This window comes from Schistosoma haematobium, chromosome 1 (genome assembly GCF_000699445.3).
Source record: "Schistosoma haematobium chromosome 1, whole genome shotgun sequence".
NCBI classification, from domain to species: Eukaryota; Metazoa; Platyhelminthes; class Trematoda; order Strigeidida; family Schistosomatidae; genus Schistosoma; species Schistosoma haematobium.
Window position 1 is genome coordinate 81,127,210 of NC_067196.1, and position 72,089 is coordinate 81,199,298.

Below are 72,089 nucleotides of genomic sequence, written 5' to 3' on the forward strand. Positions count from 1 at the left end.
GGGCAGTCGGTGACTGGGCATACGCAACACGTGTCTCAGCCATCTCAACTGATGTAGTTTCACTACTCCACCACTTGATTTGTTTAATAGGTTAGCATGGAATCTGACAAGCAAGCTAACGTTCTGAAAAGCCAACGAGTTGCTAAATATTCATCGTATGACACGTCACGATAAGAACGTTTTCGGTATACTGAAAATACCAGTATTCATTTACCCATATTTCCCGTTAATGTATTGCTTTTTAACCTTACATATGAGCTGATAAGTTCAGATAAAGATACATTTATATAAGTTGTATGCAATCAATATTAAACGCGATCAAGCTTATTGTACAAAGGTTATTCTAATCGTGCTGTTCTAGTTAATACGTGTCAAAATAAAAAATGAGCGTTATTGTACGACATGTAATCGTAAATATTTACGTGTATCTTGATTCCATATTGGTCTTTATTGTATTAGTGTGGCGTGATCCGTATTTTGCAGATTAAACTATACATTTCTTTGATTTTTCTGACAGCTGCTTTTTTGAAATATATTAAGGTAGTTGCTGAACGAACAACTTTTCGAATTGGGTGCTCCAACAATTCGTGTTAGGAGGGATATAATTTATCACAGGTTAGGTTATGCTTGTTCCTTTCGAGTCACTCATAATTTAACTTAGTTCTATATAAATATGAAGTGAATTATCCCATTAATTAAAGGCGTTTTGTGGAGATTGATTTAATTTTTTAGCTGTATTTATCAGAGATTGATCGTCGTTGGGTTACCATCGAAAACTAGGGATCCTTTTGTGACGAATACAACCTTCAAATTAAACCGATTTCTACTAAACCACAATAATTAGATCTTCCAATGTACTTGAAGATGTCCCTGAATTTCCAGTGAGAAGCCGTGGCTGATGTAATTCAAACATGCTTGAAGTGAAGCAGTTGTCGCTGGTGGAATTAGAGGGTCGTCATGCTATATCACGAATCGATTAACTTTGTACCATTGAACGCTGATCCTTTGGTTCTAATGGCTAAGTGTTTGTTGTGATAACTAAATGTTTTAGGTTCAATCGCCTATGAGGTCAGGTATTTACCATTGAGGAGTCCAGCAGTAGAACTATAGATAACTGAAGCCTTTTATGCAAATCTTCATAACTTAAGCAAATATTTGACTGAAATTCTATCAGCTTTGGTTCGCATACTGAACGGATCACCTCCATATAGCTATCACAACACATTGATATGGAATGCGAGTAGCGGTGGGACCCAGGATGCGCATTTCGTGTTTGTTGTGACTATATGTCCGGCTTTTTATCACGTGATTTATCCACCAATCAAAGTACGACTTATACAATCTTAGCGCTGTGCCAAACCAATGACGTTCAACCGGCATGAGCAGCCTAGCGTCCTTATTGGTCCTATGTCCGCCTAATCCGTCCACTTGAGTTCAGAACACCAATACCAGATTCCACTATGCGAATCCAAACATTTATTTCAGACATACTGGGGTTATATATCAAACAAACAAACCCCTACGCACCATAAAATAGGAAATAATATTTGTACACAACAAAGCCAAAAAGTGGCTGTGAATGTGTGAGGCAGTAGTTAATAAACTGAACATAGCTTAAGAACAGTAAATCGTACGATAATAAATTATAGGTCAGAAGTTACTCGTGATTTAATCTTCGCTCGGATATAGCAATCTTATTTGTGACTGGTCAGCTAGATATATCTGCACCTCAGAGTTCATGTTGACTACTGGACATGGTCCCAGTACTTTTCACTTCAGACGCCAACGCTTGGGCATCTTAAGCAACAGTTCTGGGACCGTGTTCTAAATTTAGCATCAACTCTGAGGTGCAGATATATCTAGCTGGCCAATCACAAGTAAAATGAAATACGCGTTTTGGATCCCACTGCAACCCGCATTCTATATTATTATGAAGAAATATATCACTCATATGGGTTCTCATGTCATTTTCATCTAATTGTCCATGTTTAATATTGATATGAAGTCATTTTCACTTATTTGATCTTGCATAACTCGGAAGATTATCCCATCTTTGGTTTTGATAAACAAGGGAACTTTTAAACATCTCATTTTAGTGTCTAAAAGCTTAAATAACTACAAATCCGTTAGCTGTTACTGACACTAAATAAACATACAAATCTAATTATAAAAATATGAATTTATTTAGATAATAATATAATCATGCAAGAATACAGTTTCTCAACCTTTTGAGAACCTTAAAAAGTCTTGATGATTTTTCTCCGTAAACATCTTGGAATAATTACAAGTCAAGAAGCCCACAGCTATGACCTAAGTAAAGCAACTGTACAGTTGTTTCGTTGTTGTCAGCATTATTCCAAAGGTTCAATGATTGCCTAGGGAAGGGCGGTTTGTAATATTAACTACTTTTGAATTATTACATTTAACTGGTTATCATTTCGACTATTACCATTATTAAACTGAGAGCTTTTTTCCAGATTAATAATTCTACACTTTTAAATGTTAAAAACGGGGAATTTTTGATTACTTCATTATGATTTTAAGTGAGCAACGAGTAACCTATCGGTGCACTCTCAATACAATTTGTAGGGGATTAATTGAATATTGGGATCACCAAGTAAATATCAGCTCTTTGAAAGCACACATACGCCTTGCTGATAAGCGTCCAACATTACGAAGTCTAGACCAGAGACTTTTTCATATTGATTGACTGGAAACAGTGATTCAATCACAATCAACATAGATCCTAAAACTGAATGGTGCTGACCGATCTTTGTCTGAATAATTACGTAATTATTGATTAATGAACTATGTTTCTGCAAAAATCTATGTTTATATGTAGATTCTTTTATCCACTTCAATACATCCTATACAATAAGTTTGAATCAAACAAAAATGGAAACATACTCAAAACACAAAAGATGGACAAACAAAATTAATGGGAAGAAAATCACTAAAAATTCACAAATGATAATGGTAAAGTAGTTAGTTACAATAAAAATTGTCTGATTATGGATAATTATATAGCGTTTACAGATGTGAAATATTTTCATTGCATAATCATATCTATGAACAATAACTTCATAGTTGTAGTAGTTAGTGATCAAAAAACAAAAATCTGATTTCTTGGACGTTTTGAGAGATCGTCGTCCATGTACATTATTAACTAAAATTACGAGAAAAAAACAGCATGACAGTTTTAGTGATTAAATATATTGAGCAGAACATCAGTATTATGTTTTTATCAAGAAAAGTCATCTGATCGCTCTGTAGGATTTAATTTGTCTTACAGATGTAATTCTAAAACATTTCCTAGACTGGCGAGCACAGAGTCTTAGCTTAGCCAAAGTCAGAACAAGTAAGCTATTAGGCTTGAAAAACTATCTATTTTGAACAGTAACTATAGCATAACAAAAATGAGTCAACGAACTTAATATCATTCATAATAAACAAAATGATGTTCAGTGAATACGCAAAGCATAGTCATACAAGGTCAAGGAAAATTAATGTGATGGTGAGCGTTTCATGTTATCATTGGTGGGTTCGCTTATCGATCACACTACACGCTCCGAGCAATAATACTGGGATCCGATTTTTTTTCAATCTGAGTGTAACACGTTGCTTTAGGACAGGTCTGTGTCAATGTCTAAACTAATGATAAAAAGTGAAGCAGGTTTATCACTTCACTTGTTTTGGAAGGCTTAGCACTCCGAGTGAGGTGGTGTCTGACGAAATCTCAGCACCAATTCATAATTTTCAGTTAACTTTACCCAACTTACATCACATGCGGTATAGGTGAGATGTCCATCTAACAAACAAAGGTAGACTACACCGTGTAGCAGTCTACTGTGTACAATTACATGACTATGAAACGTAGTTTATGGAAAACAGGAAACGTGTTTAATCCGGAGGTGTTTGGTATGTGCTAGGTCTGCTTAACCGTCTATTTAGACGTGCGATATTATCTGCAGTATGAGTAGACTAGAAGAAATCTAAGGGAAGTCAAACTAAAATGTAGTCCAGTCCATGATTTTATTGACAGTTGTTCTGAGCCATGTTGGTAGATGCAGACTATATGCTTGAGGTTTAAGTGATAACTGGTATCAATCGTTGGACAATTGGGTGATATGGCTCACAATCGTTCACAATAGTGAGGATGTATTAACTCGTTTTCTTCCTTTCGATATTTAATTCCAGTATTCCTTCATATATACCTACTTTTACACTCAGTTTTATTATTAATGCTTATGTCTTTTTAATTCCGATTGCTACTACATCATCTTCATCTTGTCATCTCAATATGATATGGAAACTAGGATCACAACATAGCAATATCAGGCTCTCTAAGGTGGTTGAAGGTAGTTTATATGATACCCTGCTTAACCTAGGTTTCGTGCTATTTGGCAGTCATCAGCAAGGTATACATACCTGTAATCTTATTCCGTAACAACAATTAATTTTAAGTTTTCATTTGTATTATTTTACTACCTTTTTTCAATGTTGAAGCAAATAATGCCTAGAAAATTAGTACAATATATTTTTGCTAAATATCAAACTATGTACTAAATTGATTTGACTCATTATACTAAATAAATATTTATTTAGTATAAAAACTAAGTTAGTGAGAAAATACTTAAAGGAAAAAGACTAAAGAGTACGAAAAACATCGGATATTGGTCTAAAGAATTTACCATAAATGAGAAGAACATAGATATTGAAGATAAAAAGTGCCAAACATCATGTGCATCATAGAAATCCAATAAAACACAAGGTTGATTAAGTGCACGAGAACGAGCAGGAGTTACCTAAAACCAAGTACGTTACAGTTTTGCTTAGTTGTTGTAAAAAAAAACATTTCAGTTATGAAAAAAGTCTGTTAACATTAGACAACAATGACATAGTAATATCATCCGTTTGTACATGTTTAAATTAACTAAACATTGAGATGAGCTCGTTTGGCAGATTAAGTGTTACTCTAAACTTTAACAGTTTATCAATATCCCATATTGGTAACCTTCACGTATGTATTATTACGTATTTATGTCTGAAATAAATTATTCTCACTATTTTGTTTCACCTTCTGAAGATCATACACAGATGGGAATCGTCGTGATAATGGTTATCCGGCTAATTTGCATACGAAGTACTAGAATAGACGCACAGATGTCCTCTATAAAGAGAGTTGTATTGAGTACACGTCTTCTGTTTTGCTAGATATTTTATGAAATTTCAGTGTCATAAAAGGTTTTTAAAACAAAACTGAACATGTTATTTGTAGCTCCATAAGAATATCAAGAAAATAACACTACTGTCTGCTAACTTAAAGAACACTACTGTTGAAGGTGGAAAACAAATAAAGGTCACAGACATTTTTAAGCAATCGAACTTTCAAATAATCACTTGTTTCTGATAAAACCATTCTATTGAGTAATGAAATATTTAGTAAAGTTGAAAGATTGGTAACACAGAACTATTGAGTTAACCATGATAGGTTCTTCTCCTTAGTGACTATGATTCTAGACGAACTAAAATCAATTTGATAAAGACTTAATGGTGATCAGGCTAAACGTATTAAGTTAGTTATCTAATCTGTATTAAATTGTATGTGACCGAAGTCTTCGAGATGTAATGGATTAATTGTCGATGATATCCATTTGAAACTGACCATAGTAATTTAGAAATATTCTCTACTGAGCATATCTTACATCTTTACCATTTGATTACTTTTTTAACGCTCCGTTATCTGTACCTCTTGTTATCTTTAATACAATCTAAAGTTCTGTAATGAAATACAAAAAGAAACTTGAAGCTATTTAGTTCTGTGTAAAATTTGTAAGTTACTACAACAGTTTAGGTCATTTAGATTCAGTTGAAATCTTGATTATAATATTAGCATGAAAGCTCTTAATACTAGTGACAAGTCTGAAAGCTATGTGTCGTAATTTATTTTTTCAAGTGAGCAACTAATCTAATATTTTATAGTATCTAAAATAAACAACAATAAAGATTTTCTACCAACATCGATAATTCTTTTGAATCTTCTCATTGATGTTTAGGACTGCAGTTCATCAGTCCGTTTTCAGCATATATGCGGACTGGATTGCCTCAACATTCCCATTAAGTCACAAGGTTCCAATAAACATAAGTATACACACCCTTGGACACTTTTGTACAAAACAGCAAAAGCCGAGTTAACATCAAAACTATGACCTGTTTCAACTATGTTTAGCAATAGAGGACAATGGAAGTTTATCATCTACTCTTAATGAGTCGCTTGATTTCATTTGTTTTCGCATTCGTTCACGTAAGTGTTCAGACATCCTAATTTGCAAATTTTCGTAGCTGAGTCCAAGAGTCGATCTAAGCTGAACCACCATTGAAAACCTAGAAGCACTAGACGGCCATTTCGTCCTAGTATGGGACTTCTCAGAAGTGCACATTCACGATTCTAGTGAGAATCCGTGACCAGTGTCGGGTGTGAGACAGTTATCCACTTCAGACAATGGATGGAGGGTTGTGTAAGATCATGGATCGACTGAAGTTAGACATTATCACTACTGGATCCCGGTTCAGTGGTCTAGAGGTAGAGAGTTCACGCGCAAGACTGAAGGTCCCGGATTTGAGTCTTGCGTGCGGGGTCGTGGATGCGTACTGCCCAGGAGTCCCATACTAGGACGAAATGACCATCCGGTGCTTTTGGACTTGTCAGAGCTGAGATAAAAGTGCTTAACAGAAGTACTTTACTATATTCTGAAGCAAATAAGACTTATACATTAAAAAAAAAGTCATTAGTAGTAATTAAGAAAACGTTAATTTACTTAAAGAGATTAACAACACGAATGTAATGAAATTTCGCTGATTCATCATTTCTTCAGAATATCTGTTAATAATCTAGTCTAAACTTACACTATTTTCCATAAAGATCTTTTGTTATATATTAAACGGGCTGTTACTGGATACACATTTAAAAGTATTAAAATGAGTATCCATAATGTAATTTAACCAAATTATATTGTATTTCAATCATTTAACAAATAACATATAGGACATTTGAAATCGTTGTTTTTCTATCACTGAATTATCTAATTGATCAACTTCTTTCTCCATGTCTTCGCTTCTCTCTGAATATGTGTTTGCTTATTGTGCATGGAAAAACTATAAACAATGATCAAAATCGATTCGCTCCAAGGTCAATAACAATATTGATTCTCAGTTTCATTGACTGGAGAAAATGATGCCTTATTTAAATAAATCTTTTTAACTAATGATTTTCACTAAATTATTTGATTGATGAATATTTGATAATGGTATGGAACGTGTATGAGTTTCACTGTATTTGTATTTGTATCATTCAATATGAAATATTTTGGTTCGATGGCACATAGCTTTTGACTATGTTAGAAAAAATAAAAGCTTTTACGTTGTTTTGAAACGTCATTTCTGAATAGTTTTCTTCAACTGTGGTTGTATCTATACAGAGTGTAACACGTCACCGACACGTAAGTTTGTTTACGTTTCATTGTCTTAAATAATTCAATTAGTTTATTTTACAGACAGTGTGATTTGAGCGGTAATAATTTATCCATTCTTTGTATTATTATTATGTCTGTCTGAACATGTATGCTGTTACTCCTGTTACAGCATACAAATATATCCCTTTTACTAGCTTAAATCTCTCGGTGACTCATTCGTTCATATATATGAGGATGGCCCCCGAGTGAACTCAAGGAAAGTCAGAAAGAGCTAAAGAAACTCTATCCAATTATCTTTTAGAAGAACATTCTAGAGTCTCGATGTGTAGCTTCCCTATTAGACAAATGCCAGAAACTACTGTATTCAGATTCGATGACTGTAATGGTGATTTCCGTTTTATTAAAAACTGTAACTACTTGAGAGTTTTGTACCACGTTTGACACTGTTTACAGTAACATTCCCTCTCACTCGTCTTCTGTGTCCTAACATGCGACTTGGAGGGTTCTAGCGTTCGAGTGCTCAAGTAGTACGCGGTAGAGCAAGAATTTAAGCTCTAGATATAACAATATATATACTTGAATCTTATTGATACATTCAACTCTTAGATCCCTGTGTTCACTCACATTCACTGGCATTTTACGTTTCTTCTAGAATTGCTCTGTGTGCATGTGGCTTGGTGATCTGCGCTGTACAATGATAAACTGTAGTCGACGTACTTAAGGAGTAACTTTTTTCTTACCTGAATTTCTAATAGAATATCCATATAAACAGTTAAAGTCCTTATTAGGATTGTATTCAATATATGAAAAATAAAAAAAATTACTAATTCACTTACTTCCCATGTGGTTGTTCGATTAAAATAAAAATAAATTGCACAACCCCAAGATACACAAGTTAGTAAAATATATACTAATGATAACATTTGAAAGCGTTCACGATGTCTTAACTTGAAAGGGGAAAAAAAAGAAATTCAGTGAAAACTAAAATACAGCCATTGAAATTTATAATCTAATTGAAAATAATGCATATAGTTAACAGAAAAGAAACATATTGAGATGTAAATGGTGATTATTCCCATAGATTAATTGATTTCGCTATAAATCATAATTCAGAGTACAAATTGGAGTTAGTTTTTTTCTTGTTGTTAAATAAGATGAGCTTACAAAGCAACTAGGATGCATTAAATGCTTCAAAGATATCAAACTATAATACAAGGTTTGTTTATGGGAATGATAGGTGAAGTTAAGAAAAAACAGGGTTTGATATTTAAGTTTCTTCTGGATTAGTTAGTTGTCTGATGCTTAACTTTAACTGGACTAAGAGGTCTACATAATTACCGAGTCTCAATTGAACATTAATCACAATGTATTCTACCATCTATCTTATTACACTCTTCTTATTTCAATTAGAATGAAACTAGATTAGATAAAGAAAGGGGGGTTAGCTGAATGTTTACTTAACCGCTTATGGTAGGTTTTAGTTACTGTGATGATTCGATCAAGCAAATTTAAGTAATATCATTTAAAACGTATCCACTGAAGACAATGATGTACGGTGGATTGGTTGAAGTTAGACATCAACACCGTTGGATGCCGGCTCAGTGGTCTAATGACTCAGCGCTCGCACGTGAGACTGATAGGTCCTGGGTTCGAATCTTGCGGGGGGCGGGATCGTGGATGTGCAGTGCTGAGGAGTCCCATATTAGGACGAAACGGTCGTCCAGTGCTTTCAGGTTTACCATGGCGGTCTAACTTCAATTGACTCATGATTTCAACTACTGAAATTATCCAGTAATAAACAAGAAGTAGGGCTAGTATAATAGAAACCATTATTCTGAGTAATAGGGTAATTTATACATATGGAATCCTCAAGGCCAAAGGAAAAGAGGAGAAGCAAATAACACATTACGTCGAGAAATAGAGACAGACATGAGAAAAGTGAACGAAAATTGAACAGAACTGGAAAGGAAGGCCCAGGACAGAGCGGGTTGTAGAATGCTGGTCGGCGGCCTATGCTCTGTTAGGAGTAACAGGAGTAAGCAGAAAGTAAGTAAAGGGTAATTTGTAAACAACGCAATCCGTCACTAAAGCAACATCAATGACTCTAGATTCGAAATGAATGAGAATTCTAAAAAAAATATTATAAATAGTGAAACTATTATGGTATCTAATAAACATTTAGTGGCTCGAGATCTGACTCAAATTTGAACAAATGAGTGAATATACCATGAAAAACAAATCTTCCGTTTAATACCATATGTTGCACTTAGACTTACTTCGTTTGAACGACGGAGGGAATTAGAAGCCATGTATAAATTAAGTTGGATTGGTTTATTTCATGCAGACAGACATTAGGATGAGAAACAGGAAAACTAAGCGAAGCAAGAGGAGAAGGCGAACGTTTCAACTCAATTTGATAAGTGACTTTTTAGCACAACAAACCAAAGACAAACATTTTTCTAAACTTCGCGGACAACCGTGATTATGGGATAATGACAAGTAAGAGCTGATTTAGTTAACTATTACTTATAGGAATGAATAATTTGAAAAATGACAGATATATGTCAGTCCCAGTCTCTACACTATACATTAAATTGAAGATTTGGTGTAAACACATCCTAATAATTGTCAAGTACAGTATACAGTTTCAAATGTTGGATTGTCATAACAAAATGGCATCTCATCATTCAGTGGTCGTTGACCTGACCTTCCTTTTTTCTGGCTAGCATTTTTTTTAGCGAGTTAGTTTTCTACGGGATGGGGTCGCTAACCCCATACCCAACCCTCCTCCTTTATCCGGGTTTGGGACCGGCAGTAGCCCCCGGAAAGACTCCAGGCGGAGTTGTTGACCTGACCTAGTAAACACGAAATAAACATCAGATTAGAACACAGCGCTGTCATCACAGAAACACGTACTGAATCACTAAATAAAAGTAGATTTACCGACGTGTGCAAACGATCAATAATAATATCGGTAACAGTCAGATTTCCATTAAATGTATTAGTTAACATCATATCAGTAACATCAACGATGGACATGTGAAGAAAGCCGAAAACTGATTTAAATGGGATAATATCTGAAGTATTGAAATATAGAAAATGTTTATGAAATGACCAGAGTAGATTTCCGATCTTTTTATCTGAATTCAATGGATCCACAGAAACAATTTTGAAATTGTATTAGTACAACTGTGCTGAACGAGATTACTAATGGGAACAACCCAATATATTTAAATATAAATTTACAGAATCTCTTAGTACAATCTGAAAACAATACAGTAAATACTTCATTTGCAAAATGTCCATCAATTGTCTTAGACTTCGTTTTTTCTTCATTTCCATATCAATCACTCTCTGTTCTCGTTCTCTTCTCTTCAATCTTCTGCCTTCAGGCATTCCACTTTCCATTGGTGATACATACTACTTATATCTTGTTGTAACGGGTGGACTGCAGGTTAAATGCGCGTGCGTATTTATCGATCGAATCAGTGACACGTAAGGACGACCTAGAGTCACGATTGGTCCCGTTTCCCTGTCTAGCCCAGCCAGTTGAGTCTAGAACGCAAGTCACCGCCTCTGAGTTATGAATCATTATATTTCAGACATACTCTATTTATATACTAACCAAACAGACCACATCGTACCATAAAAATAGAAAACAACATCTGTACAATATTTAAAGAGTGAAATAAGTAATGGCCAATAGGAAATGCCCATTTAGAGTCCAAGGACATCATTAGACTTAACATGATAATGATTGGCACATTATTCCTCAGCATCCATAACATATCTGTCGGCATCAGTAGCACACACTACGCAACTATAGATTAAAATCTACGTTGATTCACCTTTGATTATTTTTTTAATAAGCACAACTACCTTCATGTACTAACGTAAAATTTCTGTGTATTTGACATTGTCTGAAAGAAAACAACAGCTGTATCACCCATGTACAGTAAATACCCATGAGATCATATTGTGGTGTATGCTACTTATGTCTGTCGAAATAAGTAGTATGTGACACCAATCGGAAGTGAAAAACCTGGTAGTAGAAAGCTAAGAAGATCGAGCTGAAGCGAATAAAAAAAAGCAATTGTGAACTGGAAGAATCATACAGAGTATGAAGGCCAAATGATGGGCATTTGCAAATGAAATACTCAGTGTATGGTTCTCATATTTTACCAAGACATTCTGTAATTTCGTAATAAACATACATTGGTTGTCCCCACTCGTGTTTTCCTTCACAACAATATGACTGATAAAACATGCGCGTATATATATAATTTGCAATCATATATGCAAAATATGATTCGGTAACAAGATGGCATAAAATTAATTAATATGTTAAATAATGATCTATGGACTAGTAAGTAGTGAGAAAAAAGCAATCAAGCAATGATCACATAAATGCAACGATATACTTGGAAAATCTAAATTTGAGTAGATTCAAAGTACTTTAAACACAAAACAAAATTTAAAAAAAGATGGTCAATTTTTTATTTGTCAAATCCAAGGTAACTGAGCAACCTGTTACACTTGTAAGTGTATAACTATGAAATATGTAATCGATGTGTTTGTAATTATTTATCTGAGATACGGACCGGAAATTAAGAAAATGTGATGGTTTTTGTTCGATATCTAGTTTTACGACATGGAGTTGGATAGTTGAATGTAGACTAATTCATTGATTTAGAAAATTCTGTTAGCTTTAGTGGTTCGATCACCTAGGAATAACAAAAGACTTATTCGACATTTTCTGAATTACGTTAGTTATGGTAGGGGTAAATGTTTGGCTAAAAATCAAGATGAGTGTATCATATAACAATTTCTAATGTGTTACTGAACAATTAAAACATTGAAGTCAAAGAATAAAAACATGTGAACATCATAGAAATTCGATAATGATATTTATCGAAGCATGGCTCGTAAAAGATTGGATGACTGAGATATACTCAACATACAAAAAAGAAACCTAAACACATTAGAATAAATTCGCGAGATATTTTTCGTGCACAATGATAGAGTATGTTAACATACTTCTTGACACTAGTAAATCTGTTATTAATTAAATGCTAAATACTGTCAAAATTAACAGTAAAAGACGTCAAACGAGCACTTCTTAAAGGTACATCACACTCAGTTAGTCACAACGTAGAACTTTTATGTATATAGATCGGTTCAAGTTCGCCACTATTCTAAGGTATATTTCACGAGGTATATTTCGCGAGCAGGATCGTGGATTCGCACTGCTGAGGAGTCCCACAATAGGACGAAACGGCTGTCCAGTACGTCCACCTTTTCAAAGGTGGTCTAACATCAATGGGTTCATGATCTCAATTAAAAACTTAATAATCTCCACGACCCTATACAGATATATTTTATCATCTTTGATTCTTAAACAAAACAGTATACAGCACAGTCAATATGTGATGAAAAATAAACTTAAATTTTGCTTGAAAAAACTGCCCTTTTTGAAAATTTAATTACACAATTAATTGCTTACTTTCATAATTGCATAGAAAAATGTGTACATCAATAAATTGATCATAAATATTGATAATAAAAAAGTAGAAAAATCTCTTGGTCGTTTGACCATGCCATAACCGGCTCTGTAAACAGAAAACATATGGTATGGTACATATTACTAATTACATATAAAACTTGGCATGACAAAGATACACACGTACAATTAACCACAGAGAACCGATACTGAATATTTCAAAGTTAATTAATCATGTACCAGCAAATCTTTTCATTAGAATTCGAGCTCATCTTTTACACATCAAAGTCTATAGTGACTTAGTCAGTCACCTACAACGTAGGACCAGGCACATATATGCATCGGTCCAAGTTGCCATACCTCATTAACACAACAAGGTGAACACCGGATTCATAAAAGTAGTTAATTTAGAGGTGGTAATATATAAAAGAAAGATTTCATATAAGGATATAGTACAGGAAGAAAGAATTAATTCGTAGTAAGAAAGATATGAAGCGATTTTAATCTCTTAGTTTAAGGGAAGACAAAGAGTGTATACACCTACGCCATTGTGATCGATTCTGAGCCATGTCGCCAAGAGTCTAACCATAGTGATTCAAGTAAAAACAAAAACCCTAGTCTTAACAATTCTAAAGAAATTTCTAATATACCTTCATATTCTTATTGATTAAGAGAGATTAAGTAAATAAACTTATCAAATTTTCATTTCTATAAATCTTTTCTTTACTATTTGTGTTTGTGATAGGTAGGTGATGATAGTTAGTAATGTGGTGTCAAAACAAAAGTTGATGAGTCAGTGTTTGTAGCTACGATATCCAGTGTATTAATCGACAAGGCACTTCTCTAATATCCATTTATATTATCATAAATGAAATAGGGTAATTCTATCGTTTTTAGTGACCTATAGTGGGTGCTTTTATTATTTAATGCTCACTAAATCATGTAATCAGAGCATCTGCTAATTTAAGATCCAATTCAGAGCAACTAGTTTTATTAACTTTACGAAACAATATAATTAAGCAGCTGACTAAAACTGGATCTAAAATATCTGAGTTCAAACAAAGACGTGGAATCACTATGAAGTTATTGATTGTTAATCCGAGGAGTATTGGTAAATGTAGACAATATGCTTGAGGTTCGAGTGATAACCGCGATCAATCGTTGGACGACTGGGTAATATGGCTCACAATCGTTCACAATGCTGAAGATGTATTCACCTGTTGTCTTCCTTTCGATATTTAGTTCCATTATTCCTGTATATATACCTACCTTTACACTCAGTATTTCAAACCACATTTTCAGTGCTGAGTCTTTCTGACTTTCCTTGCTACTACATTATTTCCTTCTCACTTGTTATTGATCTTATCGCCATGTTAGTTTGGTATGGAAACTAGGGTTAACACATAATAATTCCTGGGTCTATATTGATAATGACTGACCAAGATATTTAAAAAGACATTTAAAGAATCCAGATATTAATGTGTCCATTATAGGATCCCTCTACTTATCTTTTCAGTGTCCTTCGAAAAATGTACACTATCTCTACTACATAATTCATCTAGCTATTGGTCTATATCATCAAATATCGGTACATTAATCATATTTATTTTAACGGCTGCTCGGTTTATAATTACCGAATGATCAAACTGTTTTTCCAAGGTGTTATACATGCTATTTAAATTGTTTACAGAGTAACATAATCAATTACCTATATGATTCAATCACATAATGACAATGACCATTTATTGAATACTTATCTTGTAGTGGTTATTAACTTTATAATCCGATTGATGTTTAGAACTCCAATTGATCAGTCTCTTATCGGAAAACAGCTAATGCAAAAATGAATTAAACTTCATTCCATTACACAAGCAAGTGGCTATCTGGACTCAGTAGCAAAGTGGATGTTTGAGGTGAACGGTACTACGTTCGAGTCCCGGAGTCAACATCAACTTTGGTATGCAGGTACACCCCAGCTGACGAGTCCAAAATAGGACGAAACGCGCGCCTTGGATTCCACTGCTAGCCACTATTTATTTCTGCTTATAATGATTGTGACTCAAGGTAATAACGAGGCAATACGCACAGGATACACATATGCCGATAAGAAACTGATCAATTGCAGTCATAGACATCAATGGAAAGATTCAAACAACCAATACAAAAATGAATGGTAGACATTTTTTCAGTTGTGTCACATGAGAAGTAACAGTTGGAAGCACAATTTATATTTCGTTATTTGAATATGATTCTATCTGATTGAGTTTTATTGTTATTATCGCCTCTCTGTTATTGTTTTCACTGGAACTCAATACAAAGAAAAGATAGACATTAGCCATTTTCGAGGCACTGATACACATTCACATTAAATTGATCTATACCATTTTTTAAACATAAACAACATATAAGATGATGTGTTGAATCAACAAATACAAAGTAAATAAGTTAGAATAAAATAGAAAAACTGTTTCATGTTTTTCTACTAATATGGAGTCATATAATAAATTGATTAAATAAAAATATGAGTTTGGTATACCATAAGGAGTGTATATCGCAACTGAAGTTGAACGCGAAACAAATGCTTCTAATCATCAAATATTATGAAATTCAATAAATTGGTGAGTGTAAAATGAAATACAAACACGTTTTTCTTAAAAACTTACAAGGTGAAATTAACTAAATTAGCAATAAGTAAAAGGAGCATACGCTCTAAATAAGTTGGACGAAGACAACCAATTCCATCTGTACGAATTAAATAATAAATACGTCTTGGAAGGCATAAATCTTGGAAAAAGAAACAGAGAAGAGAAATGTGGTTTAAAGAAGTACATAATGACGAATAACAACGTTATAAAATCAAAAATAATATCAGTTAGGGCAAACACACTGTGGTCTATTGGTACAACTTCCCTAGTTAAGTAACATAAAAGTTTGTACACAAAAACTAAGTATAAAATGATGCATAAATTTTTTAAAGTTGAATTATAATGGGAAATTTTTTACAACTAGTGACTTCTTAAGTTTAAGTAGAGATGGATGGGGGCTAGCACTGGAATCCAGGACGCGTTATTAGTCGTCGTTGGGACTCAGCAGTTTAATGTACCTGCGTCCTAGAGTTGATTTTCACTCTGGGAAAATCCAAACAGCCAATATGTATGAATTAAAATTCACTCCATCACAAAAGTCAGTGGTTTTTTATTTGATAGGCCATACTAATGTTAAATGAACACTTCGTATAGATAAATGTCAAGTTTAATCTCTTTAAAAAAATATGAGTTAGCCGACTAAAAAAAAATCAAACTGGTAACAATCAAAATAACTCACAATAAAAAAATGCAATATGTATGTGGTTGGGAAGAGTAGTACATTCTCAAAATCTATCTCAACGTGTTATGACGGGGCAGGTATTGAGGACATTATAACTTTGGTGACTATTTAAAGGACTTATTATCATTTACATTTTTATTGTATAATTAGTAGGTAACTGTACTATTGTATTTCTATATTCTCCCTATTGTAAGCTTCCACTAGATTTATTAACTATAGTTATACGATTTATTATTTGCTGTTTGAAGAAATTATGAGATCCCCTAAATATCAGTCAATGGAACACAACGAAAAAACAGCTCAACTATTTCCAATGCATCCCAGACTCGTTAACCAAAAGGAGAAGTGGGAAATACAATCTGAACGTATAAATGGGCTCTTTTGGCACGAAAACTAGAAATTCGAGTTTCCAAAACAAAATTACAAAAATAAGATATTTAACAAGTGATTTCTGGGGATCTAGCACCCCCAACATTATTCCTTAATTATTGCTGATTAATTATGTACCATTCTCCCCGTACTCTGTCACTTACGGGATGGTTGTATGTAGAAGTATGATTTCATATGTGGCGCGTGTTGTGGTATGACAATTCATGTATGTAAACTAATGTGTTTGAGATATATTTTCCGGGTGCCTGAAATATTCAAAAAAAGTATGACTACTCTGTTCTCTTGTTGAATCGAAGAGTGGAAATCAATGAACCAGCAAATTAGGATTATTCTCGGTTCAATTCAAAGTTTAAACTTGCCAGTCGAAGCATGTTATTAGTCAGAGCTTAGGGTCAATATAGTACGAACCGAAATAAAGTACGTGGGTGTATAAAAATAGTGGCTAGATTTCTGATTGGCAAATTTAGAAAGTGGTATCGATCAACGTCTCAAACATAACACAATGGGTGATGTATAATTATATAGGATTAATTTCAAAGAAAGCTAGAGGCCCCCAACCATGACAGCATCAGTCCATGAAGTCAGTGACTGTCGAACTAAGCCGCCTTGGTAGATGTAGACTAGCTGGTTGAGCCTAGAACGTTTATTTTGACCAATGATTGAAGATGTTCCAGGATATGACCCAGAATATATATAAAATTAAGACTAAATATTCAACTCACCAATATTCCACTGACCCATATAATAAATCTCAACAGTTAATATAACGCTCATAATTAGAAAGAAGATAGTGAATATAATCCAAAAAATCTGATTCCCATATAACTAAAAGAATTACAAAAGTAAAGAAACAAGAAAAACTAATCTAAAATTTGCAAGTATAATTTTCCCTCATGCACGTACACATACACAAGCACCGATTAAGACTAAATGCTTGACATTACAATGTATTAGATATAGTCAGCAAGAAAACAATAACCTAAGATAAGTATGATAATAATAAAGTTACAAGACTGATGTTATTCTGACTGACTGAGAGGTGGTTTCAGGATTCAGGTACTGTAAAAAAGAAACCATGATACAACTTTAAGACTTAGGTTATATTGTGATTATTATTATTATTATGTTCCATAGGAAGCCATGTTAAGATGATCTTGTTTCGTATTTTTATGTTCAAAGCCATTTCAAGTGTTTAATTTGAGATTCGATGTAGGCAACTTTAATTACAAACTCAATATCAGCTGAAGAACTATTGAAGACCAATGAAGATTAGATAGCAATTATGGGTTGGATTTAGAACATCACCCCCAGGATTAAACCTACATCCATGTTTTGGAGTGGGGAAAATGTCATTTAGTTAGAGTTCTAATCTAATGATTCACGTTTTCCAGTGTTGGTCTATTCAAGATAAAGTATTATTCTCATTTATGATGTAAATGATGAGTTACTATTCTATTGACCCTATGTCACAATCCTTATGTAACAGATTTCTACTACCACGCTAAGAAACCAGATATCAAGTTAGTTACCAGCAAACGACCGTTAATAGTATGTCAAGGTGCTGTTATGGAGTCTTAGGGAATTGTCACGAGGAGGAGTACGTTTGGGCCATTGGAATTATTAACGGAATACTAATGGATAAATGACAGTGATAAGGTGTGGCCTACTCATAACTGCAAAGGAGATCGACTAATTGGTGCAAGGATCCGTTACTTTACTACCATTGTACTATTTGTTCGATCAATTCCAACAATGATGACCGGCTCACTTTCACATATATCATATGGCCAGATTTTACACTTATAAATAGAGATTGATTTCAATTACAATTGATGAGACTTGAATTCTGAAGTTCTTCAAATAATAATTTTCTGATTGCTTCCTAGCTCATTACAACTTTGACAGAGAATTAAAAAGGGTTAGAGATATAGAATATTTCCCTCGAAGGTTAGACTATGTACAGAAAACAAGATTACTTACAGGATTACGGGTGACCTTGAGATTTTAGAAGCTCTGGGGTAAGATCATAGGCTTGTTAGTGAATGCAATATTAAATAGATTAGAATAAGAGATAAAAGTAGTTATTTTCCAGTCATTTTGGAATTTTATAAAAACCGCCGATTAATCAAAACATTTTTCTTAGTCATCTGGAGACATTTTTTCTAGAAACTGCCAATAATTCCCCATTTTATTTATTTGAACATAAATATTGGTACAAAAGGGCACTGAATACATATGCGTCACACAAATCACTTGGTTTGTGTGTGGGCTGTGATACTGCCTGGGAGCCCAAACCGAAGCAGTAAGTGTTTGATTTTACGTCTGATGTTTTTTTAGATCTTCCTTTCTTTTAATACCACGACGAGATCTCCTCCTTAACAGGGACGAGAGAGAACCATCCATAAAGGACGGACTGACATGTGACTAAGTGAAAGACAATTTCCAAAGGAGTTCTAGAGGGCAAGTAAAAGAACATTTAAAATATAGATTACAGCCTATACCAAAAATTATAAATACGTCTGTTGTTAGCAATCACTTCAGTAGACGCTTCCCCAGTTTTCTTCTGCTTTTTGATTTGTAACTTGAGGGTTCTACGTGTTCAAGTGCCGAAGCCGTATGTCGTATTAGTGATAATCAAGTAGTAGACTTATCAGACATTCAGTGATGAATTTTTATTAGTCTTTATTAGTATTATTATTAGTAGTATTTAAAGTGAATAGTGCTTGGTTCGAGTCCAACTGTGAACATCAATACTCGGATGCAAGTACATTCGATTGACGAGTCCGAAATGAGGCGAAATAAGTATCATATATTCGATTGCTATATACGACTAATCTATGCTATAAAAAAGTAGTTATTGATCAGATTATTTAATGTTGTTTATAGTATATAGTAACAAATTTTTGAGATTTAACATGTACTTGTTAAGAAATGAAACGAAATACTTTGATCTTTAATTTAAATTAGAATAGTTTAGTTTATAAGAGAAAGACCAAAGAACATATTACACTGAGAAATGGAAACAGACATGAGAAGAATGGACAACAGTTGGATAGAACTAGAAAGAAAGGCCCAGGACAGAGTGGGTAAGTAAAGTAAAGTAAGTAAGTAATAAACATGTAATTCAAAATTAGCTATTAAATTGTTAAATTTAGTTATAATTTATTGAACATTTAACAGAATATGAATTTAATCAACTTTAATCTCAAATTTAATTTAATACAGATTTATTTTATTAAATAAAATTAAGCTGATTTATTCATAGTAGATTGATACAATTTGATAATTATGATAAAATACCTTCTAGCTATAACTTTACTTGAACAATATAATTATAGACAATTGTGATGAGGGTATAATTTATGGACAACCTTTCAGAGATGATCCTTAAATGACTATGATAGTGTTTACTTTTAAGATTAAATGAAGATTATATATTAGTGTGAGGATATAGAACTATGAATTTGAGTTTCATATTAGGGTTGGGAAATTGAATAAAGGTTTTCATCATGAGCTGATATCAGTTCTTACAGCAAAATTCTATTTAACTAATTGGATGAATGAATTTCGAGCTAAAATTCAAGATATGCCATCTTGAATTTGATTGGCTCGTTCATCTGTTATCCTCATCACAGTCAGTCGGTAACAACGTAGAACTTCGTACGTACGTACATCAGTTCGAGTTGCCACACCACATTAGCACAAAGATGCAGTGGTCGATTCAAATCCCGTAGTGCTAGATGTAGTAAAATTATAAGCTGTAATCAGAAAAATTAGGGTTTGAAGATGTTATTCAAGGATTATAATCCAGTGAAATAAATTTGGAAAGAGAAGAAAGAAAGGGACATGAAGAATTCAGAAGATTAGAATTTGGGAGAACACAAAGAGTGGATGCACCTGCGCCATTCCAAACGATTTTGAGCCATGTCATTCAGGGTCTCTAACCATCGGTTACTATCATCTCGCGGTCCCCAACCAGGTAGTCTACACCTACAAACATGAATCAGTCCACTTGTCACTGACTTCATGGACTTGGGCCATGTTTTGGTCTGACCGCTCCTAGCTTTCATCCAACCTACTCCTATACCACTGGACATCGCACATCGAGGCAGTCGGTGGCTGGGCATACGTAACACGTGTCCCAGCCATCTCAACTGATGAAGTTTCACCACTTCAATCGATCTGCCATCCTTACGTAGTACCCGTTTCCTAACCACTGCGTTACTTACTCGATGGTCCCAGGATATACTAGCAATATTTCGAAGACACCTATGATCAAATACTAGTAACCTACGGATGTCCTCCACTCTTACCTGCCATGTTTCACTGTCATAAAGTAGGACGGGACGAACTGCTGCGCAGTAAACACGTCCTTTGGTTGATAGACGGATATCGCGCATACGCCATAAATGACGCAAGTTGGTAAAAGCTAGTCGAGCCTTCTGTATCCGTGCTGAGATTTCCTCACACGCCAGACCACAAAGGCTGATGAGACTTCCAAGATAAGTGAAGCGATCGACACGCTCAATTACTTCACTCCCTATCATTAGTTCGGGTGTCAATGCAACCCAATCCTGAAGCAACATTTTGCATTTCGAAGGGGAGAATCGCATCCCGAACATGCTTGCATTGTTGCTTAGAGTGGTCAGACGACTCTGCATTTTGTCAGCGTCTTCACCAAATAAAACTATGTCATCAGCATACTCTAAGTCAACAAGTGAACCTCCTGGTAGAAGTTCAACCCCTGGAAATCTAGACGAGGAAAGTGTTATCTCTAAAAGTACGTCGACCACAAAGTTGAACAAGAATGGGGAGAGTGGACAGCCCTGACGAACACCACTTGAGGTAATCAATTCTGATGACAGTTCGCCATAAGCTCTCACTCTACCAGTTGTGTTCGAGTAGAGAGCCTTCATAAGGTTAATGTACTTCTTTGGTACTCCTTTCAGTGACAAACACTGCCATAGAACCTCACGATCAATAGAGTCGAATGCTGCCTTAAGATCGAGAAATACTACCATTGTGGGGCGTCTGAATGTGTGTCTGTGTTCTAGAACCTGACGTAGTGTGAATATCTGGTCTATACAACCACGTCCAGGTCGAAAACCAGCCTGGTTATCTCTAGCCTGTTGTTCACGAGCTTTGGTTAGGCGTCGAAGTATCATTGAAGCTAATATTTTAGACATTATATTTGTCAAACTGATTCCTCTGTGATTGTCACAAGAGGACTTTTGTCCTTTCTTATAGACTGGCACAATCAGTGATTGAGACCAGTCAGATGGGATTACGTCCAGTTCCCAAATTCTACCTAAGACCTCGGTTAATCTCATTGATAATACTGGACCACCATCCTTAAAAATTTCAGGAGTAAACCTGTCATGGCCTGATGCTCTTCCTCGCTTTACATTTCCTATAGCTTTTTCAACTTCGTAAAGAGACGGAGGACCTACATTAACTTGCCATTCAGGTTGACTAGAGATCGTGGGAAACCGAAGTGTGGCTGAAGGCCAGTTGAACTGATCCCTAAAGTGTTCTGCCCATCGATCCAATCTCCTGGATTGAGAATGTATAATATGTCCATCTTTCTCTGAGAGTGTTTCACTAACAGTCGGTTTCCTTAACAAGTCTGAACAATTGTTTGCTATTACCTATTGCCGCTGCCTTTTCCATCTCTCTTGCTTTCGCTACCCACCACTGTTCACGATCATTGCGTAGACTTCTTGTCAGCTTGCGCTTAAGCTGACTCCGCTCTTCATTATGTTCAGAGCCAGGTGGAATGAGTTTCCGAGCATCTATCAGTGAGATAGATGCTGCTGAGATCCAGTGTTTCTCCCTAACCTTGCGGTTTACCTTACTAGCAGATATCACTGCTGTTTCCACAGCTTTTCGGATATCATTCCATGTTGCATCGGGGTGGGCATCACTTACATGGCTGCCTAACTGTTTTTCTAGTTGTTCCTGAAATATACTCTTAGTTTGACTATCATTAAACAGGACCCTAAGAGGTTTCATTGCAGTGTCTTTCTTACGTTCAGTAAGACGCAGGCAAATACGCGCTCGTACTAGAGCATGATCTGAATCTAGGCATGTGCTCCAGAATGAGCGAGTCTTCTATCGAGCCTCTCCATCGGTGGCTGATAGTCATGTGATCTATTTGGATCCAACGTTGGGACGAATTAGGGGGTCGCCATGCCAAAAGATGTTTTTCCTTATGCTTAAAGTTAGTATTTGCAAGGAACAGGCGGTTATCTGAGCATAGCTGCAACAGACGGTCGCCATTATCTGTTCTTTGAGCCACGACACCATAAGATCCACCTAGGTGTCTTTCTCTATCGCTTAGTTTACCTACTTGAGGATTAAAGTCACCGGCCACCATTACTACATCCGAGCGCCTAGCTTTTCGGAGAAGGTCGGAGAGCTTTCTGTAAAACTCATCTTTTACATCATCCGAGCTGCAGTCAGTGGGAGAATAGGCAGAAACGTTCCGTTTAGTCGGACAGCGCACAAACGACTGTCTACTGGGATCCACTCTAAGAGAGCTAGTTCTGCCCTAGGACTCAATGCTATACCTACGCCGGCAAGGTCACGGGAAGCAGAGTCAGGGCTTCCAGATACACGAAGTGTGAATCGAGTCGGTTCTTTATTTTGGCATGGTGAGGTCAAATGAATGACGCTACTCGGATCCTGTATGCGCGTTTCGGAGACGCAGCACACATCGATGGCGCGGGATTCTAAAGTCCTAGCTAAGGAAGCCTGTTGTCCTATTTGGCACAGTGTTCGGACGTTTAAAGCTTCTACGTGTAGTTTAGAGCGTGGTTTCAGGAGACCAGGAATAGCGTCCCGTGTACTCGAATCGTTTGCCCTAGCGGTGCGAGGTGATAAAGAGACGTGAGGAGGGTTAGTCATGGAGATAAGAGAGGTATTAGGAGGTGTAGGAAGGATTCGAATGTGACCAACTTGGTCTCGTGTGCTGTTAGGGGTATGAGGGCTGATATCACTTCCCGGCTGCCCACACCGTGGAAGATCCTCATCACAGATACTAACTGAGGAAGTATTGAATTCTATGGAGTAGTAAACATACAGTTTGGTGATAAGATTTAACTGAACATAAGTTTTCATTTCTTTCTATGTATTACGAGCCGGATTGTCATGTGAAGATAAATTTGTACATTTACTTTTTGCCTATTCTTTAGGTTAAAGATTTTTCATATAATCTCTTTGAGAAGTTTCTATCAAAAGTCAATTGAAAAAAGTGTCTTCAATCTACTTATAGCCTCCGAGGACTTTTATGAGGACTTATCAAGGGCCCAAAGAGATTTTTATGTAGAGTGAATATTCCTTGAATTCAATTTAAAACTAAGTAAATAGTTCTTGTGTAGTATTCATATTTTAATTAAATGACAAATAATTTGATAAGTTCTAACTGTAATAGTACCAATTCACCTAAAATACACTTCAAGGTTATGAATCGAAACGAGGACTTCAATATATGGATCTCAGGAGGCAACAACACATGATTAAGAGCTGCTAACCGGATTAAGTTCATAACGAAGCGAAAAGGACTGGGGTATTTCAAGAGAATCTCTAGCTCGAAAAATACCAGATTTCACTAATAAACTGAGACTCCATTATTAATCACCGAACAAAATTTATCTTTAGGTACAAACGTTTTAGACTCAGGCAGACTAATTGAATTTAATCATTTTCGAGTGACAGAATGTACGTTTCGTCCTATCTGATGCCCGTCAACCCGAATCAAGTACTTATCATTTCAGGTGTAAACGCCTTATTAACTAGAATAATGAGTTCAAATCCTCCAGCTAAAATTCAGAAATTCAATAAACTTGTACTTTAAGGTTATATTGGGATATTCGATCAGGAAACCTACATGCCAAAAAATACAGACCGACCTCACTCCAGAATACTAACAGTGGAAAAACATTGGACCTTAGTACCACTTCTAGTAACAATATTGGTCAATATGCTACCCATTAAACAAACTGGAGGCTATTCACATCCAGCAACATAATGGACAACGTATTGGTTTTTAAAGTAGCAAGTAATACGTCCAAGTTTTATTGTGAACATCAACACCAGGATACAGATGATATCATTTCTTATCTGTACGTGTGACCAGCTGATATTTATATTGCCGAATTCCGTGAACCATTTCACTGAAAAAATATTACAATAATGACCAGAAATAAAACTTACAACACCAAGAACACCGAGGAAAATAACTACAGCCATAACCATATATGCTGAATGCGCTGATGCATTCACATCAGGATGTCTTGTCTGATAAATTTTTAACATTATTAGCATACCGAGTATATACATATAAGCAGTATCTGAAAACACAAATGATAGGATCAAACAATAATGACTCAGTCAAAGAAGACATTTTAAAGGTTATAAACAGAGATATACAGTACACCTATCCACTCGTAAGACTTTGAACAGGAAGTTTTTTACGTCTGGTACGTGAAAATGGCAGCAGACATTTGCTCTTAATAATTAAAAATATATGAGCCATTATGTGGTTGTTTGGGCATTTTCCAAGAATAATTATTAATGTCATCCTTGAAAATATAAGCTAATTGTAATAGTTGTGAGTAATAAAAAAGACTTCAGTCAATAAACAACATTAAATATTAGAGGCATTGTATTACATATTTTGTAAATAAGGGTTTTTATCTTAAGAAAAAATACGTTGGTAGTTATTTGTTTCACTCAGTAAGGCTCTTGAAAAAACGAAAAGTATGGTACTGAAATCTGATGGCATCCGCGATTGTTAGCATAAGATTCACGGATACGTGTTTAACAGCTAAAACTGTATTGATTGAAATAATGAACCCATTGATGTTAGACCACCATGATCTCAATCAAAAACTTATTCTCCACAACCCCCTACCGATAAAACTGTATTAACTTATTACCAGTATATATATATATATATATATATATATATATATATATACTAAGTCGTTATAATCTCTATGTACAGAGAAATACGTAAGAGAGGTCGGTGAGACTATAATTTATGGACGAATCAATCAGATGTAAGATAACAGGTCTTGGGTTTTGGTGAGAAATTCATTTATCCATTTGGCAAAATAACGTTTTGGGTTCTTAATTGATATCAGTTCGTGATGAACACCTTGAATCTAATTCCTAACTCTAACCATCAACTCGAAACCAAAATTCTAATTTCCCACACTGGTTTATAACCCTCATTTAGTCATAGTTAGAAGGTGGACACTTCAGTATCGCTCTAAGGTTGTTCATAAATTATAGTCTTGTCAGTAGGTCTACTATAAAAATGAGAGATTTTTAAAATAAGAAAATAAGATGATTTACAAAATAGGATAACTATATATTAGTATTTTGGTTGGCTTACCAAATTGGAAATTAGAAAAATTCGGGCACATATGATAACATGCACTCATTAGACCTTCCATAGTTAGTGCTAAACCCATTGCATAAAATAAACCATAATGCTGCGGTATACCCAATACCTAATGAAATTTTATTTTAATAAGAAAAAATAAAAGAACTAATAAAATATAGAATCAAATAAGAAATTGTACATTATAGTGTTATTGAAAGAATACATTTATTGAAATGCTTTATGATCGATAAATTACCAAACAATTGTTAAGAGGAAGTTGTGAAAATTATTGTGGTATATCTAAAACGCCTAAAAAGTGTCTCCCCATCCGTTTGTAAGAAGTTAAACTTAGTTTGCAATTCAGCCGAAAACTTTAATAACAAACTGTCTCTGTTGCAATTAAACTTGAATTAATTAAGATTTGAAATGAGTGAAAGTGAACAATAATATATTTACTGCAGATTGAGATGTACTTGTTGAAAAGGATGATCCATCAGAACTATAGATACAAGTTCACGCTGAATGCTAACACTATTAAAATTCAATGAATTACGAAATAATTTACGTAATGTCTAAGGTGGCTATTTTCGTGACACGATGTAAGTTGCGTTATCTTAAATATTAATATATCTGTACCTAAACTGTAAGTAAATTCAATAAACTAAGATATAAATAGGGCTGAATTACCATTATCGGGGACCTGTGTCCCAATGTAGTGAGATGTCCTATTGGAAATAACACCTTATTTATGTGACTTTTCCGAGAGTGATCTCTTTCCTAGAAACTCACTAATCAATACAGAGTACTCAAGCGACATAATTCTATTTGGTGAAGACTGCCTTGAGTAACAATGCAAACATGTTTGGGATAAATTTCACTTCCTGTAAATGCAAAATTTTGTTCCAGGACTGGTTCGTGTCAGCACAAGAACTAATGATAAGGAGTGAAGTAGTTGGATGCGTTCGTCATCACTTATTTTGCAAGTCTTAGTGGGACGGTGTCTAACGAGATCTCGGCACCAATTCAAAAATCTCGGTTAGTTTTTGTCAACTTGTATCACTTGTGGCACAGTCGAGATACCCATCTAACAAACAAAGGAAAAGTATACCATGTAGAAATATACTCTGTATTATTACATAGCTATGAAACATAGTCAGTGAAATTAAAAGACATATGTAGGTTGTGTGTGTCCTAACAGAATTGCTTTCTCAATTGAGGTGGCTGTGATACGTATTGAATACGCCCAACAACTGACTAATTCGACATATTATACTCGCTAGAGTATGAGTAAGCTGGAAGAAAGCTAAAAATGGCTAAACCAAAACGTGGTGTCGCTCCATGAGATCATCGACTATTGTAGTGACCCACATTGGTAGATGCAGGCTATTTGCATCACATCAGATAGAAAAACGTCAGGTTACATAGCTTATAAGGGACTACAATGATGCAGATCCACTAAATCTTTATCTTGTTTCTAGACTTTAGGTCCCAGTATTCTTAAATGTTAAATGTTTTAATAAATTACACAATCAACCTTTTAGAAGCAATACAGCTGAGGATATTCTCTAAATTATGCATTATTATAAGTCTTGTATCTCCAACCCGCTTAAACTGTTTCTGGTTTAAAAAAGATTTATTGGTTGACAAATAACTGATGGATATACTTACGAAGAATATTTAACAATAAAATAATGAACACAAGGCTATTTAAGAGATATTTTTCACAAATAAACACAAAAGCGAACACACTATGATTACCTGGGAGTTTGGGTTTAAATTTTTTGATCGCCTATGAAGAATATCACTATAAGATGGATAGAAGAAGTAGGTGTATAGAATATATAATTATATATAGTAAGTGTATATATAAAGAATAATGACTATAGGACTTAATAATGTATATCTAAATCTTATATTCAACGGTATGAAATGACTTGAGAATAGTCGAATAATAAATCGTCTCATCAAAAACTAATAACTATTTCAGGTGGAATTTTGAAGATTACAGGAGAGAGAGAGAGAGTACAGACAATTTAGACTAATCTTTTACTACAACAAATAATCACACACATTTGACTTGATAATACATATTACATGATTCGCCAATATGTTTTAAAAGCATGACTTTTAATGAGTGAATTCTTCATAACCAATTCAATCAAAACAGTTGATTAGATGAATCATAATGGATTTTTTCTCTTAAAAGTTTATATGAGTGTTGACTGATACTATCTGTGTGTAAATTGATTGTTTAAATAAGTATGACCACGTTTTACGTATGAACAACATGTTTAATTCAGATATTCAACGTACTTAATCAAAACAAAAATTTCATAGCCTAAATACAAGTTTATTATAAATATGAAATGAAAACTGGTTAGAGAGATGGATTGTTTACTCGATTATGTTAGAATCGAATTAGCGTAAACATTTGGTTCTTGTAGCAAATGAATTTTCTCACCAATGTAAAAATATATTGTACAATAAGACAAAAACTATTATAAACTGCCTATTGATAAACTAAGCCACTTTTAACGGCAGCGCAAGTATAACCACACTCCACCTTTATATATATATATATATATATATATATATATATATATATATATATACCTCGGAGGTGGAGAGGTAGAAATTAGTGTAACTTCTGAGGTATATTGCGACTTCTGACTTCATTAATGACAGATCATTAACTTTGAAATGAATTTCTCAAAGACCAAACGAAAATTTATGACCTATGTAGACAAATAATTTGAAAATGAGGAGATAACTAACTGTTTACATCGAATGAGGATTACTCTACATCACGAAAAGGCTAAAGTTAAAAAGTATTAACTACCAGAACAGACTTAGTAACTGAGTGATATTATGCTCACCTTCAAACTTAAAGGTTTCAAGTTAAACACCATGTAGGAGTCATGAATTAGTATTAACGTAATGTCAAAAACTTCTTATTTTTCAGTAGCGCTACAGCTGATGTCTTTTCGCAACAAAAGTAATTTGAAAAATATTGGAGGGTTCTACAAAAACTATGTAAATCAATGAATCATGTTTGTGTTACTTACCGTCGGGCAGTCAAACCAAGAAATAATAATCCTAGCATAACATAGCCAATATTTGAAATAATATTGTTAAACGCCGTGAAGATGCCAAGTGAATGAGCACATTCAAAGTTGTAATAGCATAAATCTTCATTACCAGTTTCAAAAACAGCCTACTCATATTATTTATGTGTTGAAATAAAATAAAAAACTCATATTATTGAAGAAGAAATATACAAAACTTAATAATAAAACATTATGAGAAACGTCAATTAAGTAAGAGAACATATTGGCTACATGTATATTATACTGATATAATCGGTATCCACCTCTAGTTGATTTATACCCTTCCCTCCAACAATTAAACATCTCAGCATATTACACTCTATACCAAGTTACCCAACCTAATCGCCATATTGCAACTTGATCAATAGAATTCGGTCAGCAATAAAGGGATTAAGTAAACTTAACATTGGTCACTAGTCAGTGGTCAAGCAATAGTAAACTTCTAAACTAATATAAATTGTACGGTTTAGTAGAACAGGCAAATATAATATCAGTAGTCGTTCGTTAATAACACTAGATAACTATTTAGTTAATTTGCAAGTAGTTATTAAACGTAAACGAGATTGATAGTACCTCAGAACTCTGGAAACAAATTATTTAAAAAGTTAAAATGACGCTCCATCTCATCATTCAGTTTAAGTGAGTTTATCAATGTATCATACAAACCTATAAATCAGTTACAAAGATGGCGTGATCTTTAGTAAAACTAATATTTCGCAACCCTATAAATATATAAAATACAATGAATATATACATATATAGAAAGAAGGTATAAGTTACCTTACCTTTTGGTATGTCATGATTAACTGTACTGCTGGTAATCCATAGAAAATGGATATGATGATTAAATACCTATAAGATTCATTAAATAAGACGGAAGAAACGATAAATTTAAAGTTGACATACCTTTAATTAAAAACAAACAATAATATGATACTAAATTCAAGAAGAAAAACCGAACATCATCTACAAAATAACTGTTCCAACTACGAAAAACACTGCATCGGACAGAGTGGACGACTGCTTCATCTTCGTCCGCACGAACATCAATTAACGGTCAAACACCATGACATATCTTCGCTTATATCAATACATATGGACAAATGTAAACACACATTCGACTGGAAAAATATTAAGATTTTGGATACAGGAAATTCTAAATACACCAGAGAATTTTTGGAAGCTTGGCATTCAAGTCAATCAGCAATCAACATACACATTGAAACCGACCCAATCTACCAAACAAATAGGGAAAATCATGGACAAATATAGGACCAAGAATCAAATCAAAGGGAGGTACAATCAATGTAAAGAAGTAGACAATGAAAGATTAAAGGTCAACAATAACCAACCAAGATAAAGATTGGACAAAACAACCTGTGAGTCATATGTGGAGAAATTTGAACAATTTACTTCTATCTGAAGTTTGTGCTGATGATGTTGTTCAGACGAAAAATGAAAGCTCCACGACCAAACCATCCAGCCCAAAGAACAAAACTCCACCTAAATCTTAGATATTTTTATCAATCAAAGGTAATAACGTTACTTGAGAGAAAAACTATCGGGTGCCTGTTGTCCACTCTTAAGATTGTAGGTTATTTAAAATAATTCATAAACTTAAAACAATTAGTCCCTTTGATAAATTTCGATAATGCAATGAGAAGACGTAGTTTATCAGAATTATGTGATATATTTGCGCAATACATTTCGAACAATCTGATCACACATATACTTGTTAAGAACATTTATATATGAAAAATTAAAAGGTCAACTAGACAGGTTAAGGGTAAGTCATAACAAAGGAAAAAATATTAAAGTACACAAAAACAAATGTGATTACCACTCTGGACAGTAAATCAGTACTACCAGGGTAGGTTAAGTGTAAGCACAAATTGTTTTTGAACACATAAAGGGGTTTCAATTTTCGTATAGCCAAGGCTTCAATAAACCTTAGTATACGTCCTTGAAGGCTTTTGTACAACACAACAAATGATGATTTGATATCAACCTTATGACCCGTCTCAATCAAATGTTTCGCAATGGATGATGATGTCTGTCTATCCTGTGGTCTTATTTCACCATTGGAATTCATCTGATTTTGCAACCATTTTGGTATATGTTCACCCACCCTTAATTGCAAATCACGATTGCTCCTCCCTACGTACGTGTTTCCACACATACATGTAAATTTATAGACACAATGGGATGTGACACAATCGTTTTCATGCTGTTTGGGCTTTTGGTGAAACATAGACCTTGTCTTTTCGATAATGACAAGTTGGGCTGCATAAAATGTCCGGTTGATAGCTAATTTAAGTCTCTGTTTCAACATGAGACTATTTGTGTCACCTCTGAATGGTAGCGTAATATAAACTCGCTTTTTGGGTGCCAGAAGCATCATAGGTCTAGTCATATTGCAACCCTTCCAGCGGTTTATGAACTTCAAAGGGTAACCATTATTGAATAACGCATCAGTCAGGAGCTTCATCTCTACTTCAATAGTATCACTAGTACAAATACGATTGATTCTATTGAATAAGCTCTTTATTAAACCACGTTTATAATGAATAGGGCAGTGACTATGAAAGTTAAGATATTGTCCTGTCCATGTTGGTTTTCTATATGTAGCACGTTTGATGGAACCATCATCTCTCCTAGTAATCAGGATGTCAAGAAAAGGAAGTTGGTTGTTCTTCTCTTCTTCACATGTAAGAGAAATGTGGTTTTGACTACTATTGAATTCTTCTAACAAGTGGCTTATGTCTTCAATTTTATCACCTATGATTATTATGTCGTCTACATATCGTTTATACAGACTCATCTTTCGAATTGAGTCTCCAATTAAATTTTCCACATATCCCATGAACACATCAGCTAGCAATGGTCCTAGAGGGCTGCCCATAGCTACACCATCTATTTGTCTGAAGTGTTCACTTTCAAATGTGAATTTTACATTGTCTGTACATAATAATAATAAATCTTTAAGAGTTTTAACAGGAAAAGGTAGTGGAAGGTTTTCCGACGTAATAAAGTCACACAAAATATCAATGGTTTTCCTAAGAGGTACATTTGTAAATAAAGTGTTTACATCAAAGGAGCACATTGTCTTTGTCTTTATATTTATATCCTTTAAGTAATTGATTAATTCGAATGAGTCAGTCAAAGAATACTTACAATATTGATTTCTGATAGGGTTTAATAATTTTGTAAGCCATTTTGCCAGGTTGTGTGTAGGTGACCGACACATAGATAGAATTGGACGTAGGGGGGTATTAGGCTTATGAATTTTCGGTAATCCATATAAATTAGGATATGCCGAACCCATAGGTTTTAATAAATTAAACTCATCTTTGTTAATAGCATTCATGTTTAACAATTTCACAAGATTCGAGTTCACTTTCTTTTCTAATTTACGTAATCCATCAAAGTCAACATCAGCCAAAAATTTGCTTTTATCACTGAGAATGGATTCCATTTTATTTTTGTAATCTGACTTATTCATAATAACAACACCAGATCCTTTATCGGGTTTAAGTATAATAATATCGGCATTATTTCGCAATTCTTTTAATGATTTGAAATGCTGAGAAGTTAATATGCTTCTCTGCTTTGGTCCAGAAGAATGAAAATGATGCGCTATATCCACTAGTTTGGCTTTAAACCAACTTTGATTCTCTAAGGACGAAGGGGTTAAAGTACTCAATTGATCATAGAGGTTTTCAAATTGGGCATTAACTGTCAATTCAGAGATTTGTGTTATCGGAACAGAAAATTTTAAACCCAAGGACAATGCCTCCTTTTCATGAACAGACAATACAATGGAGGACAAATTAGTGACATATTTATCAGGATTGATTGGGAAGGAAGTGAGATTATTATTATTGCAGCAAGATTTTTCTAGCTTTTTCCTTATCATTTCTTTTGTTTTCAAAATGACAGTACTACAAAAATTGATGAATTTGATATGGCAAACTATAGACATTTGATTGAGACGGGTCATAAGGTTGATATCAAATCATCATTTGTTGTGTTGTACAAAAGCCTTCAAGGACGTATACTAAGGTTTATTGAAGCCTTGGCTATACGAAAATTGAAACCCCCTTTATGTGTTCAAAAACAATTTGTACTTACACTTAACCTACCCTGGTAGTACTGATTTACTGTCCAGAGTGGTAATCACATTTGTTTTTGTGTACTTTAATATTTTTTCCTTTGTTATGACTTACCCTTAACCTGTCTAGTTGACCTTTTAATTTTTCATATATAAATGTTCTTAACAAGTATATGTGTGATCAGATTGTTCGAAATGTATTGCGCAAATATATCACATAATTCTGATAAACTACGTCTTCTCATTGCATTATCGAAATTCATAAACTATTACTCAATATTAAAAGTCAATAACCAGCTTTTAAAGTAACAACTGTAAGATTTTCTTATGTTAGTGGTTTACTTCAACATTACCATCGCTCGACCTTACATGATTCAATTCGTATCTGCGACAGTTTTTTCTACCAATTAATAAAGTACCATATTACCTTGTAATGGTTAATGCTTTCAAAGCAAAACTAATTGAAAACAATGTCATGATTGAATACAAATACAGAAACAATCACTGTTTTAAAAACTTCCCTTAATGTATAAATTTTGCAAACTTTTATGCCATGAAAGAAGGATAAATTTTAACAACAATGGCTTTATTTATTATGTTTAGTATAATATTGAATTGTCAGCATAAAAACGATGAGATGGAGAAGGAAGTCCTTTAAACTTATTGATTGGATGGGTGATCTACTGAGACAGGAGTAATTTACCATAACGTAATAACTACCTCTATCGCCCAACCGTTGGAGGATTTTATACTGAGAATTGCTCATTGTGGAACAGATAATTAATATTGAAAAAAATATTTAATAATTAAGTATTTTAATGATCAGTCTTGGTTATTGTTGGGGATGTTAGATCCCCAGAACTCACTTCGTAAATCCTTTAATTCTATTTTGAAAATTTAAATTTCCTTGTTTTCGCGCCAAAAGCGCACTTTTAACCTTCATATTGTATTTCCCATTTGAGGGAATCTTTAACGGCTATTGGTCCGTTGTGTATTTTTAGTATGCTATTTTTGCTACGCTTCCCAAGGACAGTTTTATGAAGTATATATACGTTTGATTTGTGTCTGTTATTATTCACTCTTGCTTCTGGCTTACGGAATATACTTTCCCGTTCCAAGCTTAGACTTCTTCCTCTAGTTAGCGGGGCTGAGACGCTTCAAATAGCTAGCTTATTGGTCTACGGTCACACATCTTTGTTCCGTTCGCATACTAAGTGAACTCGTAATAGCTTCAAACCTAGCAGTTATATTACTACCAATATTTTGAAGTCAGAAACTTTCTTGATCATAACCATTAAAACAGTACAAATAGCTTTGAATGTGCTTACCAGAAATAAAGTAAATATTTTCTATTCAATGTTCCATAACGTTTTTTAGACAAATCTGATACATATAATAACACCTTAATAATAAAAAAGAAAAAAATTAAATAATATTAATTAATAGATTGATGGTTACGATCTCTGTGCGTGTGTGCAGCAAAAGATTGAAATGAATTTGTCATTTCTTAGTTTGCTGACAGATCGTGACACACAAAAAACAAATCCGTCATTACAACATTTTAAACTGTTCATTATTAGACTCACTCATAATTGAGAACATAAATAATTACAAAAGTTACTTGTTGTTACTATTGATGATGATAGAAGGGAAAGTAAATAGGTACTTATTGTAGTAATTTGGTGCGCCTTTAATGAGTAATTATAACGAATAAAACTTTGAAAGAGTGAAATTTGAAATTTCTTGCATGGGGTTTAAAAGTTAGAAATGACGAAAATTCTAAACATTCCTTTTTGGTTTAATTTTGGATGAATTTTCATGGAAAACACATCGTTCAACGTTACTCACCTTTAACATTCAAAATGAAAAGTGCTGATCTGATAATGCCAAATGTCATAACATATAATTGAAAAAAATTTTCACTATAGTTGTTTTATCCCGACGAGGATTATGAATGGTAACTTTTGAGAACTATTTATTGGACAAATATTGTACGTATATTCTCAATGTATAACTATTCAGTAGCTAGATTGTGTATATCTATACTCCTCTTATTACAAGCTTTATTTTGACCCATAAACTATTATTATACGACTTGCCGTTCTTGGGTTATGCCCAGTCTATTAATTACAGGCCCCCACATTCACAGCCACATTTGACTAGATCTTGTGCAAATGGTGCTTTTCTATTTTGTGGTGCGATGTGGTTTGTTTGGTTTGTATATAAACCCAGTGTATGTTTGAAACACATGATTTATATTGCAGAGGCTGAGAATGGTGCTCTGGACTCAACAGGCAGGGTAAGGTAGAAAGAAGGACCGATAAGGACTCTAGACTGCTCGAACAGGTTTACGCGTCATTGGTCCGGTCGGTAAATCACTGTTCTCTAAATAGCGGCATCGTTATGTTATATATTAATAGGGTACAAGGCCATAAGTTATAACAATAATATATCACTTAAGTCCAGAACACTAAACACCATCTAGTAAGCTTTTAGATGACAAAATTAGCATTAACTATGCCATGGCTAGTAATGGAATCTCGTACTTTTCTCTGAAAACCCCGCAGCGTTAAGCACTGAAAAAAAGGCACTGTGTTCGAGTTAAAATACAAACACCAGTTGACCAGTTGACGAATCCCAAACAAGACGAAAGGTGCTTCCTAGGTTCCACTACTTGCTATAGTCAATCTGTTATATTAAATCTAAGATAAAATGGCTATATAAAGGCGATTGTTTTAGTAAATGTAATGAAAACTATAACTTATGGAAGAATCAATTGAATTAATGACAATGAGTCTTGGATTGTGAAGCGGAATTTATTCGCCGATATAGATAAATAGGATTTCGGTACTATAGATGATATCAGTTTGTAATGGAAACCCCTACTTTAACTCCCAAATAATGATTCATGATACTAGTTTATAAAATCTTTTTGACCTTAGTAAGCAGGTGGGTTATCTCAAGGTGACTTATAGACCGTCCATAAATTATAGTCTCACCAAAAAAAACTTCACAATATCAAACATCATACATAACATCGTGCATTAGATTTACAAACTGTAACTATAACTGACAGATTGATTGAAGTTAAAAATGTAAACCAGTGGATATCAGTTTAATGGTCTAAATGTGATAAGCTAGTCACAAGACCTAGAAATTCTTTAAGTTATATATTATATAGGCTCATGGGCGAGAACTACTTTAGAATTTTAAGGTATGAGAAGGCAGGTACTAGATATCAGATGATTTTTTAATCGATGTTATAGTGATTAAACAGAGTTAACAAAATATAAGGACGGATCGACCAAATAGTTGTAGAATAATCAGAAAATTCACTTTTACTTAGAATTGGATGATCCAAACTAGTCGGCAGTGAAAATACATGAAATATTTTACTTTAAGTCTTATACTTTTAACAATAAAACTTATGATTATCTAAAGTTTTACCTTTGAAAAATAATCTTATTCTTTGTTAATCTAAAGCTATTCGATCTACCGAATTTATTTCCAAAATATAATAGGGAATAAGTTGATTTATTTACAGAAAAGATTTTAAAAACGTAAGATATGTGAAAATCATTACTAGTTACTTTATGATCAAAGTATATGACATGAGTTCCTGATATGAACTCTGTTCTATCTATCTGGTAGCTGATTAGCAGTATCAATAGTCCTTGCATAAAAACCTATTGAATTGTAAGTTAACATTTTTTTAGAAATAGAACTGCTAAACTGTCTTAATTTGGTACAGCAAACAGAAACTAATTTTTTTCAGAAAAAAAAACTTAAATCATTTGACAAGAACTTACATTCATCTTATACATTGGAATAAATTCTGAATTTACATCTGTCTGATCATCTGTTAAACCAATACTACTCACAGAATCTGGCTTATCATTTCGATTTTTATCATTATTATTAATCTCATGACTGGTATTAACAGTAGTATTGTTAGAATGTACAACAGCTGATTGCTGAGATGTATTAGGAATCTCTTGACCAATCATTGTAGAATATGTAGAATGTGTTGGTATTTGTATTTTGTCTGAAATAGTAGTACTATTAGTAAGATGATTTAAATTGGAGAAATGATCCTTTTCTTTTCTTGTTTGAATTTTATTATTAGCACCGATGCAACTACCACCACTTACAACATTGTTATCATCATAATCATCTTCATCATCTGTGGAACTGAACCAACCGTGTGAGCCTTGTATTTCAACTAGAGGTGTTTGGTGAATTGTACTACGAAAATGAAGACTAGATTCCATTGAATTATTTAATGAAGTACTCTGATAATCTTGTGGTAAACTTAATACTTGATGGTGTATACCAGTATGAGACGGTCTAAGTATGTTCAAACTATCTGATGAAGTTTTTACTATATTTGGACCAGAGGTAAACGGACGTTTTCTCATATTATTGACAGATTTCATTTTTTTGTAGTTCTCTAATGATATTTTCGTTTTATTGTATACAACAGCATTATCATAAGACGCTGCAATGCAATGGGAAAAAGCACAAATACAAATAATTAATTGGTTAATTCACTCATTTATAGCGTAATTTGAAGAAAATATACATTGAAAAAAAAAAATACACAAACTGACAACATTTAAACATAAACACACATACACACAGCTATAGACGTAGAATTATCGACCATGACACGATATCTGTAACAAACAGAATCAGGGTATTAAAATGAAAAGAAGGGAGGGGAACCAACAATTTTTACAAATAATCAATACGTTGGTAACTTATAAAAGGGCATGACAACTACACAGAATTGATGACAATTAAAACAAAGAAAAACCTAACAGAAAGATACATAAATGATTTTATTGTAGAAAAATAGAGGTGTTTAGTAATAAGAGTGATTACGAAGTAGAGAGGAGGGAATCAACAAGTTACCTGATTCTACAGGAATACTTTGAGTCTGTAAACTATTACTATTAACATTATGATGTAGTTCAGTATGACTGGAATTGAATATACTGCCATAATTATATCTATCTTTTCGGTTAACCAAATTGGTAGATATTCGTGGATCAATCGGTCTGGAAGTAGTTTTTGAACAAGTTGCTGTATTTACTGGTATAGTAGATGAACAGGAGGAAGATGCTGCTGTATTGGCATAAAAAAGGTTAGAATTGCTCAAATTGACAGAACAAACAGTTGGATCACAGTCTGAACCACATTCAAAGTTAGCCATCAACTCTAAGAGTATAAGCATATATATATACATATATAAGCATAAGAATTACATAAAATTAAGAACGTTATATATAATAGTACAGTATATCATATGAATACTCACAGAAACTATCTTTTACAAAGCTGAACTTTAGTGAAACCGGTATAAGAAAAATTGAATTAGCACACAATATAAATCAGTGATCATTCGACTATCACTTAATTTTAACAACAATATGAAGCATATATGATTGAACACCTGATATTTTAAAACAAATTAGAGTTATACAAAACTTCAAGCATCGTAAACGGGAATAATATTAGAATGTTCAATGTACATCTGTACTCACAAACGCACGTAAATACGTATAGAACATTTCACTAATAGAAAAATGTATTGGATTCATGACAAAAGATTAAAGAATATACATAAATCAAACAAAAAGAATAATAATCTATACTAATGAATAAATAAGTAGTAGATAAAACTATCATAAAGGAATATTCAAAAGTGCATGATTTAATTGCTCAAAAAGTTAGTCAGCCATTAGTAACGTAGAAAATGACACATGTGTGAACTGACCTAAATTAGCACATCAAATTAACACAAAATGATATTATCAAAATGAATACTGAAGTAATCATAGTAAAAGTGATTATAAAAAGATTAGACACCATGATGACATCAGGGATTTCTGGAATAAAAGATAAAATATATGTGAAGATTATATTTGAAATAATCTCAGCGATTGAAATTTAAATAATTCCAACGTTTCGTCCAGTTAACTTATTATTACCCTGAAGAAGTCCAGATAAGTTAGCTGGACGAAAAGTTGGAATAATTTAAATTTCAATCGCTGAGATTATTTCAAATATAATTTTCACATATAATGACTTCCCTATACTCGGCGCCCAATTCCTGTCAAACTATTCGTTCTAATCTTGACGAATATTCGTATAAGAGACAAAATAGTTTTGAAAGTCGAGATCTAAAGAAGATAAATAGTGAATGCAACTAAGTCATTGTGATAGACTTCCATCCATGTTATGTAATGTCTCTAAACATCAGTCGTAATAATCACGCGGATCCCAACCAGATATTATGAATTTACTAACAGTCAATGACTTTGTGAACTAATTTGATTTAGAAAATAAGAACTTTCGTCTAAATTTGAACGAATAGTTTCACAATATTTGGGCGCCGAGTTAATTTAAGACATTAAAAAGAAGAATATATTTGTAAAATCTCAGCGAATCAATTTTAAGTAAATCCAACGTTTCGCCTGGCAATCTGGTCCAAGCTTTTTCAAGGAAAATATAATCAAACAACAAAATTATCGAATATAAATAGGTACAAGGTTCTTCGGTTTACTGTATACTGAATAAGTCATCCAATCAACGTGAAGGATTTTTTATAAATAGGTATTTGCATTAATGTGTAAGAGACATGTTTATATGAAAATAATATGAAAAATAAAAGTTCATTTGAAAATAATCAAGGGGAGAGAAAGAATAAGAAATTGTCGTGTTATCCTGGGCCATAGAATGACTTAAGGATTACAAGGTAAATTCAAGGTTATGACAAATTGTTTTTGTACACATAAGGACAAGGTATGTGCTATGGAACCAAAAACGTGTTAAGACAACAGAATGTGTTTATACGCAAGTGATGTGAGAAGAAATTTCATTCAACTAAATATTGACTTCGGTCTGTGTATATTAAGAAAACAGATCATTTTTATATATCAAATGAACCAAAAATGCCACAGCCTGCATTTGATGAAGATAAATAAGATAAGTAAACAAAATAAAAGAGGAATGTATATGTAATTGAAGGTGTGTGTTATTTTTAATGTTCCAGTCAATTGTTTAACATATTCAGATAAGATAACGGATTTGAATCATTGAACGTATTATCTATCAATTAGTTACTATGGCATAGATATATCAAATTGCAAAAAGGAGATCAGGTTTACTTATTAATTATTAGTTGCCATGGAACAGCTAGTTGTATTCCATCTCTCCTATTAATATTGTTTGAATTAGCCCATATATGTAGGGCTCCGGCTGTTAGTCGTTCTTTGTAAGAATTGAATCCTTTTTGAATGATTCTCGTGCCATTGAAATCAACTGTATGACCCGATTCAATCGAGTGTAATGCTATCGCTGATCTGTTCTCAAGCTTTTTTACATCAATTGAGGATTTAGGAATGTGCTTTAAGCACAGTTTGTGTTCCTTCACCCTCACATTTAGTTGCCTAGATGTTTCACCTACATACGTTGCATTACAGTCATTACATTTGATTTCATAAACACAATTTTGTTGATCATCCTTGTGTATTGGATCTTTGATTCTTACTAGTTTTGATCTTAGAGTATTGTTTGTTCGAAAGAATACTCTTATATTTTGACGAGTTAAAATCCTTCTGATGTCTTCTGAGATATCTTTACGATATGGGATCACTACTGTGTTCATCCAATCTTGCTTAACTCTTTTTTAAAAAATATCATTCCGTTTTCTTCATTCTTAATTATTCTTTTAATAAAACCTTTCGGATAATTATTCATTAATAGAGTGGATACAACTAAATCCATTTCCATTTTTATATCATTCGGTTCAGTGACAAGTTTTTTGACCCTGGTTATCAAATTTTTGGCCACTGTCACTTTGGTCGAGTGTGGATGCGCAGACTTAAAATCTAAAAATTTCCCTGAATATGTAGGCTTTCGGAATATATTAATTTTTAAACAATCATTATCCTTCCTTTCAGCCAGGCAGTCTAGAAAAGGTAATCTGCGTTCAGGCGATTCCAACTCTTTAGTAAACTTGATTTTGTCATCTAAGCTGTTGAACCGTTGGAATAGTTCGTCTAAACCATCTCGTTTTATAATGACAAAGGTATCATCTACGTATCTTACCCAAATTTTTGGTGGAATGGAACACATTGAGATAGCAATTGTTTCCAATGAATGCATGAATAAATTAGCCACAATTGGAGAGACAGGTGATCCCATAGCCACACCTTCTGTTTGTCTGTACAGAACTCCTCGAAAAATGAAAACCGTCGAATGTAAACAAAGCTCCAACGCTCTAATAATGTCTGAGGGGTCTAGAAGGCAACGCTGTTTAAGATCAGTGTCAGAATCTAACAGGTTATACACAATATCTAAAGCTTTTTTAACAGTAACATTAGTGAACAATGAGCAAACATCAAAACTTGCCATTATTTCATCCTCTTCTATCCGAATATTACTGACAATGTTTTTGAAATCATTAGAATTTTTTTATTCCATATTTTATTACGCTTTCATATGGTTTAGGAATTTTGGCCAAGTATCTAGAAAGATTATAAGTTGGTGAATTAATGTAATCAATCGCAGGTCTTAGTGGTACATCTTTTTTGTGTCTTTTTGGTAGGCCATAAAATCTACACGGGCTATTGCTTTTTGGATATAAAGAGAACCATAAAGATGATCCTAGTTTGGGCTTTAAATTCTGTAGCAATTTGGCCGTTTCAGCTTTCAACTTATTTAAAGTGGCTCTACATTTGCTCTTCATGATTTTTTTCATACGGTCCATTATGGAGATGTTCATTGATTTTTCTTTCATAGTCAGAATTATTCATAACAACAGTGGTGTTTCCCTTGTCTGCTATCATAATAACAATTTTTCTGTCTTTCCGTAACTGTTTTAGGGCATACATTTCTTCTTCAGAGATATTAGGCGTATTAGGTTTTTGATTCAAAATTACAGCTGCGATTTTAAACCTCAATGTATTTGCCTCATCATCTGGAACATTGTTTAAGGCAGGCTCGATCAACGGAATAATTTCAGAAGCCGAAATCCGTGTTCTGTTCATATTGAAATCGAAACCTTTTTTAAGTATTGAAAGTTCGTGTTGATTTAACTGTCTATCCGATAGATTTACCACTATTTTGTTTATATCGAGTTCCTTGGATTTATTTTTAATCTCATCGTTGTTGGATTTCGACGAATGTTTAAACATTTGTTCAAATTTTCTTATTTGACGTCTTTTTGTGATTTGGTTATAAAAGTTATCTCTATGTTTCAAAAATTCATCAACACTTGTTTTTAATTCTGGTGGTATAATTATTGATAAAGCACTATCAATGTTTGCTATACGTGAAGGAATACTCTAGTAGCTGTAATAGCTGCTTTTGTGAACGTATAGAATTGTCTGGAGTCTTAACTCTTAGCGTTTTTGGATAAACATGCTGGTTTAAACAGCGTATATTGAAAATTCGGTGGTTATACCAATTGTACATTTTCTTCGATAATTTTATGCGATTGCAGAATAAAAAAATAAGAACTTTCGTCTAAATTTGATTTAGTTACCTCTAACTTTCTTCCAAACTCCAGACTACTCCTATACCAACCTTCATTGAACACTGAAGTAGGTGGTGGTTGGGTACATGTAATACATACCAGCCGCTGTGGTTAATGAAGGTTTACTATCATATCAACTTACTCGCCATCTTGAACTAGCAAGCTGAGTCTAACCGCAGCATTGATCACTCAGTGATCCAAACGTACGAGAGCAATGTTTCGAAGGAATCCATAAACAAACACTAATAATTCACGAATGTCCTCTATTTTTAAAGACCACGTTTCACAACCATAAAGCTGAACAAAACAGTGTTGTGTGGTATACTCGTCCTTTCATTGAGAGATAGATATTTTGTCTTAGTCACAAGTGATCTAATTTGACAAGAGCGAAATTAGTTTACGGAATCCATGCTGAGATTTTGTCAGACATCAGCCCACCAGGGTTAATGGAACTTCTAAGACAGGTGAAATAGTAAGCACATTCAAATACTTCAACCATTATAATCATCTTAGGCGTTGACATAGACTCTTTTTCACTCTTTTTCATTTAGAGGTGGGGAAACGCGTTTCAAACATTGCAGCATTGTTTCTGAAGGTAATTAGAAAACTCTAAATTTTGTGAGTCTTCATTGAACAGGACCATATCATCTACTTATTGTCAATTAACAAGTAAATCTCCTGGTACGAGATTAATTCCCGAAAACCTAGAGGAGAGTATTATCTCTAAAAGAAAATCTATGACCAAGTTAATTAAATCCAGGAAAATGACAAATTCTTGCGAACAATAATTTATATAATCAGCTTTGATGGCAGTACACTATAAGCTCTGAGTCGAATGATAGTGTTTGAGTTTATACACTTGTTTGGTATCCTACTTACTGATAGATGCTGACAGAAACTTGTCGTTCAATGAAATCGAATTCTGCTTTCAAGTAAAGAAATGCCCCTATAGTAAGGAGTCGGTAGGTACGTCTATGGCTTAACATCTAATGAAGGGTTATATGATAGTTATATGATAGTGCAAGTAGTTACATACCGTCAAACTTCCAATGATCATATTTTCTAAATGTACTGTACTGGTGTTCCGAGAAAATAATTTAGTGGTAATGAGATTTTAAAGGTAAATGGCTCATCAGGGATCAAACAATTACCTAGGAAAATACACGCATCAACCCATTGAAACACTTAATTCTCTGCAGCTAAACCAGATATGAAAAGGGATAAACCATCATTCTTCATTAAACGAAAGTGTAATAGACCCTAAACCTTTAAATTTATTCTTACTGACTTGACTAGCAATATACAAATATGGTGGATGTTTTCAGGTAATATTATTAATTGATAAGAAGAGTTTTGGAGAGATTAGCTCTAACATTTGCTATTCCAATGTAATTAAAATAGCTGAACATAACTATTAAATTAAAAACAGAAGACTAAATATTAACTTGACAATACACCAGGAATGAATAAGCAAACCTTTCGAAAAAAAAGAAAACAAATTTTCAGTATTTTTTATAAACATGAAAAACAATCAACTGCAAATTTATTTCGTTCCTCAAGTCCCTACAAGCATACAAGAGTCTTATGATAGATTATATGGGAATAGTCAATACTTATGTATTTACGAACATATGTATAAAGGTGAAAATACGGAAATATACCAAAGCAAAAGAGGTATGCTGACGAATTTAAGGTGTAAGAACCCTCCATTATTTCAGATTATTTTATACAGTAAAAGAACAGATGCTAATATGTGTGAAATAGAAAGTGTCTTGTAGGATTGGATGATAACCCATCAATTACAGTCACAAAGATGACGGTATTTTTAACAGCGCATTACTGTTGATATATTATTAGCACTACTGAATTAGGAGATCTCGATTACACTGATTATTTAGTGACCAACGTCGTTATGTTTGTCAAAACCTTTATTTTTGGTCAAATTCTACCAATCAAGTTGCGATAGGGCTACGAGTCTGGACATAGCGTTTACTATGTCTTGAAATCCCAAACCTAAAAATCAGTTACGGCGCAAATAACCCGGTATTAACACATCTGTGACTGTGAAAACGTGAGGAATGAGTTCAAACTACACACACAAAAATTAATCCCAAGACGACAATATTTTTTTGGTTCCGAGTAGCATGAAACCTGATTTCCGAATTTTATTATTGATTGTTTTTAATCATCTAACAACAAGTAGGTACACTTGTACACAAACGTTGTACGTCCATAATTTCTGGTGTTTAGTAGACATTTTTATTTACTATACAACCTGCCTTTCTTAAGTCGTATAACGATTATGTGAGGTTAGTAGACTTAAGTTTCTTATAGTGCAAAAACTGGTGATTAGAACAGTAGACAATATAATATGTACTGTCGCATAGATTAAGAGTTTGGCTAATTGACATATATGCATCCCAATGTAAATCCGTTTAAATTTCTTAGGTCTAATCAAATAGAACACGTGTTAGACTAGTTTTTCACAATTTTAAACATGGTTACAATATTAATGTAAGAAAGGAAAACTCACTATTGTTAAGTACTTGATCACGACATACAAACAAAATAAAGTATTAAAAAAAGGCATTTTCAGTTGCACAAGAAAAAAGTAAAACAATTTATTAAAACATTATTATGGAGATGTAGTTCTACCTTGATTATCTGAAATAAGATTAACCATAAGTATAAGACAATTAGTCGAAATGAGACTACATACATCGCATGCAGCCCACATACCATTAGATGAATTCACATAATATCATTAAATTACACTAATACTTTTGCAAAACAATCTCAGGATTTATTTTTGATGCAGAAAGTGGTCATACATTTGAGGAATGGTTTGGCAGAAAAGATATTTTCTGAGTATAATCTGCCGCTATGGGCGACGTAAAAGACTTAGTCCCAATGAGTATCAGAAGTATGAAAATCATATCATGCTTAGACATCCACGAGAAGTTCATTTCGATGAAACTGTCAACAATTTAAATAAAATGTTTTGTGAACAGATGTCACCATTTCGTATCAGGTATAATTGTCTACAGTTGACTAAAGAAGTTAACGAATACTACACTACATACGTCAGTAGAGTGAATTCACAGGCAGAACGATTTAAATTAAATGTATTATCCAGTGGTCCAGCAATGGATATTTCAGGAACATGCTCTGTTATGGGTTCAAATCAATTTACGCCCGAAGCAGAATATACAATTAGTGAATTGTCAAGCTCACAGCAAGGCGAATTTTTGTGAAATGTATATGAAATTGTGGCAGTATCGGAGGACAGAAAAACAGAAGATTCTGTAAATGATGCTCTGAGTCCAGAATTAAATGAAGCCTTATTGGCCTTACATAACACTGAAATTAAACTCTACACAAAACAAACTTATGTTTCATGCAATATTTATTGAGAAACCTGGAGGGATCTATATTCAGAAAATAAATAGAGCAACACAAATGAAACTCAAAATCATAGAGACAAAAGTTTCTAATGAATCAACTTCTTATCATACTTTTCATGTTATTTTACCAGATATGATTTGTCGTAATAATTCACATATTTTTGATGAAATTTCTTATAAAAATGAGAAAAATATTTCGAATGAATCATATAAATCTGTATTCTGATTAATGATTTTGTCATATAATAATTGACAAGGGCAAAAGTTAAAACAATTCACATAAACAGTGTAGATCGAAGCTGCATATATACAAGGTAATTAGCTACACTATACTACAAGTAAATCATTTGAAGTGTTTCGCTAATCAAAAGTCTATTCATATTAACTAATGATTTGTTATATGGGAGAGGACAAACCAGATTCCAGCGGAGGAAGAAATAAGGAGAGAGCGCTGGAAGTGGATAGGACACACATTGAGGAAAGCACCGAACTGCATCACAAGACAAGTTCTCACTTGGAATCCTCAAGGCCAAAGGAAAAGAGGAAGACCAAAGAATACATTACGTAGAGAAATGGAGACAGACATGAGAAAAATGAACAAAAATTGGATAGTACTGGAAAGGAAGGTGCAGGACAGAGTGGGTTGGAGAATGCTGGTCGGTGGCCTATGCTACATTGAGAGTAACAGGCGTAAGTAAGTAAGTAATGATTCGTTATATTAGTATTTAAATAACATGCACTACATTATACACGTAGAAAATGAAATAAAAATTATAAGCATTATAATTTGTGAGGCACTTCTATTGAAAAATGAACAGTATTTAGACGTACCATCAAGAAATCTTTTTCTTCTTTCTCTAAGAGTAGAAAAATCGAAATTAAAATAACCGAAACATTAGAAAATATATAAAGAATTTAATTTTAAACTTTTCCTACAAGAAGATTAACTTTCACAGAAAAACAGCATAAGCTAATTTTGTTCCGTTGTACTATTTAAACTTGGATTAATTTTAATTTGGTTATTTATTCTCTGAAGAAGTGGCTTACACTAAGTCACGAAACGTCAGAAAATCTAATTTTCTACTCATTGGGATATTACAAATATATTATTTATTTATAGTATAAGCTAATTTGTATACATTTTAACGGAACTTACTGATCAAGTGGTGTTTCTTTTATTTTACTTCGAGAAACACTAACTGATTTAGAGACTAAGTGATACTGTGGTGTGTGCTACTTATATCGATGTAAGTAGTATATGACACGAGTTAAAAACGCAATGTCTGGTAGCAGAAGATGGGGAAAGATCAAGAAAGGAAGAGCGACAACACAATGCAACTTGTAAGAAAACGCATGAACAATGAAATGTGAGACAATTGATTGATGTTTGCAACAAGAACAGTCCAGGTTTATATGATGCATTGATATTTTGTAAATTAACTATTTACTATATGGTTTTTCTATTTTACCAAGTAACTCTGTAATTGTGTGCTAAATACAATTCAGTTGTCATCACCTGTGTTCTCCTCCAGTACAATACTACTAACTTTATCTATTTAAATTGAATTACGCATAAGTTAGTTTTTGAAGCTACATAGCCTAATGCATGAATTATCAACGTCAGACAAGTGAAAGAGTATCAAATAGTGTCAATACACTGAAAATAAGATATGTAAGGATATCATATAAAAATTAATAATTTAATCAGATTATACAACATAATACTGATTAGACAATCAATATTTTACGTATTCCTATGGAAAGAACCTAGGAGAGCTATAAAGGCTTAAACTTTAAGGACTTATTTCACAAAAATCTGAGTTAATTGTTTTTCTGTTGTGTCAGTTACTATGTCCCACCTTTATGGTTTGATACATACAGATGAAAACGGACTACACTTAAGATACCGACTCAATAAGAACAACAAGCGAGTAATATGAATCAAAATAAAACAACTAAAGACTGAGATTAAAGGTTGTACAATTCCTATGATTAGTTAATAAAATGACATTTCATTGATCAATAACAACTTATCCTAGTCTAATGAACCTCAGTCACATTGATTTCAATGAAATCGTGTTCATAAATTTAAATACAATGAACGAATGAGCACATCGATCTTTTTTGTGATCGTAATAAATATCTTGGTTAACAGTTGTCTTTTATCACTGGATCAGCTGAGAACTAAATGAAAAGGGCGAATCGATTTTGCTTCTACCATTTGGGAAATGATTCATATTATGAAGCATGTTAAGAAACAGTACAACTAAGGAATGTGAAGAATAATGTCCGGCTAAAGATAATGAATAATACACTCATGAATAATAGTTTTGTAACTAAAGGAATAAGTGATTCAGTCTATTCAGTAGTTATTGTTATTACTTGGAAATGATATATCCTGAGAAAAAATGTTTATTTTTAATACTGCATTACTAAACTTGACAAAATATACAGTGAAATGTAAAGATATGGATCATAGTTAAAAATTGAAATATATAAAGTCACAAGGTGTAACTTGATGTTACGAATAAAAGTTTTTTAGACGAAATCATTATGACTTACGATCTGTGATACAGTAATATGATAATAATTGTGACCACGTAGAAAAGCAAGTAAATACCGACAGCTCCAAGTATGGGTAATAAATACGGCCATCCTTCAAAATAAACAAGTCAGTTTTACGTAGAGAAAAAAGATGAAAATTACAATAATCATAAAACAGGCATGAGTTTAAGAATAGTTGGGATAATTTGTACAGTAAGGCTAGAAGAATACTGTTTTCAGACTTATTGACAAGAAAAGGGACTGATTCATTGACAAGGGGATTTCCGCAAAACATCTTGTGATAGAGTTGTAGATTGAAGATCAGTTAACAGTGGTAACTGCTTCAATATGAGAACACTCTCACCCTCGCTGGTTATGATAAAAAGACGTCATACATCTTATATGTATTGGTAGCAACATATTTTCTCTGGAAAACCAATATTTGACCTTATGTTGCGTTACCAGGAATCAAGCTTTGCATTATTAAAACTGAAAATGTTCCATGATAGGAGGAAATTCAGTGCTATTAGTAAGATTTTTTTTAAGTGCATACGAAGCTCTAATGACAGAGTTATGACGGATTGATCTGATCTTGAACTTAGTAGTTATGCCTCTTTTACCAAGAACTCATCCCTAATTCTGAATAAAAACAATACTACATGCTGTGAAATCATTCGCTTGTCTTCGTCCAAACAATTATATCGTTTCAAATAAATGAAGTCATGGTAAGCTATGATGTTATTTCATTATACACTAGTATTCCTATTGATAAATGCTTAGAATTCATCATTGGTTTATTGAGAACGACAATACTCTTTCTGATAGGTATCCTTTAAGCATTAATCTAATCATGAAATCCTTAAAACTCTGCTTAAATTCGACACTATTTACTTTTAACGAGATGTTATACAAACAAACTAACGGCTTAGCAAAGGAATCCCCCATGTCCCCGATTGTAGCCAACCTGTTTATAGCATACGTGGAATCAAATAATTTTGCCAATGACTTTAAACCACGAATTTAGCTTAGATATGTAGATACTTTTGGTGTCATAAAAAGGACTCATTTAAGATCTTTTTCGAAACGGACCAATACACTTTAATCGCACATTAAATTTAAGAACGAAAATGGAAATGAGCATGATGAACTGTGATTTTTAGATTGCTTAGTTAAACGAAATCTATCTGCCGAAAAACTAAACACTCTAGTCGTTATATTGACTTCCATTCAGCACATCCATTCAGTGCAAAGATCTCACTAGATTACTTTGATTGAGCGCAAGCATATGAACAGGTTTAAAAACGTTAAGGGCAACCAGTCTAGTATGATACCTTTCTATAAAGCCATCTAAGATTAGTTTGAACAGTACTGGGAAGTGTGGGTTTCCTGGTTTGGGATTGTAAGAATACCATAATCTCCAGTTAGTGAAGTGGTATAAAGTAGGTTAAAAAAGGATTCATTCTTGATTATATATCCTAATATTCATACACTTTATTACCCCCACTCTATTCGTTATTATTGAAAAATATTTCCCACGATTCGTTTCACACTATCAGTGAAATCCTATCGACTCCTTTAGATTTTTATCTTAAAGATGTAGAGAGCAACAACTCGCCCCATTGTATATTTATGCTAGGTCCTACGTTTTGATTAATTAACAATGCTCAAATAAAAGGCAAAACACTAACTGGTAAAGCACATCAAAGATTTACTGTAAAATATTATAGATGAATTCATTCCATCAATAATTATACCAAGTTATTTTACTTAGAATGAGTTTTGTTCCCGTTACAAGTTTTCAATATTAGTACTAATCTATCGGGCAAAATAATCATTAAGGGAAAATGAAAGCGACCATAATAACCAAACTTACTCCTATGTGTTGAATTAATTAGTATTTTAACAGATTTACTTCGAGATCCTGAGAGATTTATCTGTGGTTCATGTGAAAATAAGCCCTGATCTAGGAAAAAGAGGGAGAAAAACAATGATGGAAAATTTAAGACTATAAAGAACTTGATACGATAACAATGTATTGGATTGTTGTTTTATAAGATAAAATTCCCAATTAACAAGAACCCTTCCTCTTATCGAACAATATATAAACACTGAAAACTCTTAACAGCCAATAAACAGTTCGATAAGTCGAAATAAGGTTTACTGATTCAAAATCAACAGTGAAAGTGAAAAGTAGAAACGTCATTGATTAAATGCATAAAAATAATATATATGAGATTGTGAACTATATCCATTCGGTTATGTTTTACAGATGTTAATGAACTCCTAATAACCGCAATCGATTTCAACCAATGATACTATTGTGGTGTGTGCTACTTATACGAACAAATATAAGTAGTAAGTATCAGGGATTGGAAGTAGCATTCTTACTGACAGAACAGGAATGTAAGAAGAGACAGAAAAACAAAAGCAGTCGGAGTAGCAACAGGAATGAAAGAACAATGGAATTTCTAAAAGACAATTCAAGAAAGATGGGCAAATAGTATTTCAGTGTATTGTTTTCGTATTTTACAAATGCAGTGAGTAATTTTGCATGATATAATAAATTAGTTCACTACTCTGTGATTGGTTACAATTGCTGTAATGCTTAGATTACTGAACCATTTTTATAAACATATTCATATATAATTATGACTGAATGATACTTTACAGGAAATAAAATAGTATATCAGATTGTAATAACTTAACGTTTTCAAAATACGAAAAGAAAAACTTTTAAACATTGACTAGTTTTCCGATATGAACTGGATGCAATTTACGTGGAAAAACTACAACTTAGTTTAGAACTTATTTCCATATGAATAACCAGACGATGTAACAGACCACAGTGTAAGGACAAGAAGATAAATCACCTAAACGTTTTTCGTACATATATATCTATAGTACCGAACAACATTTTTTAGGAACTGACACTTCATGTGAATATCAAACTTAGGTCTCCGATAGTAACAGTTGGAGACGTTATCATTGAGCTATTCAGACAGCTGATTAACTTTTGGTGATTCAGGGAACACCAGTTCCTACAAGAGTATAGGTACACCTTGCTAACGTGTGACGAACAGCCCCAAAATCCAGAACTCTCTGCTTATCGCTTTCAGCTATCTAACATACATAAATATATATGCCTTTCGTTGGATGGTTAGATCAAAAGGATAGAAGCTTTTAGTGTGAATGGTGTTGTATACAAATAAAAGCATGAGTGGTAATTTTACCAAAAAATTCAACAGAACTGATGCCTCGGAATTTATTCAGTTGGAACTGGTAATAGAAAAAACTTGATTGCTTCAAATATTCCTTTTATTGTAAAAGAACAGTTTATTTATTTATTTATTTAAACATATAAACATCGGTACAAGGAGGCACCAAATAGATATGCACCACATAAATCATTCGATTTGTGCGAGGGCTGGGATACTGCCCGGGTGCCAAAACCAAAGCAGGTGGTTTTCTTAGGGGACCACGCCCGAATAGTACAGTACACTCTTTGACCAAAGTTAGAAAATGAGAACCATTAAATGTTTTACTCCAGAAGAAATGGAGATTTGTTTGTAAGAAAAGACACGAAGATCCTTCATGCGTTTTTCATTGTTCTAGTCAATATTTTATTCTAGTTAAAATCTTGTATCACTTTTTAGCTATGGGATGTAGCAAAATAAATGAATATAGCTAGTTCTTCAGGTTTAGTGATGTTTGGTTTGTATACTGCAGTGAATGATTATTTACAATAACAATTCACTTTAGTTTAAGCTGACATTTCATGTATTACAGATAATTTACAGATTTCTACTTGTCATTTTATCGATTTGCACTAACAGATAGTACATGTATATACGTCACATATGTCAGTCGCTTCAGTATTGAATCATATAAAACTGATAATGAGCCTTCAAACTCATAGTACAGACAATAAATATTAGAACACTATAAAGAGAATTTTTTGATTTATTTGGAACTGATTCTATCATGTGACTCGATATATCTCTCATTTGGCAATTTTTAGGAAGTTTAATGTAAAACTCGAAATATAACTTACTAACTGAAATGCAACAAGTCAAGAATCTAAGACCTAGTGGTTGAAAGTCAAATACCATAACAATAAGTTGAGGATACAGAAAAACGGTGGTGTTCATTGTCTAATAATTTCTCACATATGTTCACATGCACAAACCCAAAGAGCTTTCACTTTGGTAACAAAATAAATAAATCTAACAACACTTTACCGGTCCAAAATAGTATGAAGTCAAGAAACTCGGCCTATGATAATAATAACCAGACATTTCAGATCCAGAAAAAAGACACTTAGTAAATGTAACAACATCATTACAACAGGTTTTGTCCTAGTTGCTTGTTGTCTTCAATAATTACTACTAACCTCAACGCCCCCAAATGCCCTAGTACGGCCGAGAGTAGGGACAGTCAGCTCTCCTCGAAATGCTCTCATATGGCCACGTATATAAAGCCTTTGCCAGAGAAGTCCTACTCACCGTACTCTCGTGGCGGGTGTGTTGTTCACGAAATTGAGAGGACGAAAAGCGAATGTCCGGCGCTTTAACCGGGCTAGTGGGCATGGAGAGTCCATCTAGGGGAGTTGGAAAACCATGATTCCAAACCAATGGTGTCAACTACGAAGGTACAGTTTATACTCTATCAAACACACAGATTTCCAAATAAAAAATATTTTTTGGAGTTTCGAGTAGTTTGGCACAGTATGTTACGAACCAATCAATTGTATATATATATATATATATTGCTGCCTTTTTGAAATATTTTTGTAATCAGAAGATAAAATCCATGGTGCACATTACCTGGTAATGGTGGAATTAGATCTTCGATGCCGGAACAAGCATAGTCTGTTGGTTTCAAGACTAGAACGAGGAAAAATCCTTTGAGGAATTGAGTCACCTAGATTAATTTATTTAAAGTTTTAAGGAATTAAAACACATTACTTACATCAATGGATATTGCACCCAAAGTAGTGACTGTTTGATGTAACCCAGTGTTTCCCACTGTATCGGATAAATCATTGACAGGACACTGAAATTATTTGTAAAATAAACTTATCTCTGGTTAAAAGGAAAACCTACCTGCAGTTTTTGGATAGACAAAACCATACATATATCACTTTTTGAAACAACCTTAATTTCTGCTGAATTTTTTTCTGGAGGATAAAGGTATCGTAAATAGATAGGTTCAGCAGGTGAGACTACTATACTTCTTTCAACGCCCGGCCTAAAATTAAATATAGGTCTGTTATATGAGTAATTTGACATGCTCCAAATCGAAATCAGGAACTAACTGAGCCAGAAACATGTAACGCACTTTTCCAGGTGGTTTAACAGCATTAGACAACTCTACTGTGAGTTTTCGAACTGCTCCAGGCAGTAATTTGATTGGACACAGTGTGCGACTAACGTTACCGTGTACTGATCTATTTGTGTGCATTAAACAAAAGGAATAAGTGCAAGAAGGGAAAAAACTTACATAGAATTAAGAACCATTGGTGCTTGGAATGACATTACATTGTCCACTTGCTTGATCACCACTAACATAGGATAATCTAGTTTCGGGTTGTAATTTACTACATGTACTCGAATAACAAATTCCTATTAAAATTATATTAAATTCAAAAGGGAAAATAATTGTAAAAAATGCATATCATACACTACGATTTGCAAGAGTAAACTGGTATTCAATTTTCTGATCCTGTGAAATTTCACCACTATATGGTTCATCCAAATTGGCTTCATATGTCACCGAGTAGGCTTGAAGGATCCAACATGATACGGCAAACGTTATCCCAAAAAGTAGACGAATCATAGCTATTTAGCGGACACATAAGAATTAGAAGCAGCTGAAATAAAAGAGGACAGTGTAAGGATGTCTTTCCTCCTAAAAAGTTAAAATGTCTCGGGAAAAGTCCCAAGAATGCAAATTTCGAAGAACAGGTACATTGAGCAATGTTTCCCATAAAACTATACTGACATTTTATTATACATCGTTGCGTGGATAACTTAATGAAACAAGCAAAAGTGTACCTTATAGCTGCTGAGCAAATGGGATTTGAAAATCAAACGCTAATACTTTCACTTAATTTTAATAAGTAGGACAGTGATAATTAGTTCTGATTTCGATTCCAAATATGGCTGTAATGCTCTTGTAACTGGTTTTCATAGTTGACAAGTAAATTGTTTCTGATAATCGGTCATAATATTAACCATGAAATCCTATGGTATTGTGACCGTAAAAAGAATTTTCTCTGCCTCGTTTATTGAACCAAGCACCTTATAAATCTGTCGCAATCAAAGCGGACATTTTTAAGAAAAGCACACGAGAGAAATGATTCTAGAAGCTAAGGTGGAGGACAAAAGTCTCAATTCCTAAGATCAAACAATAAATTGATGAATAAGAACGTTAAAGCAGCATATTGATAAATATTTAAGCCAATCTTTACACATGCAATGTTAAACTCAAAACTCTAGTATACCATAAGTGGAAACAAAGACCCCCTATAGAATAATACCGTGAAGCCTTTAAGAGGTAGAAGAGACCTGAACAGTAACGTATGATTGAGTGAACACAAAATAAGGTATGAAACAGTCATTTGTTTTGGTCGATTTCATTACTTTACAAATGTAAATGATTCTATTTAGATTGGCTAGTACAGCAGAAGCTTAATGATTTAACTACTTAACTTCCGACTATCGTGTTTCAGGTATGAAAAGTTCCTTAATTCAGCTTGGAGGGTCAAGTATTTTTACTAGCGCTTGTGTAAAAACCATGGTTTAAAGTAGAATTAACGAACTTGATCGACTTGGGCATTTTTTATTGATGTCAGAGCTACGTAATTTTACCACATTTAGTCCGATATATATTCTCAAGATCTTGTCAAACCAACTCAATGAACAGGAGATACAAAGACGGTAGCATAGTGACATTTTTTAACGAATCCTGACTGAATATAAGCCTTACTATATACTTAACAGTCTTCAGTAATAAGGATAGGAGGTCTATCGACCTATATTAATCCTTGCAGTTTGTAATACTGTGGAGGTCCAACCTCGTTTTGAATATATTAACAGACGGTGCTGATATTATGTGTTCCGGTAGAGAATTCCAGTGATTCACTACTCGGTGAGAGAAACGGAACCCCAGACGTAAACGATTTGATCTCGGTTTTTGAGCTTTCTTCGAATGTCCTCTCAAATGATCGGTTCTAGACAGAAGCAAAAGATAAGACATGTTAATACCAAGGTCATCGTTCAGTATACGATAGGCCAATATTAGATCACCCCGTATTCTACGGTAAGATAACGGAAATAAGTTAAGGTGTCTCAGTCTGTCTTCATAAGATAGGCCAGATAGACCTTGTACCATCTTAGTAGCTCGTCGTTGGACTCCTTCTAGCATATCTGATTCATACTTGAAACAAGGACACGCTACTTGAATCCCGTATTCTAAATGTGGTCGCACATAAATCGGGTATAATAATCTAAACATTTCATCATCTAAATACTGGAAAGACCTACGAATTGATCATAATACCCTATAGCCTTTTGCAGCAGCAGCCTTACAGTGACTAGTGGTTTTGAGATCATTGCTTAATATGACTCCTAAATCTTTATAGTTTCTTGCTTTGGGTAGCACGAATCCACGTAGTGTATAGTCATACGATTCATCAGAGTTATTTAACTGCATCACTACACTCTTATTAGGATTTACTTCTAGTGACCACCTGTCTAACTATGCCACCAATGAGCTAAGATCGTCCTGTAATACTATTCTATCCGACATACTATGTATGGGTCTCCAAATCTTTATGTCATCAGCGAAGAGTAAAACGGATGATTTTGCTACAGTTGACAATTCATTTACATAAAGTAAAAAGAGAAGAGGACCTAAGATTGTACGTTGGGGAACCCCACTTTTTACAGGTACCCACGAGGAGAGAGCCCCATTAACTCTCACCCTTTGTCTCCTGTCATGGAGAAAGTTACTTATCCAATCGACGACTGTGTTATGGATTCCAAAACGTTCCAGTTTGATTTTAAGACCAGAGTGGGAAACCTTATCAAAGGCTTTACTTAGATCTATGAAAATCACATCCACAGGAGCATTCCCATCCTTTGCCGCAGCCCAATCTTCTCATGCAATGAGAAGATTTGTCAAGCAAGATAGGCCTTTCCGAAAACCATGTTGTGCCCTGGAGAAAAGATTTTGCCCTTCAAAATACTTTATAACAGCTATCCGAATGATTTTCTCCATCAGTTTTAAAAATGCACTAGTTAAGCTAACGGGTCTATAGTTACTAATTAAATCCCTACTCCCAGCCTTATACACCGGACTTATTATGGCGTCTTTCCAGTCTCTAGGAAATCTGGACTGTCTCAGAGACATGTCGAATAGTATCGCTAATGGTTCAGCAATTTCATCTGATATGGCTTTCATAATCCTAGGATGGATATCATCAGGACCACTGGACTTATCAGGTTTGAGATGCTGAAGTAGCCTTAAAACAGTACCCTTCTCAATGACTACAGGATCCATCAGCGAGCCGTCACGTTCGCGATGAATCGTTGGTCGTTCCTCATTACCGATAGAAAACACTTTACTAAAATATTCCGATAAAGCTTCAGCTTTTTCGGCATCATTCTCTGCTAAGATTAACGGATTATCTCGTATCAAAAGTGGTGGAATTCCATCGCTTCTCTTACTTCGCCTTTTTATATACGAGGATAACCGTTTCGGACTATATCTAGAATCCCTAACCAATTGTTTTTCGTATGATAGTCTAGTCTTGCTTATTAACGCTTTACAGGTATTCCTAATCTTACAATAACTGGATCTGTATTGTTCTAAGCCAGTCGAGATGAACATATTCCAGTGATTCTTCCTTTTTCTAAGGAGTTTCCTGACCGTTTTAGTTATCCATGGTGGACTGTTATTCGGTCTTTGCAGCACCAGGTATGGTATGAACGGGGACGTAACTAGTCTAAATTTACCTTTAAATACAGACCATTCTTCTTCAACTGATATGCTAGTATCTACTAACCAATTTGTCTTAACAGCGCATTCCTGAATGGCTGATATGTTAGCTTTCCATACATTTGGGCGAGGTGTAACCTGATCGTATAACATATCCCTAGTTCTAAACGTGAATGACAAAACAGCGTGATCGCTGTTTACTAACGGTGGAAGAATATTTAAGTCGACAATATCCTCCGTCTCATGAATGATTACCAAGTCCAGCAGAGAAGAACCCTGGTTAACACCAAAACGTGTGGGTTGGGATACATGCTGCACTAGTGCATGCTGCATTATTGTTATCAGGAACCTACTATCAAAGGAGTTTATAGATCCTTCTGTGGTCATCTCAGTCCAACTAATATCAGGTGCATTAAAGTCTCCTATTATCAAGCATCTGGTATTTTCACTTCAAAGATGAATGTGCTCTAAAATAAAGTCATCAGCTAAGCAGATTGGGCTGCGATAGATGACACCGAGCATAAATGTACTACATCCTATAGCCAACTTACAGCTAATGACTTCACAAGTACCGCTCTCATGGGATTCGCTAGTAGAGGAGCGGATATTTATGCTATTGGCTATATATAACAGGACGCCGCCTCCTTTTCTACATCTATTTCTATCACTCCTGATGTAATGGTATCCGGATAATTCTGGAGTAATGTCTAAGTCATGGACTAACCAAGTTTCTGTCACTGCTACTATGAGTGGCTTTAACCTGTCCACTAGTGCTTCTAGTTCATAGAACTTATTTCGTAAACTTCGAGCGTTGGCATATAAAACTCCTAAGTAGAACAGCCTATCCACACAGGCCTTGGTAGCATTCGCTTCCAAGACCTGACTATCCGAAAACCCTCGCCGTTTTGCCGACGGGTTTCAAGTTCAGCTAGTGCTTTCTTCCTTTTTATTCTATCTTCGAGAGACATGTCAGGTCTAACTCGGATGTCAGAATTGTCGTGACAACGAGCGCTACTTAACAAGAGATCCCGTTGCTTCTCCGATCCTAGGATTACCTTAAGGAGTCTGCATGGACGGGGTTCAACATTGTCCTCGGTCCTCTTGCCTATTCTAACCAATTTTTTGACCTGAACTACTTTGGAGTTATATGGTAAAATACTACGAATGTATTCTCCTAGCTTTTCTAAGTCATGCGCGTGTCTAATTTTCGGATCAGGGTCGTTTGACTCCCGCAATTTGCTCACAATAACATTCGATGTTATTAGATTTTTCTTCTCAGTCACGCCAGGATGGGTTTCACTCTTACCATCAGATCTTGGTAGTGCAATTTGTGGCTCATAATTTGAGTCCACTAGTGAGTTACTAACTACCTGTGTACTGCTCACAGCTTTTTTCTTTTCGTTTCGTTTCCTACGTACCGTAGTCCATTTTTCATCCCTCATAACACTGGGACTATTTGGAACGGTAACTGTTTTATCCAGATCTTCGGTTCCCATTATTAACAATGTCAGTACCAGTTGGTACTACTCCCCCTGTTAATGTCAACGGAGATTTCACTTTTACGTTGGTCAGAGTCGGTTGTTTGAGGCATCGCGTAACAGCAGGTACTACACTGACACATTTGTCACTGTCAGTCCCCGTGTTGTCAGCGCATATGCCATCGTTCTTCTTACAGGCCAAAGCCAATAGGCTCATAGCCTCCTGTATTAGTAATGCCTTGTTGGCACAGCAGAACATGCAAAGCCAATGTGAGTTAGGCTTCGAAAATCTTTTGTATGCGATGGGACTTAAACGGGTGCACATTTTGTGGAACCACTTATTGCATTCGTCACACTGTATTCCTTCCTCCACAGGGAACAAGCAGTTTGGTTGTCCACATTTGTGAGTACTACCAACCATTTTAGTCAGATCAAGGTGTAACACACAATATGATCACAGTATGAAAACAAATGTCAGTCAACGAATAAAAGGTTACCACAAGACAAACTTTAGCAAGATTTTAAGCCTTAACTAAAGTACTTTGATACAGACCAAGAATGCTTTCGAATGTAATAAATACACAAAAGCCAAAAAAACTCAATAGAATATCACTTTAACTGTAGTAGATTCAATTAAGGTGTAAATCGTAGTTTTGATACGTAATTTACTATCAAAACAGTTAACTAATTCAACGAGAAACAATACCACTGTCCTTTTTAGATAGCGCGCGGTCAACGATTGTCTAGTAGACTAAAGCCACGTTTACAATAGTTTCAAGGGAATAACACTCAAAATAAATGTATAGCGAAAAACAAGTATGGACTGGCTTCAGTTACCAGACTGCACATTCTAAAATGAAGACGAAAATATTTACATCTTAAGACTGGAACACACTGAATGTTTTGTAGTGTAGAGTTTCCTGACCTCTCCGACCTACTCTCGAAATGCGTGGACTAGTCATAATTGTATGACTAATCGTACAAATCACTTAACAGTTTGGAAACAAAGAGCAGCTACATCAGTAACATTCAATCTTCGAGTAGTGTCTTGGCAATTATCATGCTTATGATTGAAATAAACAACTAAAACAAACCGATCTACACCCATTTCAATTAAAAGCATGTGTATTTGAGACTAGTATTAACTACACAAACGTTCATAGCTTAACTGCACGTTAGAACAATATTTTAATTGTCCTGAGAAATTATATGAAGTAGATTGACCAAGTTTATTTGGAACTACGAGTAGAGATCAGTGTGAGAAAAGTATGACACGAATGTGGAGACTGCATTGTATGTAGTCTTCTTTAAAGTTTTTCTTAGCTTAGAATGGTACTTATTTGAAACCAACAGTTCACGAAAACCTGCATATGTACCTGCGTGAATATGAGCATAAAACACATTTGTCAGATTTAAACGTTTATAAGAATAAAATAACAAATCTAGGATCTTTTGAGAACCTAGATATTCAATATTTAATTGATAATATAACGCAAGGTAGACATCTTCGCTATAAAAAGATGTTTCTACTTTGAGCTAGGTGGCTGATTACTTACAACACGAAACTCTACACGTATATTTCATATTTTCCGAAAGGTTATGCAAAAGGGCAGAATTGTCATGGGATCTGTCTGAATTTGATTAACCCGATAAATCGGTTTTTAGGAGGCATAAAAAAATATCTTGAAAGATTTTGGTAAGAATCTGAGCGAAATTCAACCATTCAGGATTTCTTAAGCTTGTCCTTGAAAAAGTGTACATACAATCGAATTTATCCATCTTTTTGAAACGATAAGATGGATCAAAATACAGGATTATGAAGAAATAAATCGTTAGTAAACTATCAGAATGAATTTCATGCGAAAAGTGATGATGAGACAAAAGTTAAACTGCTTACTCTGAAATAGAGGGAGAAACCACATCTGCCTACAAAACATACTCAGCGGCTTTTGAAGGTCTAACTCTGAAAGGATTTACTGCATAAAAACACTTCATAAGATCGAACTTTGCTGTCTGCTTTTATTATATGAGTTTGACTTTAAGGAAAGAATACTTATTGATGAAAATTAACGACTTCTTGATACCATAAACCTATAGGTATGGTTAAAATAAGTTTAATTTGTAGACAGTTTTTGCTGTTATTTGTTGTTTTTTTGTAATTCCGCTTTATCTAAACAAAAAAACTCTCCCTATAGCATTTTGCCCAAGTTGGCTTCTATTATTCCAGTTTGTTATGCGCATGATATTTTGTATATAGAGGCTCACATACACACTTTTTGCTAAATTTGTTGGCCGCCGTTATCTAATTGTCTACTTATAATCACATCGCACACGCTTCAGCTCGTTATGCAGTATATTTTCTGTCAACCACACAGTGAAAATTTGGGTCTATATCTAAGATTCCTTGGAATTGTTTCTATTCCTTTGTCAGGATTATAAACATATATTAACTGAAATGTTTTGTATATATTTGCTTTTGCGTTCTACTAACCCATTCTTTTTATACGTTTCGGAGTATTAGCTGAGTTGTGATATTCTATTATTTTTATTGGTCAGCTAAAAACTCCACCTGAAGCCTCTCCAGGGTTACTACCGGTCCCAAGCTCGGGCAAGGGAAAAAGATAAGTCATGGACTTATCAATTTCATCCCAAAGAAACACAGCATTGCTTACAAAAACGCCAAATAAATAAAAAACAATCAGCCATTTAAAACCAGTCCTGCGAGTTGAAGCGTCTTCATTCGGAAGAGCTATAAAGCCTCATGGTGAAGGTCGAGATTCATCGGAAATCACAAGGCTGATTACTATCCCAACAACTAGAGCGGCAAATAATATAAGCGCATAGAATGTCCGGACAGTGTAGGAGACTAGGAGAACCAATCAAATAGATATGGAAATCAAGAGATACAACTTTGTGGAATAAATGAAACCCTTTGGACCCAAGCCGCACAGAATAGATTGTATTCGAGAGGCATGCTGTTGTAGTCTGCTGATGAAAAACTTAATGCTATGCACAAATAAAGAGTTTCACACATGCTATCCAAAGAAGCACGAAATGCACTTGTAGGGTGTGAATCTCATGGACCCAGAATCACTAAACCATCCTTCAAAACAATGAAGGAGAGAATTACAATGAATGTTATCTAATATCATGTAACAAGATATTATGGGACGACATGGACTGGTATAGAGAAACAAAAATGGGGGAAGATTTGCAAATCCATGTGCATTCAACAAATTGGTTACAGATAGCACAATATTCCCACACAAACGCATACACTAAGCGACATGAGTCTCGTTGGATCACACCACTGAGAATCAGATCGACCATCTCTGCATCAGTAGGCCTCAGCATACACAAAGGGAAAACCAAGGTCCTCAAATTCAAAGTAGAGAACAGCAATCCAATCACTCTTGATGGCGAAACTCTGGAAGATGTAGAATCCTTCACATAACTGGGAAGCATAGTCGATGAGCAAGGAGGATCAGATGCAGACATAAAGGGGAGGATTGGCAAAGCAAGGACAGCATTCTTACAATTGAAGAACATATGGAACTCAAAACAACTTTCAACCAATATCAAAGCCACAATCCTCAATACCAACGTCAAGGCAGTTCTACTGTATGGAGCTGAAACTTGGAGAACTACTACAACCATCATCAAGAAGGTACAAGTATTTCTAAATGGTTGTCTACGCAAGATACTCAACATCCATTGACCAAATACAATCAGCAACAGTCTTTTGTAGGAGAGAACAAACCAGCTTCCAGCTGAAGAAGAAATTAGGAAAAGATGATGGAAATGGATAGGACATACACTACGTAAATCGTCAAACTGCATCAGGAGACAAGCCCTATCTTGGAATCCTGAAGGGAAGCGGAAAAGAGGAAGGCCAAAGAACACATTACGTTGGGAAATAGAATCAGATATGGAAAGAATGAATAACAACTGGAAAGAGCTGGAAAGGATTTCCCAGGAGAGTGTTGGATGGCGAATGCTGGTGAGGGTCTTATGTTCCTTCACGAGGAATAACAGGCGTAAGTAAGTAAGTAAGTAATATATGCATCAGTGAGAAATTCACATGGTCAGTGGAAGATGTGAGAACTAGGAGGGGAGTTGACATAGCTTCAGATCACCACTGGCTGGTGGTTGTGAAGATGAAACTGAAGCTAAAGAAGCACTGGACAACTGAAGAAAAAGCATTACAAAGGTTCAACGCAATCTTTCCTCGAGATACTGGCAAACTCCATGAATTCAAGATAGATCTCAACAACAAGTTTCAAGCCCTGCCGGATCTGTAGAATTATGGCCTACTATGATATTAGTACTGCTCTAATAATAGACCTAATCCTAAATTTTGTAGATTTGTCATGATATAACTGCCTAATCTATAAGATCTTACGTGGAAGTCACACCATCGACTACACCAACTCACTGTATCGTATCAATTACCAATACATGATGTAGAACAAGGTTAGGCTAGAGAAGGAACAATATATTTAATATGAATAGAAGATATAAGGTAACATTGAGATGGACCACGCCTGCATGGTCGAGCCATGCCATCCGATCAACTCCAGTCAATTCAATCCATTGTTCGCGCCTTCTCCATTCTTAGGTATTTCTCCGTGTTAAATATTGAATATCTATTTTCTCAATAGTCTTGTGTTCCGCTTTGAAGATTGTATGGTTATGGTCCAATGCCACTACAGATCTACTGAAAGAAGAAGAAACTACGGCAAGACTATAATCTATGGACGAACCAATCAGATATACGATAACAGGTCTCAGATTTTGGCGCGAATTTCACCCATCCATCTAGCTAAATTAGGTTTTAACATTATAGCTTATGTCAGTTCGTGATGAAAACCCTAAATCTAATTCTTAATCTCTGCTGACCTCACTGGTTTTACTGGAAACTTCACTGGTTGAAGTACATCGTTCAGGCACCAACACAAGATCACTTTTACGAACTCCGTGCTGCGCACCTCCTCTGAAAGCTAGTTGTCTTAGATTTCATAAACCGTAATACAATAACCATTATCCAAGCACATTTCTACATCTCTTCATTGTCGATTCCCAATTGAAAATGTAACGATACCCATCCTTCTAACGACCAAACTACCAATATTCGATTTGAAAGCATAACTGACGGACGAAAATGTATTGGAATAGGCCAGACTACGTTCTTCTGTATAGCTTACCAAGTGTTTTTGGGATACTCGTATTAAATTATATCAAAACACAAACTATGTGCTCAATTTAAACGGTTCTAATTTGGGAGATAGAACAAATTATATCAAAAATTCAAAATACCTCAAACGGTACAGCCTGTTCTACACAGTCAGAAGTAGAGAGCTAAACAATAAAAGAAACAGTTAATACTAAAGGGTTCGGTACCTGAGAATCAATAAAAGAATTCCCAACAAGATGGGATCAAATATCTATCTGTAGGGATTCCATCAATCCTTCCAAGCAGACAGTTAAAAGGTTAACAGCCACACACTGAACTATGCCGTGACCTTGAACCTAGTCAAACACGACCTTACTGTCAATAGTCCGGCAAAATGCAATAGAAATGTAGGTAACAAAGGATAAGTCTTCAATCAAAATCACATAATAAAGGCTCAGACGAGGAAGGCTGAAGAACAAAAGGTGTGGTTAGACGAGATCTGGACAAAGGTCAAAATATACGACAGGGAGAAAAAAACAAATAAATGACAGTACTGTACCAACAAAAAGGCTGCGGAGAGACTTTCATCGTTCTCTTTACGCTACAATCCTATTAGAAGAGGTGCCAGAAGACAGAGTTGTTAAGCATAGTATATTCGCGGCATGTTCAAGAGATTCAGGTATTAATACTGTTATATCCTGGTGATTCATGATTTTTCATATCCCCCTATCATTACAAATGAGTTGAAGGAGGTAATGAATGATCGCTTCACTAATCCTAGAGTTGAGATGCGATAAATTATCAAAAGTCATTTTTCGCGAAACTGGGTATTCGTCCATGGTTTGACTATTGCTTTGTCGGGTTGTGTCATACATCGGACTAGTTCAACTGTTCTTGTGAAGCTAGGCGCATACGTTGTAGTCAATACTTTCCGTCGATCCGGATACGAGAACATGTCCTAGTATGGTCCTACAAGGGTGGGACGACTGCAGTTAGAAATTACATTCTTGAAGAGCTAATCGCCTCTAATCACTCTATCAATCCACAGCTTTATTTAAATGTTTTTCATGCGATTTGTTTAAATCTACCTAGATTTCATCCTATATAACTCCTTAAAACAATAGAAACTCTTGCCAACCACGAGTTGAAGCCAGAACAGTGTGTAAAAAAGGAGTAAGTCTTACCATTATAGTTACCTTGACCTTAGGCTATTATTACTATTATTATTATTATTTCATTTCATATTTGAAAACATTCCTCCCTCTCCCTAATTATGTTTCACATACTCATGATTTTATTCATAATTGTTTCAGATATCACTTCATTTCATTTTTACCTCTCTGTTACCTGTATTTGATGTATCAAAAACATTTTACCCATCTCAATTCATCCACATTAAAATCCGTTGTTAACTAAGCATTCGCAGCGTCAAATAGATCCTTGAAATGTACGGTTCTGTAAGTCTTCGACATTGATGATGACACCAGTAGTTTTACTGGGCACACCAAGCTGAAGTAGTCCGGCCACACCGTGCTATGCATCCTGGTCGACTGCTGGCCAACTTAAATCAAACGTTACTCGACTTATCGATAGCTTACCACATGCGTTTGCTAACCTCTTGATTTCTGACTTCTGATTTGATTGCGTTGGTATGCTTCGATTGTAAAGGTGTTACGTGTAAAGACGTTGTCATACACTGACTACTTGTGACATTTTAAGATTATACACGGCTATCTATTTGCACACACACGATCTTTAATTTTTATTTACATTGAGTAATCTAGTATTATAATCTTCCTGATGCATCACCATGTTTATTCCTTGTTCATATGTTCCCGCGGAACTGATACTTTAACAAAATGTTTTCATATATATGTATATATAAACGATTGTACGGCATGATTATAAACTCTTTGAAAAGATATCCCTTTGCCGAAGTTCGTGTTTTTATTAACAATGTATTTGTTGGAACGATTTTAACACAGACAAGAACATAAATCGTAAAAACTGTTTAGCAAAGCCTTGGGTAAGTGCATAAACACCAGGTAGCATAAAATACATAATATGAAACTGGAAAAGAAACAACAACACGCGAAGAAACCAAACCTAAACAAATTGACATAAAAACCCAAGGTAAAATACAGAACTGACCACGTTCTTTCTATCCTGCAGAAAATCATTGAAACAGTTTCGTTAACACAAAGGGTATTACGCTGATCGCGCGAGGTTACACACTCAAAACAGATTACGTAAAGATATCCTTTAGCCTGTAGTTAACTTCGGGGTACATATAATCAGGCAAAAAGGGAAATAACGCCACTAAATCAAATCCTGAAATGTGATAGTTCATCGTACACTCTGGAGAATACAGTGGAGGTTTGTAGGCCCTTCAATAACAGGGCCTCTGTACTGATAATGACCAGTTGATAAATGATGTCGACATATCGATATCAAACGGCCTACATGATGGGAATCTGTCAAAAACCTGATCGAGTAGAGCTTTAAAAGGAATGACTATGAAAATGTCTGTTTGATACCGTTTGAACTACCCTCACAAGAGTACAAAGGAAGGGAATCGGTTACTTTTCAAAGACACCAAATTGGTTATCTTGTCTACATATAATCTTGATTAAGTTGCTTTTGCCGCAAATAACCAGTCGGCATTCCAAGGTTTCATCAGTGAGGACGATAGCTATTCATACGTACAGTGTCTTGGCATAATTTATGTGGTCTAGGCGGAATGCAATCTCAAGTTACTCTGTTGTTTGTGTCTCAGTCTCTTTCAACTTCGTCAGACATTAGAGACTACCATTTTCCAGGGCTTGGGTCAGAAGAGATCATTGTGGCCCTCACAGTCGGCAACAGATACATCAAAATCGCATGCTTAGTAAATTAGAAACCTAGGCAGATATATATTGTACGATAGTGTATCTCGAAGTCTGAACTTACTTTTTACATTCTGACTGAATCAATGGATAACCCAGTGGCTGTAGTGTGAGAGGGCAGCAACTTATTCTTGCTACTTTGTTATTGGACAGACAGATCACCAATGTTAGTGATCTACGTTGCCTACACTAATTGAACAAGGATGGTATGACCAAATGTCTTACACTGAGGTTACACCATGAGGGAAATCCTTGACTTCGATTGTGCAGTTATGATAAACAGCTGAATAAACTTCTTAATTGAATGGATAGGATTAATGTCCATAATCGGCAACAGCGCATATCAGTATCACCAGGTTACAAAAGTGCGAGACGAAACAACTGTCGAATGTGCCTGTCCATGGTGTGCAATTGATTGATGACTACATAAATTGTGGCGAACAAATTTCGCGATCTTTAATTCTAAACAATGATACATAGTGGTACTGAAAAATCGTTATGAATTGGTTTATAAAATGCTGAATAGTCTCTGGAGCGTTGAAAAGAGCTAATGTTACACTAGGCGTTACAAAGCATTTACGTCACAATGTTTTTCTGTTTGAATAGTAGTGTGAAAATGGCCAATCGCTCATTGTTAGGTCGAAAACAAAATTACAATGACATATTTCAATAAAAATTCGGATCGTGAGTTAACTTGTCTGTGTAAACCATACAGTAAACATTAGTTAACGTTGTAATTATCTATAAAACTAAAATTTAGATCGCGGTAACATAGACACTTTGTAAAAGGCTGATGAGATAAGTTTATTATTTTGCGTTACGTAACGTATTACGTGTGGTAATACAGCGAAGTGTCTAGTTAAGACGGTTACGATGGGTTTATTCTCAGTACGTTATCTTACGAAGCATTAATATACATGATTATTATAAATTGATAAGAGGTGGAGTATATGACTACACCATGTGAAAGCACCTACTTATTGTTGTTAAGAGTCAGCATCGCCATCAACTGAAAGTAGAAACTTGTATAAGTTACTTTCATATTTACATTGAAGATGCCGCAAGTATTTGGAGTTTGACAAACCGGTAAACCTTCTATAATCGAAACGTGCCAACCCAGTGAAATTGGAAGCCAGGAGAGAAGAGGTTGGAAGATATGATTGACAGGCTATCAGTATATTGAGAAGTGACTGATCCAAACTGCCCAGCGGTTGTAAGAAAAGTTGAACACTTTGTACCAACTCGTGATATGGTGCGAATGCGTGACTGAGAGCCTTTAGCTAGGTGAGTCCATTAAAACTAATGTGGTTAGCATCGAATGCCGAAGGCTTACAAAGTCATTTATTTACCGCTATAATATAGTAGAAATTCGTAGTGGTCAGTCCCTCGATATGATAGAAATCCAAGGGAAGAGTGGACCGAATAGAAGATATCACTGAAATGGTTGTTTGAACAATGCTCGGGGGCGTTTCACTGGTCGTACAGACAATTCGATCTACCTACACCAGTAAGAAAATCAAAACTCAGGACTTCATCAACTTCAATGTTGTTAGAGAAGAGTGTGTAGACTGATGTCGACGAGAAATTCTAGTAGCCGTTTATCGAAAAGTTCACCTGCAAGAACAGAGTACAAGTTGGTTTGCGCCGAAATTTAGTTCGCGTAGTACAGAAAGATGATAAAAGATTCGTTTGTCACATATTTTACGAAGCTAAACTGCCCTAGTCAATAAAGATCACTCGTGAGTTCTTGACCTTGGATGAAAATTAAGAGGGCATCATCTGAACGTTGAGTTTGTTTTCGTCTAACGTAAAAGTACCTGTCACGGGATTTCCTTTAACAAGTCGTAGTATAAAGCAGTCATTTGATTTCATCAAAACGTCAGTATTAACTTTGAGGCCAATGACAAAATAGGCCACACGTTCAAGGTTATGCATCAGACATTTTCATATAACTTCAAGTTTCAGAGTTTGAAACTTTAGTATTTCTACCTAATGTGCCAAGAAATCGCCTAAGATATCTCCAGTGGGCGCTTTAAAAGGCCTAAATTTCGTCTTATCTGCTCAACCATGGGTCAAAAATGTTGGATATTGGATAAAGGTAGTGTTCCCTATTTGAATTTGAGCGTAGCTGATGGCCGATGGCATCTCGTAAACCAAATGCGAGTGCTGTAAAAGCACTTCAAAAGGAACTTAAAGATTTGAATGAGTTCCCAATGGAGGGGTTCAAAGTTATGGTTTCTGAAGAAGAAAATCTTTTTGTTTGGGACGTCGCTATATTTGGACCACCAATGACTTTGTATGAAGGTGGTTATTTCAAGGTAGGTTACTCTTTTTTTGACGTAGACTTTTAGGCACGATTATGTTTCCCTGACGATTATCCATATAGTCCTCCTACAATGCATTTTCTTAGCAGGATGTATCACCCAAACATATATGAGAATGGTGAAGTCTGCATATCAATTTTGCATTCCCCAGGTGATGACCCACAGAGCGGTGAGCTGCCGTCTGAGAGGTGGAATCCGACACAAAACGTCAGGTTAGCATGGACCCCACTAAGTTTATTCGTTTTAGGACGATTCTTCTGAGTGTCATTTCTTTATTGAATGAGCCAAACATCCATTCAGCTGCTCATGTCGATGCATCAGTGGCTTATAGGAAATGGAAAGAGTCCAATGGAGTTCAGGATGAGTATGAACGTGTAGTTACGTAAGTTCCGAATCACTTAGTTATGAATTGACAGTCTGAAGTGTAAGAAATCAACTAATTATTCTTACAGTGGTCATAAATTGAAGCGTGTAGTTGCTTAATTATTTGGTAGGACTATATTTTATGGACGCCCTTTGAACGAATTTTTAAGTGATTTTGAAACTATTAGCCAATCAAAAGAGAGTTAGTATAAAGTGAAAACATATTAATACAGCGGATATTCTTTTACATGGTTTAAAAACTTGTTAAGGTTAGCTAAAGGTTCAGATGTCCTGAAATCATAGTGCATGCGGTTAGGGTTAAGGTTAGAGTTAGGGTTTAGGGTTAATGTTAGGGTTTAGGTTAGGGTTAGGGTTATGGTTAGGTTTTAGGGTTGTGGCGCACTACTACAAAAGCCGCAGCCAATGTTACTGGTGACTTCATAATCCAATTTGCAACAATTATCATGATTTGCCTTAGTCTGAGTCGTGATCGAGCGAAGAAAGTGCCAGTTCGAGCAGATTTTATCTTCTAACATATAGTACAACGAAATCTAATGTCATCACGGTAGTCTGCACATCGTGCTGCAGTCGTTTGATTGCTGCAGTCACAGATACAGGAACTTCCTAATAGTCCCATCTGTTGTAGTCGCTGAAAAATCACCTCTTCTCTAAAATCTGCTGTAAAACGATCGAATGTGAGCACCTCGTGTTGAACTTAGCGCCGTGACCTTGAAATTCCTCAAACGCTTCTGATTGGCTCGTCCATAAATTAGTCTTACCAATTATTTCATCTGAATTATAGACATATCTAGCATCGTAGTTTGTGTGCTTTCACTACGAGGTTTAGCTCCTCATTATGAACGTCGTTTACTTGCCTAGTGCCACGAACAGGAAATGCCGAGTTTAAAATCCTTAGTATTATTCTTCATGTTTCTGTGAAATGTATACACTTCCACATAACACACTCGTCTGATGTTGAAGAAGCAGTTAATCATCCACGTAAGCTGCAAACCTTCGTTATTTCAGAAGTGGCTTCACATAGATTCAACTGGCAGCTAGGCAACCTACCTTAAGTTTGAGCAAACCGTGTTGCTTTTCATTGATCTAGATGAAAAAGTTAAGATTTACTTAGATAGTTTATAGAACTTTTCAGTGATCTATCCTACATGTCGTACTTTCATCCAGCACAAGTTATTGTCATGGATACCGACAGCATCGTGTCCCTTCATCCATGTTTTTGCACTTGGATCAACGAAAGCATCCAAATTTAGCTCATTTATCAAATGCAGGTTATTGGGCTGTGGAGCACTCTGTTAAAATACTGATTGTCCAAACAGAAGTGTCATATGTAATGGTGAATCAAAAATAGTTTAGAAGGTAGTTTTGTGCAAATAGAGAGTCATCTCCCTCTCGAAATGCTCTCAAATGGTCACGCATATACAGCCACTATCAGCGAAGTCCTACTCACCTCCTCGTGGCGGGTGTGTTGTTTACGAAAATAAGAGGACAAAAGGCGAATGTCCGGCAGTTTAACCGGGTTGGTGGATATGAAGGATTCACCTAGGGGAGCTAGTCAGCCCTGATTCCAAGCCAATGGTGTGCATGGGCTCCAGTATCCTGAGGGAACAAATAGCGTATAAACCTATTGTTGGTCACCGGCTTCCATAGGACTGCATATCCTAACGTTGTGGATTAGACCTTTAGGTCGAAAGCTCCGGGTGTGGCCTCCTAAGAAAACCACCTGCTTCGGTTTGGGCACCCAGGCAGTATCACGGCCCACATACAAATCAAGTGACTTGTGTGGCGCATATCTATTCGATGCCCCTTTGTACTGATATTTGTGTTCAAATAAATAATAATAGACGTCACACTTTCTTTTACCCCAATTTTTAAGCAATTTTCTAAATATCCTTTTCCTACTTTAGATCACTCGTTAAAGCGACTCACGAGGAGGCTAAACAAGATGGAGTTACTGTTCCCACCACCCTTGAGGAATACTGTGTTAGTGGTAGACCTGCGTCTAAAACATTTTATCAATGTGATGATGTAGATGGACTGTCTGATTATGATGATCAT

At 34.7% G+C, this 72,089-nt stretch overlaps 2 protein-coding genes across 2 annotated transcripts in view; one reads left to right on the top strand and one right to left on the bottom strand.

The window, feature by feature from the left end:
• Positions 1–3,103: 3,103 nt before the first annotated feature.
• Positions 3,104–54,625, bottom strand: SIDT2 (SID1 transmembrane member 2; the record flags this gene model as incomplete). The annotated part of the gene is made up of 23 exons (XM_035731228.1): positions 3,104–3,166; positions 4,692–4,805; positions 8,309–8,419; positions 12,976–13,081; positions 15,636–15,756; positions 17,412–17,514; positions 24,904–25,040; positions 26,090–26,207; positions 27,839–27,884; positions 29,146–29,294; positions 29,973–30,039; positions 34,627–34,700; positions 37,108–37,796; positions 38,213–38,518; positions 47,078–47,103; positions 48,809–48,902; positions 50,664–50,753; positions 53,614–53,710; positions 53,759–53,842; positions 53,893–54,037; positions 54,081–54,236; positions 54,290–54,411; positions 54,470–54,625. The coding sequence occupies 23 exons, from the start codon at positions 54,623–54,625 to the stop codon at positions 3,104–3,106; spliced, it is 3,174 nt and encodes a 1,057-aa protein (XP_035588321.1).
• Positions 54,626–69,429: 14,804 nt separating this feature from the next.
• UBE2R2 (Ubiquitin-conjugating enzyme E2 R2) overlaps positions 69,430–72,089 on the top strand; it is a 3,663-nt gene continuing 1,003 nt past the window's right edge. The window contains exons 1-4 of the mRNA XM_051209822.1: positions 69,430–69,644; positions 69,678–69,862; positions 69,898–70,032; positions 71,939–72,089. The exon at positions 71,939–72,089 is cut by the window's right edge and continues 304 nt beyond it. Coding sequence (XP_051075285.1) covers positions 69,465–69,644; positions 69,678–69,862; positions 69,898–70,032; positions 71,939–72,089 — 651 coding nt within the window. The 5' untranslated portion in view covers positions 69,430–69,464. The remainder of the gene's footprint in view (positions 69,645–69,677; positions 69,863–69,897; positions 70,033–71,938) is intronic.